The sequence below is a fragment of the Denticeps clupeoides genome, chromosome 3 (genome assembly GCF_900700375.1).
Source record: "Denticeps clupeoides chromosome 3, fDenClu1.1, whole genome shotgun sequence".
Taxonomy (NCBI): domain Eukaryota; kingdom Metazoa; phylum Chordata; class Actinopteri; order Clupeiformes; family Denticipitidae; genus Denticeps; species Denticeps clupeoides.
In genome coordinates, this window is record NC_041709.1 from 33,121,195 (window position 1) to 33,193,283 (window position 72,089).

The 72,089-nt window shown below is 44.4% G+C and overlaps 4 protein-coding genes and 1 long non-coding RNA gene across 7 annotated transcripts in view; 2 read left to right on the forward strand and 3 right to left on the reverse strand.

Annotated features, from left to right (window-relative positions):
* LOC114785722 (glucagon receptor-like) overlaps window positions 1–4,590 on the forward strand; it is a 17,084-nt gene extending 12,494 nt beyond the window's left edge. Inside the window, exons 9-14 of one of the 2 annotated variants that reach the window (XM_028972256.1) lie at window positions 1,033–1,102; window positions 1,217–1,306; window positions 1,952–2,040; window positions 3,011–3,155; window positions 3,246–3,287; window positions 3,370–4,590. In XM_028972256.1, the coding sequence (XP_028828089.1) occupies window positions 1,033–1,102; window positions 1,217–1,306; window positions 1,952–2,040; window positions 3,011–3,155; window positions 3,246–3,287; window positions 3,370–3,732 (799 nt within the window). In that variant the 3' untranslated portion in view covers window positions 3,733–4,590. The remainder of the gene's footprint in view (window positions 1–1,032; window positions 1,103–1,216; window positions 1,307–1,951; window positions 2,041–3,010; window positions 3,156–3,245; window positions 3,288–3,369) is intronic. The other variant, XM_028972257.1, reaches the window with a different exon arrangement.
* Window positions 4,591–19,601: 15,011 nt separating this feature from the next.
* Window positions 19,602–29,354, forward strand: LOC114785634 (NACHT, LRR and PYD domains-containing protein 12-like). The gene is made up of 6 exons (XM_028972071.1): window positions 19,602–20,075; window positions 21,194–22,955; window positions 23,038–23,211; window positions 27,775–27,924; window positions 28,174–28,220; window positions 28,566–29,354. Exons 1-6 carry the CDS (start codon window positions 19,784–19,786, stop codon window positions 29,081–29,083), a joined length of 2,943 nt encoding a protein of 980 aa, XP_028827904.1. The 5' UTR covers window positions 19,602–19,783; the 3' UTR covers window positions 29,084–29,354.
* LOC114785940 (uncharacterized) lies at window positions 19,825–24,343 on the reverse strand. The gene is made up of 3 exons (XR_003749142.1): window positions 24,287–24,343; window positions 23,059–23,246; window positions 19,825–19,867 (listed from the first exon to the last, which is right to left on the reverse strand). It is a non-coding gene; the product is annotated as an uncharacterized LOC114785940 (long non-coding RNA).
* Window positions 29,355–31,839: 2,485 nt separating the features above from the next.
* Window positions 31,840–32,745, reverse strand: LOC114785453 (proteinase-activated receptor 3-like). The gene has a single exon (XM_028971731.1). It carries the CDS (start codon window positions 32,743–32,745, stop codon window positions 31,840–31,842), a length of 906 nt encoding a protein of 301 aa, XP_028827564.1.
* Window positions 32,746–38,116: 5,371 nt separating this feature from the next.
* On the reverse strand, window positions 38,117–43,524 carry LOC114785821 (proteinase-activated receptor 3-like). Of its 2 annotated transcripts, none has more exons than XM_028972447.1 (2): window positions 43,418–43,524; window positions 38,117–39,072 (listed from the first exon to the last, which is right to left on the reverse strand). In XM_028972447.1, exon 2 carries the CDS (start codon window positions 39,046–39,048, stop codon window positions 38,134–38,136), a length of 915 nt encoding a protein of 304 aa, XP_028828280.1. In that variant the 5' UTR covers window positions 39,049–39,072; window positions 43,418–43,524; the 3' UTR covers window positions 38,117–38,133. The 2 variants fall into 2 exon arrangements, with proteins under 2 accessions (XP_028828280.1, XP_028828281.1); XM_028972448.1 differs by having other exon boundaries at window positions 38,117–39,075; window positions 43,418–43,519.
* Window positions 43,525–72,089: the final 28,565 nt, after the last annotated feature.

Consider the following 72,089-nt stretch of genomic DNA (forward strand, 5'->3'; position numbering starts at 1 on the left):
CACACAGTTATAAACAGCCAAGAACTGAGCAGCCAGCTCCCATATGGCTGTAAAAAAGAAATAGAAAAATAGAAATAATTGTAAGTAGTCGTGTGGTCGTGTATAAAATACTAGATTACAACCACTGAGCGGATGCTTTAGCCAAAGCGACAGTGAATGCCTGAGGACAAGCTGATGGCGAGCGGAGACATAGTGCCACTTTCCCGGAGAGCGAGAGAGAGAGAGAGAGAGAGGTCAAACGTCTGCAGGTCTTTTCTCGGATGTGTGCTTCTGGTTTTTGTAACTATGATGCAGAACTGCAGTATCTCCTCGTGACGGGTAGTCGAGATGTAATAAGATCTACAGAGAGTGGTGGAGACACACATCCAGGTAGAAAACACACATCCAGATGAAGTAAATCAGTGGCGCATGTATCTACGGACAGGACGGCTACGGACAGGAATTAATGATGATAATTCGTACGTTAAAGTTGTATTTAAAGCGTGCTAAATCATCATCATGGCTGGAAATGTTCTGCACAATGATGGGTTGTAAATCCAGATTTGGTCCCACTGGTCACCTTCAACATGGCCAGGCCCTCATGGATCTCGTTCAGTCTCTGGTGTTGAAATGATAAGAAATGAACACGGCTCAATTCAATTATTAAGGATGGTCCTCCACCCAGACCACTGGTCTTCTTCGTGAAATGTCACCTGGACCTACATGCTTCCAATCAAGGAGGCTGTTCTCCTTCATGGTTCCACGGTGCTCCATCACTCTAGATCTTCAGGGAAGTGTCTACTACAGTCTACCTCCTCTCGTTCCTTGTTGCTTTGGCTAAAAGCATCTGTTTAATGATTTATTTGTCTCATTCCAACACTTAAATGTTATTTGTAGTTATTATTAGGAAGTTTGAAATAATGTTTTCGGTCCTAAACCACCCAAAGCTTTCCGTTTTCGATCTCTCGAACCATTTTTTAATCCACGAAATAAACCGCTTTGTGTTGTAAAGGCTCGGGCTGCTGTGTAAATGTGGTGTCTGCTGTGCCTCAGGTGCTGGGAGATGAACATCAACATGGGCTACTGGTGGATCATTCGCTCCCCCATCCTCCTCGCCTACCTGGTGAGTTTCATCGCTCCTCCTCCTCCTCCTCCACCACCACTTTCGTTCTCATTCCGCCCGTTTCCTCACCTAAACCCATTACCCACGTCCCCCTGCGGCCCCGCTGTCCTGCAGCAGGTTCATCGCTTCATGTACTTCCTCCCTGCCCTCCTCTCTGCATTACTTATTATCCCTGCCGGGGAATTAATGAACCTAGAAGAAAAGGTAACTTCAAGGTGACACACACACACACACACACACACACACACACACACACACACACACATCAGTGGACTGTAGAAACGTCCTGGGACCGATTCTGGGCTTTAAATCTGACTCTGTGTGTTTTGGCAGTGAGGTCGGATGATGGAGTGGGACGGAACTCTCTCGTGTGAGTGTGTGAGTGTGTGTGTGTGTGTGTGTGTGTGTGTGTGTTTCTTTGGTCTCCTGTGTGTTTATTTCCAAATCGGGGTGTGTTGGAATGCAAACCATTTTTGTAACTACTTTATACACACACACACACACACACACAAACACTCATCTATATATTATGGGAACATTCACTAATATGTTTTCCTTAAGAGGGAGTTTTTAGTGTCAGATTAAAGATATTTTACACACACACACACACACACACACACACACAAGTTTTTAAGCGCACCGAGAACGCTGTTTAACGCGTCTCCCGTATGATATCGGAACGATGCACCAGTAGAATGTGCATGCAAACCGAGGGAGACGATTGGCCAACCAGTGAGGAGCTCAACACCATATGTAAAGACACAGTATAGATTACATTCATCAACATTTACACACATAAACAGTTGACTGTGTGTTTCTCCTTCTTAACACGCTGATCCTGCTTTCCAGATCAATTTCTACATTTTCATTCGGATCATCAAGATTCTGATGTCCAAGCTGAAAGCACATCAGATGAGATACACAGATTACAAGTTCAGGTTGGTATTTATTCTTCAAATCGCTTTATTGTTTAGTGTCCGACTCCCTCTACATCTGTGGACTGACCTGGTTGCTCTGTTTTCTTTATTAATATTTATTAACATATTTTTGATCGACCAATAATCACATTTAGCCTCATCAAAGCCCCCAAATCAGGGGCCGCACCTCCGACAGCAACTTCTCCCAGCCATCCAAGAACAGTTTGGTGAAGAACAAGGCCTTTTCCAGCATGATGGAGCCCCGTGTCATAAGACCAAAGTGATAATTGAGTTGCTTGGGAAACAAAACATTGAAATTTTGGCCTTGAAACTCCCCGGAACTTAATCCAATTGAGAACTTGTCGTCAATCCTCAAGATGCGGGTGGACAAAAAAACCCCCACAAATTCTGACAAACTTCAAGCATTGATTACGAAGTAATGGGTTGCCATCACTCAGAATTTGGCCAGAAGTTGATTGACAGCATGTCAGGGTGAATTGCAGAGGTCTTAAAAAAGAGCAAACACTGCAAACATTGACACTTTGCATAAACTTTGCATAATTGTCAATAAAAGCATTTGAAACTTATTAAAGGCTTGTAATTATACTTTACACCACAGAAACACTGAAGCAGCAAACTTTGTGAAAACCGGTATTTGTGTCATTCTCAAAACCTTTGGCCACGACTCTGCTCATTCCTACAGCTCTGCAGATCTTTTTAAATCTCTTTTAGAATGTTGTGATATTAGACTACTAACCCCTGCAGTTGCCAAGATAGTCTGAGTTTATTTAGGGCATGTCAATTCAAACCATGAGTTTTTTCTAATACCGCTAGTTAAGGTTAAAGCTAGCTAGCTGTGTTTGCACATAAAAGCCTACCTTTAGAGTTGATCATGGTTCTCCACAAGTCCCAAAGTTCTGCTTCCAGAGACTATTATGTATATATGGATGGGTGGATTTTCATAAAAAGGTAAAGTAACGTTGTCTTTCAGACTTGCCAAGTCCACTCTTACTCTCATCCCTCTGTTGGGCATCCATGCCATCCTTTTTACCTTCGTCATCGACGAGTCGGTACCCAAAGAATCCCTGCTGCGCCTCATCCGTCTTTTTTATGACCTTCTCTTCAGCTCCTTTCAGGTCAGACGTTATCAGTCCAAACAGCTAGGCTAGTGAATTTGGAACAGTGACTTTAAATAGTAACATTCTACGCCCCTCTTGTTTCTACAGGGTCTGTTGGTGGCGATTTTATACTGCTTCGTCAACAAAGAGGTCTAGCTACTGTCTGTTTTTTCTATCTGTCTGTCATGTGTTCCATCTGTTCTGTGACTTAGTTGCATAATTCTCCCACCAGGTACAGTCTGAGATGGTGAAGCGCTGGAAGCGCTGGAAACTGGGCAAGGACATCGAGGAGGAGTACCGAAACACGCACAGCCAGACCCCGCACCCAAAGGGAGCCAGCACGGCGACCTCTGCCCCTCCCAACACCCCGAACCCTCCTAAGCAGGCCAGCTCGCCCCTGGCTGTGGAAGAGGGCAGGTGTCTGGTGATTGGCTGTGTGAACAGGGGAGAGGGAGGCCAGATGGAGTGGGCGCACTGGGTCTCCGGGCCTCGGGAGGGCGCTAGTAACTGCAGCTCGCTTACAGAGGACGTCTGTTTGGAAGAAAGAATACAGTGCAGCAATGCCCCACCGGGTGCGAAAGAGAGCCACGTCTGAACAGGCGCACTGTCTCTGTTGGGGAGTGGAGGCGGAGCCTAACACACGGGTTTCGTCAATACGACAAAATGTCAGACTCTGATTGGCTGAATTCTATGGGCCTGACGACAGCGCATCTTGATAGACTTCACATCTATGTGTGCGCCTGGAACTGAGATTGTTCTTAAATGTCTGTTTTTACGCCAAGGAAGCTGAACCTTGGCTCCGGCCCATGAGGCCAAATCGCCAAAGTCATGCCTGGAAATGGAAATTTGGGGACCAGAGGCCAAACAGTGGTGACAGTGTTGTTCTACATGTGCCAGTTGAGCTGTGAATGTTTTTCAGTGCTGAAACTGTCAGGAAACCACAGACCAAGGTGCATTTTTGGCTTGACCATGGGTTTGGTCTGCATGTTGTCTCATATATCTGCATTATTTGAACCCACAAAAATCCAAAATTGTTGATAATCATATCATGTCTGATGTTGATGGCCACCATGTCTGAATCATATTTGCAGACATGTAGATTTCCCCAAATCATAGAAAAAGAGTAAAGGTGTCTTGGTGACACCGTTGAAACATGGGGTCTTGCAATTTGGAAAATGCACCTCAGGTCTGGGACGTCGGGCTGAAATCACCTGCCATTGGCTGTTGTTGTGCATGGCTGCTTTACGAAACTCATCATCTTTTTTTGAGGGTTAACAAGGTCAGCGGCGTGGTGCTGAGCTCGCACGAGGACAAGCAGTGCACCATACCAGCGGACATTTCAATTTGGAACTCCACATGCAGCATATGAATGTATTCAAGATTTGAGAAATAATGAGCATCACATATGAGCGAGGTGGTTCCAAATGTAAATACACATTTGAGCTAAAAAATCTGAGTCATCAGGAATCTGTCTAATTTATAAAAAACTATGTTTTGTGTTTTGTCTGCTAATGCTGAAGTCAACATTTTATTAATATTAAAATGAAATCCTTGTTGCTGTTCTGATCTTTTTCAACATAATGGGTGTGTGTGTTGGGAATTGGGAATCTAGTGTTCTCATGACAAAGAGCTGAAGGGGGACATCTGGCTCAATGGGATTTATTAACCAAACACAAAGGAAACGGCATGAGGAACAAACAAAAACCAACCCGCAGGACACAAGTCAAGGTGAGTCAGTAGTGCACGTTAATGTCGCATCACCCACTGGGTGTCAACCTGTTTTTAAGGTGTCCTGAGCTAGCATGCCTAATAAGCTTCGGTTGAGATTACTCAGGACTCCTTATTCAGGTGGCTGTAAGGACCCAAAGACAACTGGGCGTCACAAGTGTGACCACAGGAGACTGCTGCATCTGTAACCTACACGGTTAGTTTGTGTCTATCTGTATGTGTGCATGGATTATAGATTTAATCCCAATCCCTCTCCTTCACACCACTGATGTCCAGCATCCCAGTGAGTTACCTGGGATGCTCAAAGGATGCTGTTTCTAGTAATGAACGTGGGTGGAGTAATGCACAGGTTTATATGAGGTGTGCAGATGCAGGACGTGTGTCCCAGTGATGGACTGTCCATTAGGGATGGTCTATATTTCCTCATGTTAATGAGTGGATGATCTCTGTAACACAAACAGACCACGGGAAGATAGGAAAAGCATCTTGGATAGACGAGGGAAGGGAGGGAGTTTTCCATCTCGGCCGCAAGCTCAGTGGAAATACTCACAGTCGGTTGGAGACACTGAGCGACTTCACAGTCCCAGCTCAGTGGTGGTGTATGAGATGTTCAATCGTTCACGATGTGTTTTAAATCTGACAATGCTTCCCTGACTAGAGAGGGAAAGTCACAAATAGAACAAAAAATATAAAAAAGGGGAAGTCATGGAACGGATTTCTCTTAGATTAAACTGAAAGATGACTTCATGCTCAGGTGGTAGCAAGTGTCCAGATGTTTTTTAAGTCCCATTCCACTCCTGCTCACGAGAGAAATTCCTCAGACATGGTTGTCTGTTGGATCTATAGCTTCATGTTTCTGCTGGGTTTTCTCCAAAGCAACAAAGAAACGCTGGTGAGGAGATGTATTGCTCTCTGGATCTGGATCTTCTCCTGGTGGAACAATGAATATGTGGACGGGCACACGGCAGACCTGTCCAATGCCAGCGGTCACTAGAAGGACCTGGACCTGGTATAATAAATAAAACAACTCCAGCTGAAGGGCTCATTTAACAGCAGTAAAATGCGGTGAGTCACTATTCAATTAAAGAAACCCTCAGAGGGGAACTTAAGCTTTTAATGCAACACCATCAACTTTAAAAAATGGAAAATTATGCAACTAGGTGCGGACACCGTGCACCAAGAACAGACACAAGAGGAGGAAGAGAACATCTGAAGTCATGTTTGAAGGACTCTTTCTGATGATGGAATACACAAGTTTTGTAGGCTGATTGTGATGATTATTTGACAAATTCCTTATATATATATTTACAGCATTTATCAGTCGCCCCCACCCGCAGCAACTCACAACCAGTAGTTGCAGTGGACAGTCCCCCTGGAGACACTCAAGGTCAGAGGAGGTTAGAGTAGCCAAAAATTGTACTCAAGTATGAGTAGTGTGACTCCAAAAATAATAACACTCAAGTACAAGTAGCCATCCCCAAAAAATCTAGTGATTTTTATTCAAGTGCTTTACTCAAGTACTGAGTAACTATTTGATTGTAACTCTGCTCAGGGTTAAGTGTCTTGCTTAGGGACGCAATGGTTGTAAGTAGGGTTTGATCCTGCAACCTCGGGGTCCTCTAGTTTACAACAACACTGCTTCGAAATGTAAACTCCGTAGACAGGATTACCTGCTACATGCTTCTAGACCCCCCCCCCCAAAAAAAAAAAAAAAAAAAAAAAACGAACCTTGAGCGCTATATGAAAAATGAGCACTGCTGCATGACTCTTGCCATCATGGTTATGCATATTTGCGTATAAACATCTAGCATCTTGTTGGGTGAACGTGTTCCTCTAGTATTTACTCAGCACTGCACATGTGTGTTAACACCATTTTAATAAAGTGTTTGTTGGTTCATTTTATTGTGTGTCCATTTAGAGACACTGGTGGTAAAATGTCCAATTTTATCGAAGTGGGTGCGAAATGATGAATGGTCCTTGTCGTCCAAAATCCACAGACAGGGAGGGAGGGAAGTGGCACTTGTGTTTAATAGGCTGGGGAATAATGGAGAGACAGCAATACTTTTACTGCTTTAATTAAGGGGACCATACGCTGGGTTCATCTCCGGCGTCCCTAACGAATGAGATCATTAACCGTGTCACCATTAAGAGTCTCGTTGCGGGGACACGCTCTCCAACCTGTGTGGGTGTCCCCGCATGCCCGTGACCGAATGGCGCGTTCCAGCTTCTCCGTGTATGTCCTAATGCATTGTAGGAAAATTAAACGGCCCATCGTTAAGCTTCATTAATTAGCTGTCCTCCTCACTTCAGCATTCTCGTTAACATGCTGAGGGATTATTATTCCTGTATTAAAATGACGTTTCATTGCATCAGGTTGATGAATGAATGGTCACAGTTCTGACTTTTAACACCCTACTGACCAGTGCATGGAGCAGGGATTATCATCCATGTGGCAAGCAAGTGGAAACCATGGAAACAGAGACCATGTGCATGTAGGGCATCTGTAAGGCCGATTCATGCACCTTCCACCTCCCACTGGCCGCATGGGTCGGAACTGCACCGCATCCACTGCAACTACTGTCATTCGAATTATTATGGCAAGAATTCACTTTCCCAGGGTGTCATTGCCACAACTAGTCCACCAGGCCATGAGAGGGCGCCAGAACGACCCGGAGGGAACTGGTCAACACGCACAATAAAATGGAGATTCAAAGACCTAAAAACTGCAAACTCGTACACCACCTGCCACGAATTTATAAGCCGGCCTTTCTTGACTGACTACGCTTCAGGCTGTCTGCCTGTTCGTTTCGACCACGATTCTACCGACCCGCTTCTGCTGTCCCCGACTCTGATTCCAACGCGTCCTCTGACACCCCATCCATCCCTGAGAGAACCCAAGTCCTCAGAATCCGGCTACACGTGTCATCAAAGTCTTCCACTCCAGCCGAACTCCCTTGCTTGTGTTTCAGGGATTCGGTCTTATCTTGCTTTATATTTTCTTGTCCTTGCTTCAGGGTAAGGTCATGTGAAACGCCTGAATGCCTTTTTTTTTTAAAAAAAAGGGGGGGACTGTCCCTGTTACCACTGATTGTATGTCGGTCTGGATTAGGGCGCCTGGTAAATTCCGTGCATGTCATAATTAAATGGACGGAGAGGAATGACAGTAGTGACAGTAGTGTTGGTCCATGGCCTGTATCCTGCATCTTTCTTTGTTTGGTCCATGAAATCCTTCACAGAGCAGAGTATCCCAAAATCCATTCAGCAACAAACTGAATTGATTGCTGAATATTCAGAAAGCCCAGAGAAAACCTGACATGGTGACATCTGGGCGTTTTATTGTAATGTTCTGCGGACGTTGCCCACAGTTCCTGCTGATGCGGCTTGTACCCCGGTCCAGCGCTGCACGTTTCCACCTCAACTGTTCCGGCAGAAGTACCAAGCGTTACAGGGCTGATGCGAAGCCTGCCGGTTCTTTAGATCACTGACCTTCTGCAAAAACCAGCCATCTTGTCTCATTTGTAAAACGTGCATTTTTGTTCTAGTACAGTTCTCCATACTAAACAGTTTTGTGCCTGCTGGACATTTCATGTGTCTGCTTTCGAAGCTGGCAGCATTTTCACTCACACACAGGGGCAGTGGTGGCCTAGCGGTTAAGGAAGCAGCCCCCCGTAATCAGAAGGTTGCCGGTTCGAATCCTGAACCGCCAAAGTGCCACTGAGGTGCCACCGAGCAAAAGCACCGTGCCCACACACTGCTCCCCGGGCGCCTGTCATGGCTGCCCACTGCTCACTCAGAGTGATGGTTAAAAGCAGAGGACACGTTTCACCGTGTGCTGTGCTGCAGTGTTTTACAATGACAAACGCACATACACGCACAGAATGCTTCAGTAGGAACAGAAGAAGAGGAGCTGCTGGGCTGTAAAATGTTTACGGTTTGTTGGATTCGCTCAGCTGCCCCACAGGGACGGGTCGGGCCGGGGCGGGTCAAGAGAAATTGGATTGGGGCTGAGCCTGGAGGGGAGGATCTCACGTTTACGGCTGAATCTCGTTCCCCTGAGAGTAAATATTTCATAGCCATCTTCACGGGGAAGCCGAAGGCGGCAGATATAAGCGCCCGGGGAGGATGGTGGGGTGCCGGAGGCTGAAATGTGAAAGGTTTGGGCCGACATTCAGGTGTGTGTTCCTGCGACTCCCTCGTCACACGCCACCGGCTGGTGATTGAGCCTGTAGACGGTGGCGGGCGTCGCCCATGATGGACGGGAACTGGTTTAGGGCCCTTCAGGAGGTGGAGAGGTTTCACTCCGCAGACTTCATGGAGGGAAACACGACAGAAATGTGAATCAGCCTGGCTGGATACGCGTGTGGAGTGTGTGTGTGTGTGTGTGTGTGTGCTGTAATGTGAAAATGCTACATTACACACCCTTTTAAACAATTAACAGTGACAGAGTCAGAGAGCTGCAGATCGGCAGTTTAAACAACACCATTACCATAATGAGACCCTGAGGGAGAACACAAAAGTCATAAACACACACACACACACACACACACACACACACACACTCATTTTATCTTGATAACCATGGAGTCGGACAGAAAATGGGTTAGTGAGTAAAACTGAAGTACACACACACAAGCAAACACACTACATTAGTGTTTGGATATGAGCCATTCAGACAATGAAGACAAAAATCACACACGGAGCTGATGGCAATAAACAGGCACTTTTATCTTCTATCTGGGCTTCATCTCTGCTGGTAAGGTAGGACTGGTTTTAAATACCTTCCACCTCAGATCCTTCATCACTCCTCGCTCTGCACCCCGATCTGATCCTCCAGCACAGCTCGACTGGTGCCACCATCTCCCAAGGTTCCGGGAAAGCATTCATCTAGATTCTTCTCTGTCCTGGCTCCTAAACGGTGGAACAAACTTCCACCAGATGTCCGAATAGCTGGGCCGCTAAAGCGCTTTAAACACAAACTGAAAAACCTTCTCATTTAGAAAATATTTTGACCAAAAGAGCTCTTAAGCGCATTTTCTATTTTCGGTTGAGCATGAGGAGGCGACATTCCGTAGAAACGTTCTGGAGAAGCTGCAAACGCTGGGCTTGTCCACGGCAGATTCCGACGGCTGAATGCATTACGCGACACAGCACGGACCATATGGATCAGCGACATCTGACCAAACGTCCACATGTAAGAGTTGCGTTGAAGCTACAGTGCAGTCATACATTTTGGCATATGGACATGGGAAGATCACATGGATGCAGTTCATTGTTTTTCATTCTTCTGTCATGCCCCTTCAGCGCATGGTAATGGACACACATCCAGCATCTGTTTATTCTCCTTCACAGACTACATGGACAATTTGTGCAAGGTGGACAGTGGAAAGGAGGAGCGAACTAGGCTGGTAGTAACCTAGTGTGTGACACACTTGCCTATGAACCAAAAGATAAACCCCACTTACTACCATTTAGTCCCTGAGCAAGACACTTAACCCTGAGTGTCTCCAGGGGGGGACTGTCCCTGTCACTACTGATTGTAAGTCGCTCTGGATAAGAACGTCTGGTAAATGGCAGAAATATAAATGTACGCACACGGGCAAAACCGAAGTGCAATATATGTGTATTTAATTAAAGAAGTCTTATATACAACCAAACCAACTAGTGCTATATTCACCACCACAAAACCCTCAATACACACAAACTATATCCAACAGTGGCACAGAGACACACTAACGAAGGGAAAGCCACGCACATACAAATACACACACGGTACACATACAGTACAGGCCAAGAGTCTGGACACACCTTCTCATTCAATGTGTTTTCTTTATTTTCATGACCATTTACGTTGGTAGATTCTCACTGAAGGCATCAAAACTATGAATGAACACATGTGGAGTTATGTACTTAACAAAAAAGGTGAAATAAGTGAAAACATGTTTTATATTCTAGTTTCTTTGCTCTGATTACTGCTTTGCACACTCTTGGCATTCTCTCCATGAGCTTCAAGAGGTCGTCACCTGAAATGCTTCTCCAACAGTCTTGAAGGAGTTCCCAGAGGTGTTTAGCACTTGTTGGTCCAGCTCACCCCAAACCATCTGGATTGGGTTCAGGTCCGGTGACTGTGGTGGCCAGGTCTCCACTTTTTGTTAAATACATAACTCCACATTGAATGAGAAGGTGTGTCCAAACTTATGGCCTGTACTGTAAGGATCTGGATGCTTGTTCCCGGTGAGGTATGATTCAAAGGAAGAATTTCTATTCTATTCACTATTGACAGCCTGGATGTGGTGGATCGTCGAGTCAAAGGCAGCAGATGGATTCAGCAGAATGAGAAGCGAGGACCGAGACGGCAGATGTTCCAGTGGAGTGGCCATTTCCCTCCTAAACTACAGTTAACCAGTAAACCTCTGTTTTTATGACCATACTGCAAATATAAATCGACTCAAACGGATTTCCATGAAAAAGCCGCGTGCAGCAGATTTGTTTTGTGCATTGATGTGATGGACAGTCACACTATTTCTCGATCTGCCGGATCCTCAAGGGTTAACAGCGCTCCATTCTCTGGACGCTTATTAGATTTACTCATTTATGAAGTGGAATGAAATATAAATCTGCACGCCCACATGCGTGTGAGCATGCAGCCATTTTCTTTCCCCAACCGAACGTCAGTGACTCACTATGAATAAGAAAAGATCTTCAGATATCTTGAAGGTCTTCATTCGTTCATTCATCCATTCTTTCATGCACACTACCAGTGAAAAAAAACAGGTAGCTTTTACTGTGATGGCAGCATTTCGCACTCGTGTCTTTTCTCCACCACCTGAAGGCTTCCAAAAGTCCGGAAGGTTTATGCTGAACACGTTCATATCATTCACTCATGTTCTGATGATGACAACAGTGAACAAAGCCGCCATGAAGGTGAAAAGAGGTGATTAAAAATACTTTTTTTTTCATTACAGTCTTAGTAACCACCACAGAGTAGAATGTGGACTGGCGTGAGACTGCGTCATTTGCTGAGACACTGAGCTTGGATAAAGGTGGTGGTCCATTACAGTAATGATGTATAACTAGAGTGTACAGTGCAAATAATATTTTTTGCCTACGAATGTCGGCGTGGAGGAACGCCGGACCGGGTTCTGCAGTAAAGGAAAACCGCTGTTTGCACTAGAGCGTTATCTAATTGCAGTAGGTCTTAATTGCAGTTAATTACCGGGACGTGTTTCCAACACACACCTCTAATGGACCCAGCATGGGTCACATCAGCAGCAAGCTGTCGGCTTAACCAAATCCTGAAAAACTGATAAAGTTATATATGTAAGTATATTTAATATTAGCTACCAGTGTTGTATTTCTGTAATCTCTCTGTTCAATATACAGTGTTCATTTGGCAGATTTCATGTGTATTAAAGTAAAAAATATGATGGGTCAAAAGAAAACGAACATTTTACTGTGACCTCACACGGTCAGGGGTTTGAATCCAGGCTCTGGCTTTGCATGTGTGCATGTGCTCCCCATGTTGGTTTCTGCTGGGTTCTCTGGTTTCCTCCCACCCTCCAAATGCAACGCTTGGATATGAGTTGATGAACACACACTTAGCAGCCACGTCATATCATTCCAAATTTGGACTTTCGTTCATCCTCCCGCAATTATGTTGAGATGTTGAATAGAAATGTAAGAGTTCCCTCCACATGGGTGTGTCCTGTCAGGGCCCTCCCACAAGGCTCCAAAACTGCTGACGAGGGAAAAGGATGAGAGAGGCCGTGATGTGAGCTCAACCTCAAATGATTGTGTAATCGCCTTTTGCAAACTAAGGGGAAAAGTGACAGGCGGAAGCTGCTCGGGGCGCACAACTCAAAATGTGTGGGTGTGAGTGAGAGCGAGAGAGAGAGAGAGAGAGAGAGAGAGAGAAAGCAGCAGGATTGTCCTGCAACCTGCTCTTTATGTTCACGTGTGTTCACGTAGCGGTCCAGGTTACTCACAGAGCATCAAAACAGTGAGGCACAATTTCACATATCCACTGTTATCCATCACTTTAAAACCTAATAAGTATGCATTTAAATCTTAAACAAGTACAATTACTAATAAACGTTTAATTTACCTCAACTTAATAAATCTAAGTAGGCTAGAATTGCACAATGCAATCGTAGTAGCCTAGTGGGTAACACACTTGCCTAGGAACCAGAAGACCCGGGTTCAAACCCCACTTACTACCATTGTGTCCCTGAGCAAGACACTTAACCCTAATTTGCTCCAGGGGGGACTGTCCCTGTAACTACTGATTGTAAGTCACTCTGGATAAGGGCGTCTGATAAATGCTGTAAATGTAAATGTAAATGAAAGAACTTCAGGCAGTTCAGAACAAGTGTCCCTCTGCAGCCGTCATCATTAAAATCCTGTTGCAATTCTGCTAAATCAGCTCCAGTACTTCTTCTGAGTTTCACTCTCACACAGGAACAACATGGACCATCACTAAAAGAAGCAAACAGACCGAAAAACCCGACCAATAACAATCTTCTAAAATACAAAAATAAAGTATTTGTTTTAAATAGACTTGTGTCACCCCAGAGGATTCTGGGAAACTCAGGCACCCTCTAATTTGTTATCTTGTGTAAAACTGAAGTCCCGCCCCCCCCACTGCCACACATGACTTACTTAAACCGAGTGTTATTGTCAGGTTTCTAAAAAAAATATTTATGATTAAATAAATAATGATTTAGTAATTTTTGTAATTTTGCCGTGATTGTTGGCTCCACCACCGACAGAACTGCAGCTGACATCACACTTCCATCACATTTTTCACACGAGCTGACGGGGGAAGGAAGCGCAGAGACGGGACATTCTGCAAATAAGGATTTATTCATGAACCAAAGGAAAACGGCGCGATGGCCTAAAACAGTGAAACAAAAACGGGGAACAACATAAACTGGCCAGCAGGCGTGTGGCGGTTGCCAGAACTCAAAAGGTTGCCAAGTCGCTCTGGTAAATGCTGTAAATGTAAAATGAAATGTAAATGTAAGAAAACTCCCAGCATTGTTTGAACTGATGTCGAACACATAAAGAGTGAGTAACATTTAGTAGTTTTTTGCTACATCTTGACATGTCCTTAAAATATTGGTGCTTGCTTTCATATCTCATGCACCATAAGTAGCGCAGTGGCCCAAGCATCAAAATTAATCGCAGGTAATGAATTAGGAAGTAATGACACTTGGGGGGTCAATACGTTTCCAAATACTTCACTCGTCTCATATTAAAAACTCTTCGATTAGTATTTAGGGATTTTGCAAGGTCATCTTTTCTGATTTGTGGAGCTAAAATAATCTCTACAATTTCACTGCTCAGCAAGTACACACTCGACGAGCCATCAAAATGGGCAAAATCCTGAAGAGACACCATTTTTGGCTTGCAGATCCAACTATAGAATTCTGCAGAGCTTCTTCGGTTAAAGGCACTGGCCTATTTCCTATATCATTTTCCCCAAAGCACAGCCGTTTCAGTTCCTCATTTAATACAGCATGCATGAGGTCAGGAGGGAAACTTTTGGTCCCATCAAAACAGTCCAGTTCATTAAACTGACATTTCAAATTCAAATTTTATTCAAATTTTATTTGTCACATACATAGTCATACACGGTATGATATGCAGTGAAATGCTTTAGCGACTGCTACTGACCACAGTATTGCAAATATTGCAAGTGACAATAAACCAATATCCAAATATTGCAAACATAACCAAATATTACACTTTTATGTCTTTTAAATAAAACATAAAATATGTTTAATTTTGTTTTGACCAGATATAAAGGAACCATCTTACGGTCATTAATAGCACTTACTACATGTTAAGCATGCACATCTGTGGTTCTCAATACAAAATCCTCTCCACAAAAGTATTTTTCATTTCAGAATAGGATGCCAGATGCCATGCAAAATCCTCCTATCATGTGAGCAGGCAGGTTGTCACATGAAATTGTGGCCAGGGCAGTGTAATAAAACCGCATCCTGCTGTCAGTCCCTACAGTGTAATAGAAGGCACACAGTTTGTACTTATTCCTTCTGGCCCCCAATGGATTTACGATTTCCAACTCATCTTCATAAAAATTGTCTCGAAAATACAAGTGTTGCTTATAGTACTCGCCATCTATGTATTCTTGCAAAACCTCACCATCGTTAGCGTTTGTACCATTTGTACCATCTTCCACGAAACAGTAATGATTGGCACATAGGAAAACTGTCCCATTGTTCAAAGTGTGTAATTGACTGGTTCAATCAAACCCATTTTTGATTTGCAGTGGGGTTTTTTTATAATTTTTTTTATCATATTATTTTTATCGAATTATTAACAAGCTTTGTCAACAACAACAAAAAAAAAAAGCATGTAGAGGACATGACTTGTTTAAGTTCTTCACATTCAGACAGCTTAAACCCATTCCTTTCAAGACGATATAAAATAAATGTTTCATAGTTTTGCTTTTATAGAAGCAAAGCAAAAATTGAGCATCATCAACGATGTCTTGATGTACCGAAAGGGTACACCCATTTTTTCCCCTGCATTTCAAAATAAATCTAAATAAGTTGTCTTTTTAGGCCCTCAAACAGTTCTTCCATACTTGGTGGTCTATGTTGGACCAATTCTATAGCAGAATTGAAGGAATTATATTTTGAACAGGATGACTGACAGTCTTTCAAACCACGTGTGATGTCCAAAATGCTGCATTCGTTTTGTAAGGTTAAACGTTCTACGCAAACACTTGGCGCACTGATGTTGTGGGGTCATTTTGCTCAAACAATTGGTTAGTAATACGAGTTACAGGTGTTGACAGCTTCTCTCCATTGAACAAAATCTGAGCATTGCGCCTCTGGAAGAAAGCCATGGTATTTTTCCAGGTGGGATGGGTATTCCATGTTCAAAACAAAATGCATACAGAATGTGCCAATGAACGCCTCTTCAATCCCAATACAGGAGCACACCACAACCCCATCAACTACGATGACACGTTCAGCTTTTCTTACACTAGCAGTCTTCCAACCTTGGACCTTCACTTGGGCAGTCGGGTAGGGAGTGTTTGTCTCAGCCTAAATGACAAAATGGGAAAGAAAGAAAGAAACATGTAAGATGATCAGGAACACAAAGAAACCAAAGACCTATCTGTTGTGTCAAACAACATTTAGCTCAAGACACCTGTCCTAGAATCATCACGTTTTCAATCTTTTCCGCCAAACACACATGCAATAAATACAATTTAAACTGTTAATTTACAAGTGATCTGAAACACCAAAGTAGGATTTATATTATGTATTATTCTAAGAGAAGTGTAAAATCTCTTCAACTGTGTTATCAGTACCTGCAAGGTAGATCATTTTCAGGGGTGACTAGACCAAGGAGCTTGGGAAGCACTGCTGAGAGGTTCGCCCTGAAGCGTCGATAGGCTGCCACTGCAGCAGGATGAATGGAGTCCACCACATCATATAACTAATCTTATGCGATGACAAAAACATTATTTAAAAATCCAGAGTCAAGGGTGATAAGTACTCCACATCAGGACACTTAAACAACGACATATTCACACATCCATCAGACTTTCACATTTTTGATGGACGGGGTCATGAAGATTTCACCCTAATCTGTAATGAAATCGGTTATTTTGATTTACCCCTGAGGACAGAAATCCCTGCGTCTCCATGTGAATGTTCTGGTCATGCGGTCTTTCACGATGACCATGTCAGGCAGCATCTTTTTGTATTGCTCCTTTAATGGAAGTAGAGTCCTCCCCAACCACAGCAAGCTCCTTTGTAATACGACATACAATAAGAACCACGAAACACACAGCGGAGTCTTTTAAAGTTGTACAGGACATCAGTATTCACTGGGAAATAACCATAAAATATAAAAAGTAAAATGGCTTGCGCACTGAAAATGCTCTAGCCTGCTTGGGCTCTGCAGCTGCTGATCCATCTATGACTTCCAGGACTGTGCAAACCTCTCTTTGTGTTTTCGAACTTCTGTGTTATCAACCAACGGTGCACGCTCAGTCTTGAATTTTTGTTTAAGCGACATATGCCACGTATGCTATAGGTGGGATGCAAACAAAAGAAAACAAAAAAAATACACATTTAGAAGCTTATTTATCACAGTGAAAGATAATGGTGTTCAGGTTTAACTTACATAGCCAGTGCCATCAATGACCTTCAGAAAGGGGTATTTCAGGATCAATGCTTTGGCAACCTGAACATACTCCTGGTTACTTGGAAACCTGTGTCAGTAGTAAAATAAAATTGTAGTAAGACCAGCTATATGAAAGAATTTGTCAACACACAGATCATGTGCATTCAAGTAAAGAGTCAATTTATGTTGGTACTGAAATAATTCATGTTTTCAACCATGACAGTTCTATAACTAAAATATATTTGTCTACAGTACAGGCCAAAAGTCTGGACACACCTTCTCATTCAATGTGTTTTCTTTATTTCATAACCATTTACGTTGGTAGATTCTCACTGAAGGCATCAAAACTATGAGTGAACACACGTGGAGTTATGTACTTAACAAAAAAACAACTGAAAACATGTTTTATATTCTAGGTTCTTCAAAATAGCTGCCCTTTACACTCTTGGCATTCTCTCGATGGGGACAGTGCTTTGGAACCTCAGTGGCGTTTTGCACTCTGGCCAAAACCGAGCTCTTAAATAATAAGGAGAGTAGAAAACTAAAGGACACCAGAGAATGGGTTCCATCATTCGTAAAAATGTCTGTCATTCTTGTAGATGCTGATTTTCGATTAGACTAGGACGCCCTCTAGCGGTGGACCATAATGCACTGCGGTCCGTCCAGCACCGGAAAATAATAGAGGATTTGTGTTGAGAGAGTAAACCTGATGAAGGTCTCAGTCAGTGAAAATATTTTCCACCACAACAATAGTAAGACTACAGTGAATATTAGCATATAAAAGCAGTTACATCAGTTCCTGCATTCATACATTCAGTGCAAATAATATATTATCAGACTAGGCAATGTAAGTAACCATGTACCTCATAGTATTATTTATAACTTGTTTCACTTCATAACTCAGTATATCATACTCATCAACCATTTTTATTTGCCTGCTGATTGATATGTAGGCTTAAAATGTATCATATTTACACAAGCAAGCAATTATGATGCCGTTTTAGGGCCACTGATAAAAAATTAATTTGAGATAAAAAAAAAGTTTAATATTACAAGATTAATGTCATAGCATTAGGCCTATGAGAATAAAGTCGTAGCATTATGAGATAAAAGTTGTAGAATCTGATGGTACATCAGCACCATGTCATCATTAGTTTGAGGACGCTGAAGGGAACACAAAAATAAGACATCCTAGATCTGAATGAATTAAATAATCTTATTAAGTACTTGACAACATATACTTGACATATTCGGAGCTGACAACAAAAATTTGAATTCCATCGATAATTTACCAGCCCATGGAGGTCTGGATTTGAAGTCACACTCAAAATTAAAGTGGAAAACACACTACAAGCTCATCCAACTCTGATGTAATGTCCTTAAAACAATGAGGTGTGTGTGGCCTCCACGTGCCTGTATGACCTCCCTACAACACCTGGACATGATCCTGATGAGGTGGCGGATGGTCTTCTGATGGATCTCCTCCTAAAGCGTCTGCCAACTCCTGGACAGTCTGTGGTGCACTGTGGCGTTTACAACCCTTCAAATTAAAGGGCTGAGCACATGAATCACTATATCAGTACGTTAAACTAGTTTACATGAGGATACCGCTGGCCACACCTATGAGCCATTCAAAGAGGTTATGTCATCTCTGGAGACAATCAGGAAAATCCTTAAAGTTGTTGCTCCAGAAGTACAGGTCCAGTGCGAAACAATTTAACAATCGATCTAGGGGTCATTACCCAATTCTGACTGGTAATCCGATTTGGATGGTGGATGTGTGGGTATGCATACTACCATAGTACGGCCTAAACCTAACCCTAATCTTAAACCTAACCCTAAGTGCATGCACGGTCCAAATCGTGTATCCACACCGGGGACAGGAAACCGGCACGTCAGGAAAATGCTGATTTTCCTGTACAGAAAGATGACTTCAGCCATGGCAGTGATGGCCTAGTGGGAAAGGAAAAACGAACATGTAACAGGAAGGTTGCCGGTTCGAGTCCTGAACTGCCAAGGTGCCACTGAGCAAAGCACCGTCCCCACACACTGCTCCCCGGGCGCCTGTCATCGATGCCCACTGCTCACCAGGGGTGATGGTTAAAAGCAGAGGACACGTGTCACCATGTGCTGCTGTGTTTCACAATCACTTTCACTTTCACTTTTACGTTGTTTCGAATGGGTCATAATGTTATGACCTAATTCACATAATGCTTCAATTTTAATCTCAAAATTATAATCTCGAAATTAGTATCTTTTTTATCAGTGACCCTAAAACGCCGAAGTAAGCAATTGACTTGGTAACTCTGTTTTAGGATAAGCGTTACAGACGCGGTTGCCAGGTTTGAGTTTTCTAATCGTGACCTAACGACTAAAACTAAAACATATTATGTCCCGTAAAATGGACACGTACATAAATAAAAACACGATCATCGTTTGTATGTGTATTATCGCGAAGGCTGCTCATTGTGATCACGCATGTTGTAAATTTGGCATGGAAATGCCAACACTGGCAACACACTTCAGGCGGGAAACGGAAGCGGAGAAGGCGAACGTTCAGCGACGAGAAGAACCAAGCAGGTAGTCCAGTCGTACCATCCTGCGAGTTAAACTCGACAAAACCCAGGCACTCAAGGGGAGTGCATCACAAGGGTAAAGTAATTACTCACCTCAAACCCCATGTGAGGCGTCTGGACTTTATATTTCTGCTGCTGTTAGGCCATTAGTTACGTCTTGTAACACTGATTTCGGCCATGGCTGCAGAATCGAGCAGCCGGGAACATTCAACAGACCTGGATCGTATCTTGGAGGTCCTTGACGATCTGAATAAAAAAGATCTGAAACGATTTGCGTTATTTCTGAGTCACAGACCAGAACTTGCAATTCCCAAAGGTAACCTGGAAAGTATGGATCCATCAGATATTGCAGAACAGATTATTGAGAGATATTCTGACCAAGCACTGAAGGTCACAAAAGATATTTTGAGGAAAATGGGCCTCAATAACAAGCTACAGAAGTTGCAAAAAGAAGCTACCCCATGCAGAGGTAAGGAAACCAGTACATTTCTATTCATTCTATCATCTCTGAGTGTGACTTTGATGCTTCATCTCACCCAGATTATGGTTTTGCACTTTTTTCCGGGGTTTAGCCAGTCTGCAGCTGCTTCAGGGCGCCACCACTCCGCTGCCCACTTTAATAAATGAAATGCATAATGATTAGGGATGCACCGATACTGTTATCTTTAAAAGTCCCCAGAGCATGTTTGAGCGGTGTTTAAGGGGTTAATCACAGGCGCCGAGTGCCCTATTTCAACTATTTCAAACTGAATGAAGACGAAAAAATCTAAGGCGGACTGCAAAAAAGAACACAGGCAAATATCGAGTACATTGCATTGAGTGACCAGCCCCCCTCGGAGGTAGAAAATGTGGGATTCCTGTGTCTCCTGCATGTTCTGGAGCCCAGATATGATGTCCCAAGCCGCCGCTACATGACTGACACGGAGCTTCCTAAACTACACGACTCCTCTGCCTTTAGTTTCACCGCAGATATTCGGACTGGCAGTGTTAGCCCCGTGTCGCTAATTAGCCTAACCTCCCAGTGGATAGACGAGAGTTTCACGCAACATGCTTTTCATTTTAAATAAATGTTCTTAATTCCAAATTAAATTATACAACTATAATTTAATGTTAAATTATACAACTAAAGCTGTTACCTGTGAATTTAAATCATGTTTTTAATAAGAACTCTGTATTGCTATCGGTGAGTACTGAAATTCAAATATTCATACTCGTACTCGTTCTCCAAAAAAAGTGGTATCGGTGCATCCCTAATAATGATCATTTTGCTAGAAAACGTTTATATTAGTCCGAAAAAATGGCACTAATCCTACGGAATTGTAGTTTGCAAGGTTACTGATTCCGTTTTGGTTTGTTTTATATGTTTGAGGAGCTAGTGAGACATGCTAGTTATTTATGTATGACTAAATATATTTATTTATCGCACACTACTAGTTTTGACTGTAATAGTATTAAATAAGCTTCATTAAAAAATGTATTCTGTACTTTTGTGTAACCATCTCTCTTACATTAATTTAGTAGTCAGTATTGGAAATTATATAACTAGATGACATTTTGAAATTAATTGACGTTTTTTGTTTCAAATAGATAATTTACTACAAACTGTGATCAGTACTCACAAAGACCACATGAAAAAGAAGTTTAATGCCATATACGAAGGCAGTGGACAACGTAAAACATCACTGAGTAACATTTACACAAAACTCTACATCACAGAAGTAAGTTGTGATGCTCTGGATAGTGAGCATGAGATCGCTCAGATGGACACAGGCTCCAGAAGCCCAAAATGTGAAATGGCAGAAATTGACTGCAATGACATATTCGGTGGCAATAATATCAGAACTGTTCTGACCAGAGGAGTAGCCGGCATCGGAAAATCTGTTTCTGTGCATAAGTTCATTCATGACTGGGCAGAAGAAACAGCTAACCAGGACGTGAAGTTTGTGTTCGTTCTTCCATTGCGGGAACTTAATTCAATTTCAGACCACCTCACCCTTCACTCACTCCTCAGCGACTACTTCCCTGCGGTTCGAGAATTCAAAGATTTTTACGTCAACAACAAAACCGTCTTTATCTTCGACGGTCTGGATGAAAGCAGAATTCGTCTGGACTTCCAAAAGTGTTCAGTGTGTGATGAGAACACGGCACAACCGATTGGTGTGCTGATAACAAGTCTGATTAAAGGAGACCTTTTGCCCAATGCTCGTATCTGGATTACATCACGGCCAGCAGCCATTGGTCCGAAGCTCATGACATATATTGTCCGGGTGACTGAAATCCAAGGCTTCAATGACCAACAGAGACAAGAATTCTTCAAAATCAGCCTCGGAGATCAGAAGATGGCCGACCAAATCATCTCAAACATCAAAGGCTCAAGATTGCTCTACATCATGTGTCAGATACCGCTGTTCTGCTGGATTTTGGCCACCGTGATGAGAAAAATGCTGGATCAGGAAATCCCCAAGACACTGACTAGTATGTACTCGTATTTCCTGCTGATTCAGACAGCTATCAAGCAGCAGAAGTATGAAGAGGAGAGTGAAATGCAGACGGACGCACAGCATGATCTGATGTCCAACAGGGAATGGATTCTGAAACTGTCGAAGCTGGCTTTTGTCCATTTGGAGAAGGGCAATCTCAATTTTGACCAAAAACACCTGACAGAATGTGGAATCGATATGAAGGCCTTGCATCAGTATGGTTTGTTTACCGAGGTCATTAAGGAGAATGTAGTCTTTCTGAAGAAAGTGACATATTCTTTTGTGCACTTGAGCATTCAGGAGTTTCTTGCCGCTTTCTACGTGTTTCACTCGTATGTAAGCAAGGACCGTGCAGCACTGAGATCGATCCTTGCTGTTAAGACCAAATCTCTACCTGAACCTCCATCCCTCGATGGCCTACTGAAGGCACTGATTAACAAGGCCTTGGACAGCAAAAATGGCCACCTGGACCTCTTAGTCTGTTTCCTTCATGGCTTTTTACTGGAGTCAAATCAGAAGGTTTTGGAGGGCCTACTGCCACGCACCCAGAGTGACCCGGAGACTATGAGGAAGATTATCCGAAACCTTAAAGTGATGCAAAGGAGGAACATCTCCCCTGAGAGGTGCATTAATCTGTTTCGCTGTCTTAGTGAGATAAATGACTCGTCCGTTCACGTAGAAATCCGAGAGTTCCTTGATTCAGAGCGGAGCTCAGCCAAATACCTGTCCCTCGCACATTGTTCAGGACTGGTCTACATGCTTCAGCTGTCTGAAAATGTGCAGGAAGAGTTTGACCTGAGGAAATACAACACCTCAGACGAGGGTCGTAAGAGGCTGGTCCCAGCTGTGATGTGCTGCAGGAAGGCCATGTACGTACGTTTGTGAATATCCAGGTGTCTACCTTCTACATCTGCTTTTCACATTTATATGACTGTTGCCATGTTCTCGTAGACTTTCTGGGTGCAAACTCACCGAGGTTTCCTGTGAAGCGGTGGCCTCGGCTCTGCGATCCCCCAGCTCGCACCTGCGAGAGCTCGACCTCAGTGACAACGACATTCAAGATGCTGGAGTGGCGATAATCAGTTCTGCGCTGTGCAGTCCAAACTGTAGACTGGAGATACTGAGGTTCGCTTTGATATTCTCTTTGGGAATATTAGCTTCTGTAAAACTGTGGAGAATAGAATAAAACTCTCTCTACAGACAAAAGCACTGTATTAAAACCACTTCCACTTGATGTTACCTGGCAGAAAGAGGCATGGCAAAATAGAGGTTAAAAGGATGAACAGGTTGAATAATTTATTAACCCCAGTAGATTACTATTGCAGTTACATGTGAATATTGTATGTAAAAAAAGGTAGAAAAGATAGATAGAGAGAAAAGCCAGGAGAAAAATAGGTAAATAGAAAAAACTCAGGGTTTGATGGGAAGAGTCCCCGCAGTCCAGAGACCTCAAGAGAAATTCCTTTTATACATTTGACACCCCGGAATTTGCCACAGACCAATCAGAATTTGTTGTTTCTGTTCTGTCACGCCCTTCGGTGTCTCCCGTCTGGGGCAGACCAAGAGAGCAAATGGCTGGCTCTTTGCACCTTTTGCTCAGGGGAAGGCTGCTAAATGCTGTAATGCCATTTTGACAAAGCTATGGAGAACAAAGAGGTTATGGGCCTCTCCACAAGACAAAAGCTGCAGAAGTATGTGGTCCTGCAGATTGTCCCATCTTACACTTCTGGTCCGTTTCTGATCTTTAGGCATCCGTTTGAAACGTAATAAAGACACCCGAGGCTCTCCAGCCATTAATTTACACATTGTTTACAGACCTGTTAATTAAAACTACGAGTTCAGCAGAAAAATCCAGATATTTTACTGTTTAATTTCACATTAGTAAAATCCCTTAAAGGATCTATCAAGTCAGCAGAAAAATACTGTTATTTTGATAGAACATGCTGGGAACAGGGTTTTATTATAAAATTAACAATAAACAAATAAACAATGGCACGGTGGCCGAAAACAATTTAACTTAAGAAAAGAACTTAAACGAACCCGCAGGTGTGTGGCGATTGCCAGAACTCAAAACACAAAACACATTCACTAACGGAAGTCAAGTTCATGACCGAGTTCACCAAAATGCCGGAGATTCCGAAGGGGCGGAAAACTCCGGCTTTTATGCATTGTCAGGATTGGCCACCGGTGATGAGCCCACCTGCATTCAATCCTGACAAAGCCCCCCCTCCAAGGGCTACGTCTGCAGAGCCTCAGCAGTACCATCAGTGGAGGCAGCGGGGCCCTGCTGTATCCTCCCCTTGGAGGCCCCGGTGCCTCGGGCCCGGCGTGGTCAGGCGTGGCGACCCTGGTCCCTTGGGCTGGCTCCCCGGCGTGGTCCGGCATGGCGGCCTGGGTCCCTCGGGCTGGCTCCCCGGCATGGTCAGGCGTGGCGGCCCCGGTCTCTCGGGCTGGCTCCCGGAGCCTCCGGTGACTGTTCCAGGCATCCCAGGCTGATACCTTCTCGGCACGTGCAGCCCTTCTCACTGCACGCCCCTGGTGCCAATGGGGGAGCATTGCCAGACCATATGGCTAGCCCCTTCTGCGTCCGTTGGGACAAGCATACCCTCTAAGTCCAGCACCCCCCCGACTGGACTTAGGGGTACCTTGGGGCTCGTCCACCTCGTCTTGGACCAGTGCAGTCAGGTAAGGGGTTGGCTCCGCGGCTGGTTCGCCATCTGGTGGACAAAAAGAGGGGAAGTGGGGGCGACATACAGACACAAATGCCACGCACACACACACAGACAGAGACAGACTGAAGAGAGGGTCGTCTGGCTCCCTCTCTGGGCACTCCAGAACCTCCTCAGGGGGCACAGCCAGGATCTCGGGAGGCGCGACCTTCTCGTTGCCCGCCACTGCTGGGTCTTCTTGCCCTGGATCCTGACTGGTGCTGGATGTGGTGGAGGGGCAGAGTTCAATCCCTGGCTCAGGCTCTGGCCGATCAAACTCCACCCTCAGTCTCTGCAGGAAGTCCCGAAAACTCCTGTCAGTCTCTCCTTGCTGCCAGAGGGCTGCACTCCAGCCCCATGCTGACCCAGGCAGACACGCGAGGATGGTGGTGATCTCAACTGTGTCTGCTGCCCCACTGAAGGGTCCCAGGACCATTGGGCTGTCCCGCACAGGGCTGGACACGTCGATGGAGATGGTGGTGGGTGTGTGGCGTGGAGGGGGGTGAACGTCTTCTCCAGCAGGCGTGGGTCATTCCGCTGGGGAACCTCTGGGCAGAGGGAAGGCGGGTCGGCCGCCCAAAGAAAATCCACGTCATCGCCGCTTTCGTCATCCCTGTCCTCCCACCGGTGACTCCGAGGGTCGTCCACCCTGTGGACATCCTGGACCCATGGCGCGATCAGCTCCCATGGGCAGTACTCTGGTCATTCGGGCTGGAGCTTGCCCATCTCCTCGCTGGAGGAACGCTGCTGTGGTCGTCTCTCACACCCCTGGAAGTGACGTGGGTCCCCACGGACCTTGCGACAATTCGGGACGGGCATGATGGGCGGAGCCCAACTCGCGTCTCCTGTGCTCTCGTCGTCATCGTTCGTGTTGTCCCAGTCCACAGGGAACCTTGCCAGCAGAGCGCGGAGTTCCTGGCTCGACATGGCGAAGATCGTGGGGGTTGCATCCTCTGCGCTCGCTGCCCACGTCACTTCCTCGCTGCTGTCGATGCCATTGTCTTCGCTCCGCCCCCTCACCCGCCGACGTTGTCGCTTCCGGGTTACGCGGATTCTCCCCGGGGTGAGCCATATCTCATCAGGGAGAAACAACTCCACTAGAATGGCCGGCGTGTCTCTCGCCCGGCGCCCACGCTAGTTGTGTCCTTCGCGGTGTTTCTTCTCTGCTTCTTACTTTCAGACCTCTGCATGCTGGGAACCCGTTCCCAGCATGCCACACCTCTGCGCTTCCCCTCCCTCGTCAGTCCGTAGTCGTGACAGAATGCCGGAGATCTACCCAAAAGAGGCGCTTTTGGGTAGATCTCCGGCATTCTGTCACGACTACGGACTGACGAGGGAGGGGAAGCGCAGAGGTGTGGCATGCTGGGAACGGGTTTTTTTATTATAAAACAAACAATAAACAAATAAACAGTGGCGCGGTGGCCGAAAACAATTTAACTTAAGAAAAGAACATAAACAAACCCGCAGGCGTGTGACGATCGGCAGAACTCAAAACATAAACACATTCACTAACGGAAGTCAAGTTCATAACCAAGTTCACAATGCCGGAGATTCCGAAGGGGCGGAAATCTCCGGCTTTTATGCATTGTTAGGATTGGCCACCGGTAATGAGCCCAGCTGCAGTCAATCCTGAGAAACAGCCTATTAAGTATTAATGAAAAATGCCTTAATAAATGTTTTTTTTAAATATGTAAATGGAAATGATCACATTCGTTATTCTTTAATGTGAAATCTACAATATGGCTACAATATGGTTAATTTATGACTGAAAGTGCACTTGTTTAGTGTCTCAGTTTTTTTTTAATTCAGTTTATATAAAAATGAACTTTGTTAACATAGTCTGACTATGTCCATAGTCTTCATGGCTAGAAAGAAGTGTTTGTCCAACATATAATAGGGTGGTAGTAGCCTATTTGGTGACACACTCGCCTATGAACCAGAAGACCCAGGTTCAAACCCCACTTACTACCATTGTGTCCCTGAGCAAGACACTTAACCCTGAGTGTCTCCAGGGGGGCCTGTCCCTGTAACTACTGATTGTAAGTCGCTCTGGATAAGGGCATCTGACAAATGCTGTAAATGTATACATTATCACTATGAATAACGAAAGTGTATCAGTGCCATTTTCATTTTTGCATGCAAAAAGGAAAAGACACCGTACACACCATATCAGTCATATTGCTCCTTTCCTCTCTAAATGTAGGGTAGGCTCCAATAGTGGTGAATAGAGACCAGATAGAGACCAGGGCGCAACAAACAGGAGAGACATGATTGGAGTCCGACAGATGTTATGACAAGGAGTAACTTCAAGTAACAGGATGAATACCACACTGCTCCTCCTGAGGCAGTGGTGGCCTAGTAGTTAAGGAAGCGGCCCATAATCAGAAGGTTGCCTGTTCGCATCCTGATCCGCCGAGGTGCCACTGAGCAAAGCACCGTCCCCACACACTGCTCCCCTGTAATGGCTGCCCACTGCTAACCAAGGGTGATGGTTAAAAGCAGAGGACACATTTCACTGTGTGCACCGTGTGCTGTGCTGCAGTGTTTCACAATGACAATCACTTCACTTTCACTGAATCCAAGATTAGACTATGCAACGGATCCTCTTCTCCAGGACCCCCGAGTAGACAACAACAACATTTATTTCTTATATATCCCATAATCACATACAGTATGTCTCAATGGGATTTGACAGGCCCTACAGTTGACACCCCCGACACTTGACCCTTGACCCTGCGCACAATGAAAAACTCTAGAAGAGAGAAAAAAAAGGAGTGATACACAGAGGGACGCCCTTCCAGGGTAGAGGGTAGAGATGTCCACGTGATGTTGCAGAGACGTTTCAGCAGAGAGACCCACACAGAAACCCAGGGCGGAAAAAAAATTCTAGAAATAGAAAATTGGTGGTGTTATTTATGATCATTCCTATTCGGAATTTGAATAAACAGCAGATTTCCATTTTTGTGCTCCCTGTGTGCAGGCTTGCATTCTGCGGCATCACCGAGGAAGGCTGTCGCCATTTGTCCCGTGAACCGAAAGTCCTCCAAAAACTGAAGGAGCTGGATCTGAGTAAAAACTTCCTCCAAGAGACTGGAGTTCAGCTGCTCAGAGGTGCCCGGTGCAGACTCATGTGGGTAGTTCATTTTATGGACTGACGATTGATTTGTTTGAATTGATGCTTCTTTCCATATTTAAGCTCATGTTTCATAATTAATGTCATTAGTAACCATACCAAAGAAATGTGGAAATTAATGTTAAATTTTTTAAGTTGTAATTTTTTTTTCTCTAACCGAAGATTTCTGCCAACAATAAAGGTAAACATTTACCTAAAAAATCTACTGTAAGATCACTTAAAATCGAATTCATGTCTTCAATTTAGTGTGGACGATGATGCAGAATGCTGGATGAAGTCTGGATTGCGGAAATGTAAGTCCTGTAATCTTTATATGCTGGCCAAAATACTGGCAGTGTTAACCACACTTAACCACAGTAAAATTTCAGTAACATTTTCTTTTTGGTCGTCTGTTTTTTTTATTTTATATATATATATATATATATGTGTGTGTGTGTGTGTGTGTGTGTGCGCTTTTTTTCTCTCATGAAGTTAAGTTCCATGCAGTTTAAAAAGTAAAACCGCAGCTTCTGACATGGATAAAGGGACGAAAGCTATATCTGAATTAGCCCAGATTTTTTGTGAATGCTGATTTGCAGTGTAAATGGAAGTGATTTCAGCGTTTTCCTTTCACTTTTATCCCCTCCTCTGCACCGCAGATGCATGCACTCTGACGTTGAACCAATGCACTGCACATCCAAAGCTCTCCTGCTCCGAAAGGAAAGTGACGTGGAGCAGTGCGGAGCAGAGCTACCCACACCACCCGAAGCGCTTCCGCCATTGTGTGCAGGTGCTTTGCAAGGAGAGACTGACTAGTCGCCACTACTGGGAAGTGGACTGGACGGGAAGTGCCACGATCGGCGTGGCGTATGAGGCAATCTGCGGGGAAGACTGCAAGCTTGGATCTAACACCGCGTCCTGGAGCCTCGACTGCTTTACCAAGAGTTACGCTGCCAACCACGACAGCAAAAGCACAATAGTGAGCGCCAGCGTGCGGTCCAAGTCTGGCAAAGTTGGAGTGTTTCTGAGCCATGGGGAAGGCACGCTGACGTTCTACAGCGTTTCCTCCGGCACACTGACCCACCTGCACACTTTCCGCACGCGCTTTACTCAGCCTCTTTATGCAGGGTTTGGGGTCTCAACGTCGGTGACCATTTCCCAGATAAAGAGAAGATAAAGGAAGATTACGTTGGGCTCATTATCAGGGCTGTTCAAACTTTCATTTTTTCATCAAGGGCTACATATAGAAAAATAAATGAATGGCTGAGCCACCCATTATAGGCGACAGACATTTGCTCACATGCTAGGTCTTAATTACGAGGGGTAAATGACACTTGCAACAATCAGATCCAACCAGTATAATTCATTTATTAACTTGCATTATTCACTTGTTGGTTTTCTTTCGAATTACCAAACCCTTTTTGTTGAGGGACATCTATCTGTTTTTTTTTTTTAGAGTTGTCTGTTTTTCTCAAGGTGATGAAACATTGGTCACGTCATTGGCTTCCTACATGCCTGATTGCACTTGTGGATCTTTCTGGCATTTATAAAAAAAAATAAGTCATATTTTACACCACAATTTTAGAAACTCGTTTCGTCAGTGGTGAACTGTTTCGTAGATTCAACCCATCGTGTCGCCCCCCAACTCTGCCTGTTCGCGCACACTGAGGTTATTTTATTATCGTCTTTCTTTTCTTTTGCTTGTTTTGTGCTGATGTTGCCTTGATCAGGGCAATAGCACCACAATATGGTTGAGAACAATCTGTATGTGTCTGTCTGTGGTTTTTGGATGCTTCTTTTACTTTATAAGGTGGAAAGTTTTCTCATTTGGTCACTGCATGCACAAGGTGATAGTAGCCATGGAGGTAACACACTCGCCTGTGAACCAGAAGACCCAGGTTCAATTCCCACTTACTGCCATTGTGCCCCTGAGCTAGACACTTAACCATAAATTGCTCTGGGGGGGGGACTGTCCCTGTAACTACTGATTGTAAGTCGCTTTGGATAAGGGCGTCTGATAAATGTTGTAAATGTAAATGCATGTGCTACATCACCTCAATATAGGATGTCTGTTTTGGGTTATGAGTATTTTTATGAAACTTTAACTTTGTGTAATTTTCCCTAGGTGTTGGTGTCTTTTCTTTGGCTATTGTAACTTTAACTATAATTTGGGCCTGTCAGTTTGGCAGAGGCCTCGCCGAGACTTACGATCCAACATATCTGACCTGACTTGTCAATGCAGTTAAGGGGGGGTTGTAAAAACCCAGAAAACCTGGAAAAAAAAACGAAACAAAAAAACATGTCTTGTCTTCAAGGCCGCCACACTAAGACCTGAAACAAAGGAGACATCTCTGCAAAATATGACATATTGGTTGCTTCGTGCAGATGTTGCCTTGATAAGGGCAATAGCACCACCATGAGTGGAATCTAAGAGGTACAATATGGTTGAGAACAACCTGTATGTGTGTGTTGAATATATATTTCAATTAACGTGAATAACAATGAGATGTGTGTTGGCACAATGACACAAATTCAGTGATCGTTTTATGAGACGTGTTTGGTTTTAAAACCAATGTAAAGATTTCTAATGGATTTTGATAATGCATCAATATTCTGAAATTGTTTTTCATCCAGGTTTTTTTTTTCAGGTCTATAATACTGAATGGATGTCTGTGGTTTTTGAATGCTTTTTTTTTACAAGGTGAAAAGTTTCCTCATTTGGTCACTGCATGTGCTACATCGCCTCAATATAGGATGTCTGTTTTGGGTTATGAGTATTTTTATGAAACTTTAACTTTGTGTAATGTTCCCTAGGTGTTGGTGTCATTTCTTTGGCTATAATTTGGGCCTGTCAGTATGACAGACCATTTATTCTTGTCTTTCGACATGCTTTTGGCTCCTTGCAGGTAACCGTTGAACCTAGCAACCCGGAGGCCATAGGCCTCGCCGAGACCTATGATCCAACACACTGGACTTGTCGGTGATGTCAACGGGTTGGAAAAACACGGAAAACCAGGATAAATCAAATAAAAAACATGTCTTGTCTTCAAGCCTGCCACACTAAGACCTTGAAATGCATGAGAAGAGAAATCTATACAAAATAATTACAATTTGGTGTGAGCATTCTTTGCCTTGAAAACATCTATTGCTCTATGCACAGTACCACAGATATTCTGAGCCTGTAGGCTGTCTCAGAAGCTCCTGTCTCTTCATATAATCCCACACAGAGTCATATCATCACTTTCAAACATCCTTGTTCTTCTTTACAATCTATGTTTAGACTAGTTGTCCTGCTACAGAATACATTTGGGACCAGTTATGGGCCTTCCTGGTGGTGTACATGATGGAAAAACTATCTACCTGTATTTCTCAACATTGTTTGTTCCCTTAGTGTGAAGTTTCCAATAAAATATTTGGTTTACACTTTGTGTAAAGTGTCCATTTATTTTTTGGCATGGAAGTAGGCCACCGTAACAGTGAAAAAGTGACCCTCATGGGACAAGAAGAAGATTAGTGAAATAAAAATGAAAATATAAAATAAAAAAAATCAGTTTTAATACAGGCTTTTATAATAATAGGCTTTTGTGTTTTATTTGTGTTTCATTTGTTTATTGCATATATAAAAATATATAAACTCGATCTATGTTTTATTTGGTAAGATAAGGTAATTTCCTATTTTAAACTATTATGAGATTATTAATTTCTACACACATTAATATGAAGTTAAACACAAGAGTCAAACATGTAGTTTTAAAAGGGTTAACTGTCGTGTTTAATTTGATCAAGCTTGTTTTACAGCTGAGTAAATGAAAATGTTCATTTTAAATATACAAAAATAAATTCAAAGTTAAGGTTATGGCCTAAGTGTATATTATTATAATTGTATATTATTATATATACACTAGTATATTCAGTTTCCAGTGAATATATTTCCTACCTCCCACAGCAGTTGGACTTTGTGGAGGACATGAAGGGCAGCTTTCTGGCATGGTAGAGGAAGAAGAGGGGTTGAAGGGCACTTCTGAGGACGAATATGGCAGTGCATGCAGGGAACACACAGGGGTAAATATTAATATTGTCAGAATTAATCATAACCATGTTAAAAACATATAAGATTACATCAGGGAGGAAGCTGACAGTGATGATCATGAAGATGATAAGCACAGTGATGAAGGCTCTCTTCTTCACAGGGTGCATGCTGTCGCGGGCCACGGGGCCAGAGTCCATCAGGGCTTTGAGCAGCGACAGGTTGCAGAAGATGATGAGGAGGAAGCAACCAATGAAAACTGTGAATGAGATGTAATACTTCACATTTTCACTGTCATCTATTACTACAAATAAAGAGTAGGACAGAGCACAGGACCATATCACCACGGTGGTGAGGATCCTTAGCTTGTTGTCACGGAGACGCATGAAGGTGGTCGGGTGCAGGACCGCTACGTAACGGTCCAAACAGATACAGGCCAGGAGAGGCGGCACGCCCAACTCATTCAGGTAGTAAACAAAATCTAAGATGGAAGTTGAGTCACTGACAGTCTCAGTATCATACATTATTGCATCAATTGGGAGACACAAGCAGTTCATTGCATCCATGAAGGCTAGGCTGCCAGTATAGAGGTCAGAGGTCGACCACTCCACCCGGGCCCACAGCAGGATCCACAACACCCTCAGGTTGGCTGGGAATCCCAGAAGACAAGATAATATTTCTATGGACTGCATGGAGTAGCGCTTATCATTAGAATAATCGCAGCCGTCTAATGAGGAGTTATCAGCACCGGGAAGGGCTGGGATAGAGTTGCCATCGATGATGGAGACGTTTTTTGGGGGGAAATCAGCCATCGTGGTGCAGAGAAAATGTAGATCCTGCTGGGATAAAAAATACGGGTCAAATAGGCAAACTGACACTGAGCAGTCTACTAGGCAATATTATTCTCCCTAAAATGGCTTTTAGGTAAGCGATGCAAGTCTGTAGTTGCTTATCCTTTAGGCAGGTGTGAGAAATTTATGGGGCTTATAGGGAACAACAGACTACACACGCTGGTGGAATGGTAGTTGTTGCTGGAGATTTCAATCAAAATGCACTGGATCTTATTCACTCAAATAATTCTTGCCCCGCCCAGTACATGCTGGGACAATCGGACCACGTGGCTGTCATGTTATTCCAGCATACAGACCAATCGTCAGAGGCGCAAAATTGGTTCTGAAGCAGGTGAGAACCTGGCCAGCAGGAGCCATCTCTGCTCCTTTTGAGTGCACTGACAGCCCTATGTTCAGGGAGGCTGCAACCAACGGTGACAACACCATCAACCTCAGAGGAGCAAAGCGTGAAGCGAAAATCCACAGTCACTTCCAGGACAGCGGAGACACAGGGTGCATGTGGCAGGGCCTGCAGGCCGTCTACAAACTACAGGACTAAAACCTCTGTCCCATCCCTACCGGATGGCAACTTCCCATTAATCAGGTGCTGGGTCGAACCGTGGCGGAAAACTCTTCGCAGTGTTAACTCATGAGAGGCTGCTGGACCAGACATCGTCCCCGGAAGATGCCCAGAGGATGTGCAAACCAGCTGGCAGATGTTCTCATCAATATCTTCAACATCTCATTGAGCACCGCCGTCGTTCCAACGTGTCTCAAGGCCACCACCATCGTGTCCGTGCCAAAAAAAGGCTTCGGTGTCGTCCTGTTTCACTCACACCCATCATGATGTAGTGCTTCGAGAGGCTGGACCCTCCACCCTGGACCCGCTGCAATCGTCTGAACCGCTCCACTGACCTGCATCTGACCTTCACTCAGCTGGACAATAAGGACACATACGCACAAATGCTGTTCTTAGACTTTAGTTCATCATTCAACACCATTTAACCTCAGCACCTGGTCGAGAAGCTGAGCCTCCCTCTGCAACTGGATCTTGGACTTCCTGACTGAGAGACCTGGATGGATTATGCTCATGGATTAGTTTGGATTGACGACAAACTGGGTCTGAACCATCACGTTGCTGCGATCTCCAGATCCTGCAGGTTCACTCTCTACAACATTGGCAAGATTCGGCCTTTTCTCTCGCAACAGGCAGCCCGCCTCATCTTAAATAAGCCGAAACACACACACGTCTCTTCTCACCTCTCTCCACTGGCTCCCAGTAGCTGCTCGCATTGAGTTTAAATCCTTGATGCTCCTCTACAGGGCTATAAATGGAAGTGCACCCTCCTATACAAACACACTACTAGCCACCTGCACGCCCTCTCAGATCTGCAAACGAAACGAGACTGAATATTCCCTCTTCACGGGGTCTCCAATCCCAATCGACTCTGTTCTCCTTCGTTGTCCCTGGCTGGTGGAACAACTTGCCCTCCTCCACTCGACTAGCTGATACTCAACATCTATAGAAATCGAATGAGAATTGCTGGTATCTTCCTCTTGTAAGTCACTTTGGATAAAGTAAAGTAAAGTAAAGACCCCAGTCTGTCCGGATCGGGAACAGCATCTGCAGCACCTCCACACTGAGCACTGGAGCTCCGCAGGGCTGTTTTCTCAGTCCAGTGCTGTTCACCCTGCTGACCCACGCTCCTTGGTCTTGGCCATGGTGCAGAGTTTGAAATCTGGATAAATTGACTGCATCTGGGTAAATTGACAATTTTTTTTATACAGGTGACAAGTGTCAGCTCTTTACCTGTTAAAATGCAACTGGGAGCCAGAAAGCTTGCTGATTGATATGGGATTGAATACTTATTTTATTCATGAAAATGCAAATTAATTCATAATTTAAAAAAAGTGCTTTATTGCTTTATTGTTATAGGGAATCGGCAGGGTTCAAATTCATTTTCTTGCTTGCCTATACAAAACCCATCATTCATGTTTTTAGACAATGTTCTGTTCCCGTCCCTGTTCCTCATTCCTGGGCTTTGCTTCTGGGCACATGCCAAACACTTTCATCCAAATTTCCCAACACCATGTGACTGGTCCTGGTTTTCAGGTCCTGGTTTTCAGCTCGTTCTGGTATATCGTTGCTGTTAATGAATGTTCTGAAACTCCCTGGACTTCCTTTTCCTTTCCTTGTCAGAGGCTACTCAGTGTTTCTGTCGGCAGCAGCAAGTGTTCTGACTGAATCTGACTCTGTACAGGTGCATCACAAGGACAAACAGTCTCAAGAATAAACACTTACACATGCACTGACTTCACAGTCCTAAGCCCAAACTCCCGGACTTCCTTCCTTCGGTTCTCCAGCCGTGCAAAATTAAGAATAATATTTATTTTGCCTTGAAATTCTGGGCAATATCTGTATACTGTACAATACCATTATTCATACTGTCCAACATCGTTGTACTGTCCTACTCTGAAAACAATGTGCAATGTGCATCCCACACACATACCCACACATAAACCCTTCTCAGGTATTTATTCTTCCCACATGTATATTGTGCTGTCACTTGTCACTTTGACACCTTATTGTATTTTTCTTGTTCTATTTCAATGTGTCTGCAGTAAAGGAGCTGCTGTTTTAAATCATTGTACATGCGTATAGTGACAATAAAAAACAATTATTTTCTGCTCTATAGTTGAATCTCTTTACAAAAATGTTGTGCGTTGCTCACCTGTGTGCTGGACTTGAGGGTCCTTCTCTAGTCGTCCTGTTAGAAAAGTGCATCTGATCCAAACTCAGAGAGACTTATATACCGACACCACACGCACACCACATACCGTCCATCATTTTATTAAAAACGAGTCTCAGTTCACCTCAGGACAGGTGTGTGTGAGACAGGTTTGCGTGAGTTCCACATTCTCTCTTACACACATGCAAAACAGAACATCCATGAATTTGTAACTGTCACGTCCCCATCTAGGGTAGAGAGGTGACTGACACTCAGCAACAATGATGATATACAGAAGCAGGACAAGCTGAAGGACATGAAAGAAAGGACCAGTCACTCTTGTCTGTAAAATTAGGTTAAAGGTTCCTTAATGTTTGTTGCTTTTTTTGTACATTTACATTTACAGCATTTATCAGACGCCCTTATCCAGAGCGCCTTACAATCAGTAGTTAGAGGGACAGTCCCCCTGGAGACACCTGTAGCCCTGGAGGTGGTAGTAGCCTAGTGGGTAACACTAGGACCCAGGTTCAAATCCCGCTTACTACCATCATGTCCCTGAGCAAGACACTTAACCCTAAGCTGCTCCAGGGGGGGACTGTCCCTGTAACTACTGATTGTACGTTGCTCTGGATAAGGGCGTCTGATAAATGCCATAAATGTAAATGCAAATGTAGTCCCCACACACTCAGGGTTAAGTGTCTTGTTCAAGAGACACAATGGTATTAAGTGGGATTTGAACCTGGGTCTTCTGGTCCATAGGCAAGCGTGTTACCCACTAGGACACTAACACCCCATTTTGTAGAATTCTTGAGTGCATTTGACCTTTTAACATCAGTTCATGGATGATCCGTTTGACCCATATACATTTCATGTCTATTAACAGCAGTAACAGCAGGAAATACGCAGTGATGATTTGACTTGTGTTGATGTGCAGTTGTTCTTGGAAAAGGAAAAAACTCATTTTCAAAAATAATCGGTGTTAGAGTTCAAAAACAAAGCAATTAACAATTAAAATGTAACTTTAACTTAGCCTCATTCCACTCCTCATTGCATGAAAATGAAAATGTGAAGGTAAGAAAGACGTTTTCCACCGATGCACAATTTTGCCATTCGTCATCTAGGATTTAAATATGGAAAACCAGTGTTTTGTCTGCACGGGCTGCTTTATGTGCTACAGACTCTTCAACATGCAAAGTGACGACAGACAGGGCAACATGGTGGCCTAGTGGGTAAGGAAGCGGGCTCGTAACCACAGGTTTGAGGGCTCAAATCCCAAACTGACAAGGTTCCACTGAGGTCCTCTTGAGCAAAGCACCGTCCCCACACACTGCTCCCCAGGTGCCTGTCATGGATGCCCACTGCTCACTTAGGGTGATGGGTTAAACGCAGAGGACAAATTTCACTGTGTGCACCGTGTGCTGTGTATCACATGTGACAATCACTTCACTTTAACTGACTAGGTTCCACTGAGGTCCTCTTGATCAAAGTACCGTCCCCACACACTACTCAGCCTTGCATGGCTGCACCAAGGGTGATGGTTAAATGTGGAGTATACATTTTGTTGTGTAACCATGTGCTGTGCTGGACAGTTTCACACTGACAATAACCGATCACCTTCACGGTATGCGTATCTTGCCAAGTCTTAGATGCTAAGGCACTTTCGCATTTTAATCACTGGTCATGCGACTGCCTGGCAACATTTCCTCTTCTACAAACACTGTGCAAACTCACTGTACTGCCATTTCATCATTACTTTATCATGTTACTACTACGCGGTGAGTAAAGCAGCACTGGATCCAGCACAAAATATACTCTGTTGTGTTGTGATTGGGTGGCACAGGACGGTAAATCTTGGGTAGATGTTAAAACAGACATTTACTTAAGACATGCAACACGGTACAGGAAGCGAAGGATCTGCAACTCACTTTATGTACTTCCTTGCAGGTTGGGATGCAGGTGTACTCTCTACTGGGTTATTGTCCACGGCCAGTTCGGAGTACTGTCTGCAAAGGCAGTGAGGTGAGTAGCATTCCAGGTCTTCCCATCACTCAGGATTTTTGTTCCATCACGTAGCGTTTTGTGAGCGTGCAAAGGATCTGAGGATCACCTGTGACCTTTGGGAACATGCAGTGGACCCCACAAGTATGTGTGCCATTTCTCGATTGCCCACGCTCACAAGCAAGGGCTTCCATCTCAATTATAGCATATTTTCATTTTGCCACAATCCGTTCCACACCATCCAAGTCCATTTGAGACAATACAGCATGGCTGTAGTCTGAACCAAACATAGAAACAATAGTATGCAGGGTGGAGTCAAAGACAGACAGGCCAGGGCTGACTGATATCATGTCCTTTACCTGGTCAAATCTATCCTATTCTGCAGCAGTCCATTGCAATTTGTGTCCAAACTGACGTAAGCAAGCAATCTCAAACCACAGTGACGTAATTAGGACGGCAGGAAAGAGCGCAAGGTAGAAACATCATGTATATATGGTCCTTGTCAGGCAGAAGACCCTCAGCTGAAACCACGTGACCCAAGAAAGGCAGACTGGACTAGCAAGTGACAACAGAGAGGGCAACATGTTGGCCTAGTGGGTATTACAATGACAATGACTTCACAATCAAAGCTTGTGATTTTTTTTTAACTTCCAGAGCAACAGACAATGTTGGAGTTGGTGGAGGACATGAAGGGCAGCTTTCTGGCACGGTAGAGGAAGAAGAGGGGTTGAAGGGCACTTCTGAGGACAAATAAGGCCATGCATGCAGGTAACACACAGGGGTCAATAATAAAATTGTCAAAATAAATAGTAAACATGTTAAAAATATATAAGATTACATCAGGGAGGAAGCTGACAGTGATGATCATGAAGATGATGAGCACAGTGATGAAGGCTCTCTTCTTCACAGGGTGCATGCTGTCGCGGGCCACGGGGCCAGAGTCCATCAGGGCTTTGAGCAGCGACAGGTTGCAGAAGATGATGAGGAGGAAGCAAACAATGAAAACCGTGAAAGTGATGTAATAATTCACATTTACACTGTCATCTGTTAAGTTAAATATAGCGTAGGACAGAGCACAGGACCATATCACCACGGTGGTGAGGATCCTTAGCTTGTTGTCACGGAGACGCAAAAAGGTGGTCGGGTGCAGGACCGCTACGTAACGGTCCAAACAGATACAGGCAAGGAGAGGTGGCACGCCCAACTCATTCAGGTAGTAAACAAAATAAAAAAAATAAAAATAAAAAATGCCAGTCTCAGAATCATATATTGTTATGGTAATTGTGAGACACAAGCAGTTCATTGCATCCATGAAGGCTAGGCTGACAGTATAGAGGTCAGAGGTCAATCGCTCCACCCGGGCCCACAGAAGGATCCACAACACCCTCAGGTTGGCTGGGAATCCCAGAAAACCAGATAATATTTCTATGGAGATCTTGAAGTATTCCATATCATTACTAAAAGCACAGCTGTCTAATGAGGAGTTATCAGCACCGGGAAGGGCTGGGATAGAGTTGGCATCGATGATGGAGACGGTTTTTGGGGAAAAATCAGCCATCGTGGTGCAGAGAAAATGTAGATCCTGCTGGGATAAAAAATACAGATTAAGCCCGTAGTTAATTATCATTAAGGCATGTGTGACAAATTAAACCTAATTAACCTAAATATGCTTTCAAAATTAAGTGTTAATGTTTTTTTTATGTACAGTAAAGATACAGAAGACAAATGTAAATTTAAGCTAAATTTAATAATTAAAATTTGCCTTGAAAACATCAATTGTTCTATCTTCACATAGTTTTTGAAGGAACAAAAATGTTCCAATCATTTTGGAGGATTGACCACAGGTTTCCTCAGAATCTTCTGTCTCTTCATATAATCCCAGACAGACTATATGATGTTGAGATCAGCGTCGTATCATCACTTTCAAACATCCTTGTTCTTCTATACAATGTATGTTTAGACTAGTTGTCCTGCTACATTTAGGACCAGTTACATGTCTTTCTGATGGTGTTGCATCATTATGATGTTGGTGTCTTAACCAAATCACACGAGAGACAGACGAACAGTCATAACCACGTTCTTGGTCTTTATTCTGTTCTTCTCTTCTTTCTCTTCAAATTCCCTTTTCTTTTCCCTTCCTCATACACCCCCTACAGGCTGGGAAGTTCTCAGTTTCAATGTCTGCAAACACAACAATGAAAAACTATCTACCCGAATTTCTCAACATTGAGGATGCCATTAATCTTGACCTAATCTCCAGCTTAATTTGCTGAAATGTAGCCCCAAACTCTTAAAGGAATCTCCAGCATGCGACACCGTTTCATGATACATTCATTGTTGTTCCACAATCCAGGCCTTTCATGAACAAACTCCTTTTCTTCTATATCCTGATATTTTAAATTTTCACTCATCAGTCCTGGGTACCTGCTGCCATTTCCCTGCACCGATATTCCTTTGTTTTCATAGTTCACACAGACACACACCTGCTACCTGCCAGTGGATCACCAGCTTCCTGACAGACAGGAAGCAGCAAGTGAGGCTGGGGGAGATCACTTCTGGAACACGATCCCTCAGTACTGGTGCCCCTCAAGGATGTGTCCTCTCCCCACTGCTCTTCTCCCTGTACACCAACGACTGCACCTCCATGAAATTCAACTGTAAAACTCCTGAAGTTTGCAGACGACACCACAGTCATTGGGATCATTCAGGATGGTGATGAGTCTGCATACTGACAGGAAGTTGAGCGGCTGGTACTCTGGTGCAGTCAACACAACCTGGAGCTGAACACGCTTAAGACTGTAGAGATGCTCCCCCTCACCATATCAGACAGCCCGGTGTCTATTGTGGAGACCTTCAAGTTCCTGGGCACCACCATTTCCCAGGACCTGAAGTGGGAGACCAACATCTCCTCAATCCTCAAAAAGACCCAGCAGAGGATGTACTTCCTGAGGCAACTGGAGAAGTACAGTCTTCCACAGGAGCTGCTGATCCAGTTCTACACTGCAGTCATTGAGTCTGTCCTGTGATCCTCCATCACCACCTGGTATGGAGCAGCCACTAAACAGGACAGGATCAGACTGCAGAGGACTGTACAGTCAGCAGAAAGGATCACCTGTGCCCCTCTGCCCTCCATCCAGGACCTGTACCTCTCCAGATCCAGGACAAGGGCAGGGAAAATCATCTCAGACCCCTCACACCCTGGTCACAGGCTCTTTGACCTGCTGCCCTTTGGCAGACGTTATAGAAGCCTGCAGACCTTGTAGAAGCCTTGTACTTGAGAGACACCATCTACCGGCATCAAATTCCTTGTATGTGCTTGCACTTACTTGGCCAATAAACATGATTCTGATTCTGACACTTGGCCTTGTTTCCATGTTGGAGTCTGAAACTCCTCCATGAAGACCACTTTAGGCCAGACAAGTAGAAGGGTCTACCTTCTACTTGATGGCACTGCTGGATATGGCACTGCTGGATATATACAGATTTTCAAAGGTAAATGGACTTATATCTTGTTGCTGTGTTCAGTCTGGTTATGATATATGACTTGTGATATATAACAGTCTTCCACAGCCTCACCTTGGTTACAGAATTTGGCTTTTACCCACTGGTGGTGTTGAAATATCAGCTATATATCAGCAAATCCAGATATATCAGCAAATCCATTGATGGAATTATAGTCTTCAAGTCCTCACCACAAGATCCACCCAGAAGCTGTGGATGACTGCAGAGGTGCGTTAACTGCTCAAAGAACAGCAAGAGCCAAACTGTCTTAAGACCTTAGAGGAGCAAAGTCAGCACATGGAAAGAAAATCCGTAGCCACCTCCAGGACAGTTCGGCTGGTTGAAGATGAGGGGGGCTGCCACATTTTGGACCATCTGGAGTGGTTTTATGGTGACTGCAGAGGCTCCAGCCAGAGTTACAATAGTGGAATCTAGAGATGACCATTATACGTAGCCTGTTGAGAAAAGGCCGATCTTGCGACTGTTGTAGACCCAGGTTCAAATCCCAGCAATGTGATGGTTCAAACTCAGTTTGTCGTCAATCCAACCTCCAAGGCTTTTTGCAGACACTGTGGGTGTTAACACTACCGAGCCAATTTGAATTGAGAGGTTTTGCTGAGGGGAGTTGTTGCCCGGGAATATCAGAATCTCAGTTTTGGAAAGGTTCAGAGACAGGCCAAGATTTTGTCGCAATAGTGAAATCTTCTGGTGGGAAAGACAAATAGAGCTGGGGGTCATCAGCTTAAGAATTGATAAGAAAAGCCATGTGATTGGATGATGTGACCAAGTGAGTGAGTGTATATTGAGAATAGAAGGGGGCCAACGACAGAGCCTTGTTGAACCCCTATGGTTACCCTAGAGAGGACAGATGTCTCACCTCCCCATGATATCTTGAAAGACATTGTGGACATTGTGACAAAAAGAAATTTAATGAATAGTAACAAAAGAAACGGCACAAGGTCAAAAACAAGGGAGAACAAAAACAATCCTTAAGGAGTCTATCTGAGATGACATGGACTGACATAAACACAATGGTAAGTGCTTGTGTCCACATTAATGTGGCAGCAATATCTTAGTTTTGCTTCTTGAGTTTTAAGAGTCCATTAAGCCTATTTGGTGTCAGCTGGTATGGATCAGGACTCCATAATCAGGTGTTTGTGCACCTGCTGTGACGGCCACAGGGCGTTACCCTACCATTGAAATAGACTTATATTTTCTTTGTTATGGGGAAAACTTACAAAATCAGCAGGGTTTGATTTTTTTTCTAGACTAAACACTGTTTTTTTTTTTTCACTGGTCAAAAATATTCAAATTGGCAATTCATTTGACAATTGGCAATGCAATATTCAAACAGAGCATGCAATTGTCAATTCAATATTCAATCTGAGCATTTAATTTGATTTTACATTTTGCAATTGGCAATTCAATGTGCAAAGTGCTGATGCAATCCTTTTTTACTTAATTTTTTATAATTAGAAATAGGATAACAAACCACAAATTGTTTTGCAAACTGACAGAGCACTCATCAAGGCGGGTCTTCACTAACAACCTCACTTTTGCTTCATTAATCAGGGTCTCACTAGAATACATTCAACCGAGTTAAACCGAGTGATTTGTTTGTGTAGAGATATATTTTTGCTTAAAATATTCTATACCAATTACTCTCTGGAGGCTTTTTTCATGCTTTTGTTTAAATTTCCCACCACCACGAGACTGATCCTGGTTTTCAGGTCCTTCAGTTTGTTCTGCTTCTATATATCATTGGAGTTGTTGAATATCAGCCAGCTGTCCTGAGTTCAGTTCTGGAACTCCCCGTTTTCCCTGGTCCTTACCCCTCCTGTCACAGGCTTACCCCTCCATGTTTCTGTCGGCAGCAGCAGGTTTTCTGACTGAATCTGACTCTGTACAGGTGCATCACAGCAAGGACAAACCGACTCAAGAACAGCTTTTTTCCCAAAAGCCATAATTACTCATACATGCACTGACTACACAGTCTTAAGGTCGAACCCCTGAACTTCCTTTTACCCTCCAGCCACGCAATATAACTATTCATATTTATTTAGAAATGAAAAACAGTGCAATATCTTTATACAATATCATTATTCTCACTGTCCTACATCCACTACTAACTACACGTTCATTGTAACTGTGAAAACAATGTGCATTAATCTAATGTGCCATAATGTGCAGCCCACACAGATACTCTTCTCAGGTATTTATTCTGCCCATATGTATATTGTGCTGTCGCTTGTCACTTTGACACATTATTGTATTTTGTGTTTTTGTACAACCATATTTTCTACATACATGTCTGTTCTGAAGGAGTAGCTTTTAAACTCATTGTACATGCGTATAGTGACAATAAAAGACAATTATTTTCTGCTCTATAGTTGAATCTCTTTACAAAAATGTTGTGCGTTTCTCACCTGTGTGCTGGACTAGAGGGTCCTTCTCTAATCGTCCTGTTAGAATCATCTGATCCACACTCAGTGAGGCTTATATACCGACACCACACGCACACCACATACTGTCCATCATTTTATTAAAAACGAGTCTCAGCTCACCTCAGGACAGGTGTGTGTGAGGCAGGTTTGCGTGAGTTCCACATTCACTCTTACACACATGCAAAACAGAACATCCATGAATTTGTAACTGTCACGTCCCCATCTAGGGTTGAGAGGTGACTGACACTCAGCAACAATGATGATATACAGAAGCAGGACAAGCTGAAGGACATTAAAACCAGGACCAGTCACTCTTGTCTGTGAAATCAGGTTAAAAGTTTCTTAATGTTTGTTACTTTTTTTTGTACATTTACAGCATTTACAGCCCTTATCCAGAGCGCCTTACAATCAGTAGTTAGAGGGACAGTCCCCCTGGAGACACCTGTTGCCCTGGAGGTGGTAGTAGCCTAGTGGGTAACACACTCGCCTATGAACCAGTGGTATTAAGCAATGACACAATGGTATTAAGTGGGATTTGAACCTGGGTCTTCTGGTCCATAGGCAAGCGTGTTACCCACTAGGATACTAACACCCCTTTTTGTAGGATTCTTGAGTGCATTTGACCTTTTAACATCAGTTCATGGATGATCCGTTTGACCCATATACATTTCATGTCTATTAACAGCAGTAACAGCAGGAAATACGCAGTGATGATTTGACTTGTGTTGATGTGCAGTTGTTCTTGGAAAAGGAAAAGTGTTAGAGTTCCACAAAACAAAGCAATTAACAATTAAAATGTAACTTTAACTTAGCCACATTCCACTCCTCATTGCATGAAAATGAAAATGTGAAGGTAAGAAAGACGTTTTCCACCGATGCACAATTTTGCCATTCGTCATCTAGGATTTAAATATGGAAAACCAGTGTTTTGTCTGCACGGGCTGCTTTATGTGCTACAGACTCTTCAACATGCAAAGTGACGACAGACAGGGCAACATGGTGGCCTAGTGGGTAAGGAAGCGGGCTCGTAACCACAGGTTTGAGGGCTCAAATCCCAAACTGACAAGGTTCCACTGAGGTCCTCTTGAGCAAAGCACCGTCCCCACACACTGCTCCCCAGGCAGAGGGGTTAAACGCAGAGGACAAATTTCACTGTGTGCACCGGGTGCTGTGCTGCTGTGTATCACATGTGACAATCACTTCACTTTAACTAACAAGGTTCCACTGAGGTCCTCTTCATCAAAGTATCGTCCCCACACACTACTCAGCCTTTCAGACGTCTACTAAAGACATGCAACTCGGTACAGGAAGCGAAGGATCTGCAGCTTGCATCATGTACTTCTGGTAAAGGATAATATACACTGAACACAACATTTTCCTTATTTGTTGAAAAGGAAAGCGATCTTGTACAGCACTCGTAAATATTAACAACAATCCTCATATTTACATAAATGAGCAACATCTGTGTCAGTAGCTGAGATGTGTGCAGGTTATGCCTCACTTGGTCCCATAGTCCTTCAGCCAGGTCGGCTGGCGTATTACCCTTGCAGGTTGGGATGCAGGTGTACTCTCTACTGGGTTATTGTCCACGGCCAGTTCAGAGTACTGTCTGCAAAGGCAGTGAGGTGAGTAGCATTCCAGGTCTTCCCATCACTCAGGATTTTTGTTCCATCACGTAGCGTTTTGTGAGCGTGCAAAGGATCTGAGGATCACCTGTGACCTTTGGGAACATGCAGTGGACCCCACAAGTATGTGTGCCATTTCTCGATTGCCCACGCTCACAAGCAAGGGCTTCCTTCTCAATTATAGCATATTTTCGTTTTGCCACAATCCGTTCCACACCATCCAAGTCCATTTGAGACAATACAGCACGGCTGTAGTCTGAACCAAACATAGAAACAATAGTATGCAGGGTGGAGTCAAAGACAGACAGGCCAGGGCTAACTGATATCATGTCCTTTACCTGGTCAAATCTATCCTATTCTGCAGCAGTCCATTGCAATTTGTGTCCAAACTGACGTAAGCAAGCAATCTCAAACACAGTGGCGTAATTAGGACGGCAGGAAAGAGTGGCACCTTGGTGGATTGGGATTCGAGCCGGGAACCTTCTGATTATGGGGCCGCTTCCTCAACCACTAGGCCTCCACTGCCCAGCCAATAGGGAACACAGCAAAAGCAAAAGAGTCCATTGTGACTCAGGGACCTGGTAGAAAGCGCTGGTCAGGTCAATGGTAGAGAACAGAGGAGCCTTTGAATGCAGACAGCAATTCATCCATGTGAGGCAATAAAAAACAATCCACAACAACTGCTTTGTTTGTCTCCTGCAGATCGACACAATCAAATGCAGACCTCCTCTGCAAGGAGCTCTGAAAGGAGCTCTGTTGGGGCTTTGCGTTTTGACCACTTTGACTGCTTTTGACCGCTTTAGACCGCTTTAGACCGCTTTGTTGTTAGCCTGTTGGCTTCATGTGCCCTTTTTGTTAACTTTTGTGCATGCTTGAGTTGTCCCGGGTGGACCATCCCTTCCTTTATGTTGTACTGATGTTGGTTAGATGTGCTGAGTCTGCTGTTTTATTGTACCTGGTAGCTCCCTGTTAATAAAAGCACTGTTTGTATGCTTTGTGTGGTTGTGTGTGTAACAGTGGACGTCCTCCTCTCCAAACCCTTATCATGTTTCTTAGACCCCTAGCTCAGGTTAGGAAGTGACAGGAGGAGAGAGAGAGAGAGAGTTGAGTTGTTGAGTTGGAGTTGATGGTGCTTGTTTTTGTCCCTAGTGTTGGCTCTCCCTTCTATGTGTACCCTCCTCTACCCGTGTGTGTGTATTTGTATGTGTGTGGATCCCCTTCTGTTTGTGTGTATATAGTTGTATGTGTTTGGTTGAGGGGTTTATGGTGGTGAACATACTTGTATATACCATGGGCCACACTGTAAATAAACACACTTTTGTGCACTTTGGTTTGGCCCGTGTCTTCCTTGTTGTCCCTGTAAGATGGGACATTGCGAAGCCATGTGCTTTTGTTGTGCTTTTGTTGTGCATGGAGATTCAACACCTTCGGATTTGCATGTCTTTGTCGAACGGCATTGCAACATTTGGCGGCCCTCCCCCGAGCCAAACGTGTGAGGTGCCAGCCATCGGGACCGCCTACTCTCTTTGTCTTCCCCAGACGGGAGGCACCGGGGGCGTGACGTCAGAAACAACAGGTTCTGATTGGTCTGTGACAGCTTCCTGTGGGCCAGGGTTATAAAGGATTGTTCACGTGTGGGGGAGTGGACTTTCTTTCCCAGCTGCCTTTCCATCGAAACCGGATTTTCCGGTTTTCGAGTCTTCTCTCTCGTCTAATTTTTCTCCTGGATCAGGTGATGTCTCTGAAGCTTGGTTCAAGCTGCACAATTGGACATTCCCAAGCAGAGGCATCAATGCGTTCGATTATACCAGCGGACTCTACATGTTGCAGTTCCCCAAAATGGACAGTAATAATCTGCGCATAAGTCTGAACAGTCTGGTCAAGTTTTTAACACAGCCAAAATCAGGGGGCGATTCAGCACATTCCAGCACATTCCAGTACTGGAGCAGAAGAGTGGAAGGCTGTGAGCACATTGATTATCTTTTCTAGACACATTCTCTTTCAGGAACAGTCCTCTGTGGGACATTTCCTCTGTGAACTTCAAGCAGCTGGATTTCACGCACTTCCTGAGCAGAGCGACACACTTTGGCCGAGTGACCCACCTTTTTGCATAGCCTGCACGCTGCTGTTGCAGCGGACCAAGCCGCAGCATTTGCCAAATGTCTTTCCGAGCCACAGCGAAAGCAACATTTCTTTAACCAGAATGGGCTGAAGCATCTCTTCTGTGCCGTGGTTTCGCGCTGGGTTGGTGCCTGTTGGCAGCAGCATACACATGTTGCACAGCCTGTACTAGAGTCCATGTAGGGCTGCAACTACTGATTATTTTAATCAATTAATTTGTCAATTGTTTTTTTTTTTAATTAATTGGACAATTGGATAATTTTTTTTTAAAAAGAGCATTAATTTCCAACCCTTTATTCAAAACCAGAACTAAAATCTTTAGAAAGAGCACAAACATGTTGCTCCTTGAGGTGTTATAATATTAATAATAATAATAGTAATAATAATATTAATAATAAAATATAAATGGACTAACACAAAAAACACATGTGTGCTTTACATCTGCCAAATGTATAGACATTTTTTTTTTTTATAATAAAGTGCCACCTGAGCTGCCAGAACAATAAATAAAGCAATAAAAAAATGACAATACAAATCAGAAAATTTAACACGATTTGTTTGAATATCAGAACTTCTTCTCTACACTACACTGACACACACACACACACACACACACACACACACTCACTTCCTTTGAGGCATGTTTCTTTGAGGCTGTGTTGTCTCCTGCAGAAAACAGCCGCTCAGATGGTGTTGATGTGGCAGGGACGCAGCGGTAAGAAGCTAAACGATTAGTCACTGTGAAACACTGCATCACAGCACACGGCGACACAACAAAAGGTGTCCTCTGCTTTTAACCATCGCCCTTGGTGAGCAGTGGGCAGGGTCGTCATTCGAACCGGCAACCTTCTTATTACGGGTCTGCTTCCTTACCCGCTGGGCCACCGTTGCCCCACTTGGCTAGCCTGGCATATCTTCCACCACAGTAATGGATATTTTTTCCTTGGCAAGGCTCTTTTCTCCAAGGTATGTGAGGACTTTTATTTCCACACTTGGCTGTGGACATCAGTGAGGGTGATCGTTTTTTCAAGAATGTCTCAGCGTTAACTGGACCGTAAACATGCAAAAAAAAATAATTTGGCGACAGCTGTGAAATACGAACTACAGGCACGTCGCCTCGCCTCACTCGTCCTCTCCAGCTCGCCGTACCGTTGTCACGTGGGCTGACGAGCTCGCTGTTTTGTCGTGGGAGGAGAAATGACCACGTGTGATGCCTGATCAGAGCAGGCACAGACTACTGCTTGCTGCTTGATTCCACTGAGCAGGACACTTAACCCTGAGTGTCTCCAGGGGGACTGTCCCTGTAACTACTGATTGTAAGTCGCTCTGGATAAGGGCGTCTGGTAAATGCGGTAAATGTAAATGAAAATGCTGTAAATGGTCCCGCTTGGGCTTTACTGTATCTCACTACGTTCGGTTTGTCAACCTGCTCCGTAATCCCCGCCTGACAACTTGTGGGACTAAATTCTTCACCTTATCTAATCTTATCTTAAATTTTGAAGCAGAGTTGAAGACTCATTAATAAAGTTTACACATAACAAATGAAGGAAAACTCAAGAGACCTACAAGTAGATTTCAACAGGGTTATCACTGTGGTGGTTTTGTTTAAGCTTATTTTAGAGCTGACAGAATTAAAATGTTAATCACTGCAATATTTATTTTAAATATAAAAGACAACTACATGAGCATAACATTGAGGCCTGAACCACAACATTTAAAATTAAGATTTAATCATAATTAACTAATTCCAAAGCAACTTCCAGAGCAACAGACAATGTTGGAGTTGGTAGAGGACATGAAGGGCAGTTTTCTGGCACGGTAGAGGAAGAAGAGGGATTGAAGGGCACTTCTGAGGACGTGCAAGACAATGCATGCAGGAAACACACAGGCGTAAATAGTCATATTGTCAAAATGAATCATAAACATGATCAAAATATATACGATTACAGCAGGGAGGGAGGCAACAGTGATGATTATGAAGATGATAAGCACAGTAATGAAGGCTTTCTTCTTCACAGGGTGCATGCTGTCACGGGCCACGGGGCCAGAGTCCATCAGGGCTTTGAGCAGAGACAGGTTGCAGAAGATGATGAGGAGGAAGCAAACAATGAAAACCGTGAAAGAGGTGTAATTCTTCACATTTACACTTTGACCTAGGGAGAAAAACAGAGAGAAGGACAGAGCACAGGACCATATCACCACGGTGGTGAGGATCCTTAGTTTGTTGTCACGGAGACGCATGAAGGTGGTCGGGTGCAGGACCGCTACGTAACGGTCCAAACAGATACAGGCAAGGAGAGGCGGCACGCCCAACTCATTCAGGTAGTAAAAAAAATCTAAAAAAATTAAAGCTGAGTAACTGACAGCCGCAGAATCATATATTATTACATAAATTGGTAGAATTAAGCAGTTCATTGCATCCATGAAGGCTAGGCTGCCAGTATAGAGTTCAGAGGTCAACCGCTCCACCCGGGCCCATAGAAGGATCCACAACACCCTCAGGTTAGCTGGGAATCCCAGAAGACCAGATAATATTTCCATGGACTGCTTGAAGTAGTTGATATCATTACTAAAAGCACATCCGTCTACTGAGGAGTTATCTGCACCGGGAAGGGCTGGGATTGTCACGTCTACGGACTTACGGGGGAAGGAAGCGCAGAGGTCTGACATGCTGGGAACGGGGTTTTATTAACAATAAACAAAGAAATACAAATAAAGACTGGCGCGGTGGCCGAAAACGAATTTAACTTAAATAAAGAACATAAACTAACCCGTAGGCGTGTGGCGATTGCCAGAACTCAAAACACATGAAAACAAAACTAGGTCAAGTTCGTGCAGCGAGTTCACGAAAATGGCAGCGACCCCGAACGGGCGGAAACTTCCGGCATTTATGGGGCGTCAGGATTGGGTTCCGGTGTGGAGCCCAGCTGCAGGCAATCCTGACAGAGCCCCCCCTCCAAGGGCTACGTCCTCGGAGCCCCAACAGTACCATCAGTGGAGGCGGCGGGGCGGACGGCGGCAACCACAGGGCTCCTGCCCTGCTGTATCCTCCCCTTGGAGGACCCGGTCCCTCGGGCTGGCTCCCCGGCGTGGTCAGGCGTGGCGGCCCCGGTCCCTCGGGCTGGCTCCCCGGCGTGGTCAGGCGTGGCGGCCCCGGTCCCTCGGGCTGGCTCCCCGGCGTGGTCAGGCGTGGCGGCCCCGGTCCCTCGGGCTGGCTCCCCGGCGTGGTCAGGCGTGGCGGCCCCGGTCCCTCGGGCTGGCTCCCCGGCGTGGTCAGGCGTGGCGGCCCCGGTCCCTCGGGCTGGCTCCCCGGCGTGGTCAGGCGTGGCAGCCCCGGTGCCTCGGGCTGGCTCCCCGGCGTGGTCAGGCGTGGCGGCCCCGGTGCCTCGGGCTGGCTCCCCGGCGTGGTCCCGCTTGGCGGCCCCGGACCCTCGGCCTGGCTCTCCGGCGTGGTCCCGCTTGGCGGCCCCGGACCCTCGGCCTGGCTCCCCGGCGTGGTCCCGCTTGGCGGCCCCGGACCCTCGGCCTGGCTCCCCGGCGTGGTCCCGCTTGGCGGCCCCGGACCCTCGGCCTGGCTCCCCGGCGTGGTCCCGCATGGCGGCCCCGGACCCTCGGCCTGGCTCCCCGGCGTGGTCCCGCATGGCGGCCCCGGACTCCCGTACCTGCACACAATAATCAGGGCCGATCCATCTGGGTACGTGTGGGCCCTGTCTCCACATGTCCCCTCTGACACGTCTTGTGTCACCCCCTGCACCGCGCAGGGAGATTGTCCCAGAGCCTCCGGCGACTGTTCCAGGCACCCCAGGCTGGTGCCTTCTGGGACTATGCAGCCCCTCTCGCTGCACGGCCCTGGTGCCAAGGGGGGGGCATTGCCAGACCATCCGGCTAGCCCCTTCTGCGTCCGTTGGGACAAGCAGGCCCTCTTCCTGTCTGTCCCAGCTGGGTCCTCATGCCTACCCGGGGGCTCTATGGCGCTCCACCCCTCTGGAGGCAGACGCAGGCCCATGCCTGGCCCGCCCTCCTCACTGGCTACCGGAGGACCCAGCTCCATCGCTTCCCCACCTCCCCTCCCCTCAGGAGGAGTCCCCAACCCGAACTGCACCCCCCCAAAAAATTCTTTGGGGGAGCACCCCCCCCGGCTGGACTTAGGGGTACCTTGGGGCTCGTCCACCTCGCCTTGGACCGGTGCAGTCAGGTTGGGAACTCCCTCCCTGGGGTTCGGCTCTGCTGCTGGGTCACCATCTGGTGGACACAAAGAGGGGAAGTGGGGGCGACATACGGACACATATGCTACACAGACACACACAGACAGAGACAGACAGAAGAGAGGGTCGTCTAGTTCCCTCTCTGAGCACTCCGGGACCTCCTCAGGGGGCACAGCCAGGATCTCGGGAGGCGCGACCTTCTCGTCGCCCGCCAGTGCTTGGTCTTCTTGCCCCGGATCCTGACTGGCGCTGGATGTGGTGGAGGGGCAGAGTTCGATCCCTGGCTCAGGCTCTGGCCGATCAAACTCCGCCCTCAGTCTCTGCTGGAAGTCCCGAAAACTGCTGTCTGTCTCTCCCTGCTGCCAGAGGGCTGCGCTCCAGCCCCATGCTGACCCAAGCAGACACGATAGGATGGTGGTGGTCTTATCAGTGTCTGCTGCCCCACTGAAGGGTCCCGGGACAATTGGGCTGTCCCACACGGGGCTGGGCACGTCGCTGGAGATGGTGGTAGGTGTGTGGTGTGGAGGGGGGTGGACGTCTTCTCCAGCAGGTGTGGGCGCTGGTGCTGCGCTGCCATTTCGCTGGGGAACGTCCGGGCAGAGGGAAGGCGGGTCGGCGACTGGAGCAGGAATGGAGGATTCCCTGCGAGGCAGTCCCGGCAGCGCAGTTGCTGGCTGGCGACCTCCCGTCGCCCTCTTCCACCAGCTTTCCTCACACTGCTGGGAGGGACGTGGGTTTCCACGGACCTCGTGACGATCCTGGATGGGCGCGATGGGCGGAGCCATCCCGGCACCGACTGCCCAAACGGCGTCATCCTGGTCGTCGTCCGTGTCCACCTCGTACCCCCGGAAGTCACATGGGTCATCACGGACGCCGCGATGATCTCGGACGCGCACGCTGGGCGGAGCCATCCCGGCAACGACCGCCCACCGAAAATCCACATCATCATCGCTTTCGTCATCCGTGTCCTCCCACCGGTGACTCCGAGGGTCGTCCACCCTGCGGACATCCTGGACCCATGGCGCGATAAGCTCCCATGGGCAGTACTCTGGCCATTCGGGCTGGAGGCTGCCCACCTCCTCGCTGGAGGAACGCCGCTGTTGTTGTTGCCGCTTCTCACCCCCCTGGAAGTGACGTGGGTCCCCACGGACCTTGCGACGATCGCAGACTGGCGCGATGGGCGGAGCCCAACTCTCGTCTCCCGTGCTCTCGTCGTCGTCCGTGTCGTCCCAGTCCACAGGGAGCCTTGCCAGCAGAGCGCAGAGTTCTTGGCTCGACATGCCGAAGATCGTGGGGGTCGCATCTACTGCGCTCGCTGCCCACGTCACTTCCTCGCTGCTGCCGACGCCAACGTCCTCGCTCCGCCCACTCACCCGCCGACGTTGTCGCTTCCGGGTTTCGCGGAGTTTCCCGGGGGTGACGTCATCACGCGGCGCCGCGTACCACGGCTTCTCGGGGAGAAAACGCTCCACCAGAACGGGCGGCGCGTCTCTCCCCTGGCGTCCGCGTTCGCCGCGCCGGTTCTTCTCCTCTGCTTTTTACCTCTGCGCTTTTGGGGGGGTCGCTGGCATTCTGTCACGTCTACGGACTTACGGGGGAAGGAAGCGCAGAGGTCTGACATGCTGGGAACGGGGTTTTATTAATACAAACAATAAAGAAATACAAATAAACAGCGGCGCGGTGGCCGAAAACGATTTAACTTAAATAACGAACTGAAACTAACCCGTAGGCGTGTGGCGATTGCCAGAACTCAAAACGCATGAAACAAAACTAGGTCAAGTTCGTGCAGCGAGTTCACGAAAATGCCAGCGACCCCGAACGGGCGGAAACTTCCGGCATTTATGGGGCGTCAGGATTGGGTTCCGGTGTGGAGCCCAGCTGCAGGCAATCCTGACAGGGATAGAGTTGGCATCGATGATGGAGACGTTTTTTTGGGGAAAATCATCCATCGTGGTGCAGAGAAAATGTAGATCCTGCTGGGAAAAAAATACATATTAAGCCCGTTGTTAATTATCATTTAGGCATGAGTGAGAAATGCTATAACCTAATTATGCTTTCAAAACTAAGTGTTCATGTTTATTAAGTGTTCAAAATACAGTGAATAAACAGAAGACAAATCTAAATTTAATCTAAATGTAATAATTAAAATTTGCCTTCACAATCATCAAACATCAATTGTTCTATCTTCACATAGTTTTTGAAGGAACTCTAATAAATTGTTCCAATCATTTTGGAGGATTGACCACAGGTTTCCTCAGAACCTTCTGTCTCTTCATATAATCCCAGACTATATGATGTTGAGATCAGCGTCGTATCATCACTTTCAAGCTTCCTTGTTCTTCTATACAATGTATGTTTAGACTAGTTGTCCTGCTCTATTTAGGACAAGTTACATGTCTTTCTGATGGTGTTGCATCATTATGATGTTGGTGTCTCAACCAAATCACACGAGAGACAGACGAACAGTCATAACCACGTTCTTGGTCTTTATTCTATTCCTCTATTCTTTCACTTCAAATTCCCTTTTCCCTTCCTCATACACCCCCTACAAGCTGGGAAGTTCTCAGATTCAATGTGTGCAAACACAACAATGAAAAACTACAGTGGAGGAAATAATTATTTGAACCCTCGCTGATTTTTTACGTTTTACCAATGACGAAGAAATGAAAAGTCTCAGAACAGTATCATTTTAATGGTAGGTTTATTTTAACAGTGACAGATAGCATATCAAAAGGAAAATTTTAAAAATAACTTTAAATAAAAGATAGAAACTGATTTGCATTTCATTGAGTGAAATAAGTATTTGAACCCCTACCAACCATTAAGAGTTCTGGCTCCCACAGAGTGGTTAGACCAAAGAGCTGTCCAAGGATGTCAGAGACAAAATTGTAGACCTGCACAAGGCTGGTATGGGATACAAAACCATTAGCAAAACCATCAACCTCGGTTTGGGGCTCCACGCAAGATCTCACCTTGTGGGGTCTCAATGATTCTGAGAATGGTGAGAAATCATCCTAGAACTACACGGGAGGAGTTAGTTAATGATCTCAAAGTAGCTGGGACCACAGTCACCAAGAAAACCATTGGAAACACATTACACCGCAATGGATTAAAATCCTGCAGTGCTCGCAAGGTCCCCCTGCTCAAGAAGGCACATGTGCAGGCACGTCTGAAGTTTGCCAACGAACACCTGAATGATTCAGAGAGTGACTGGGAGAAGGTGCTGTGGTCAGATGAGACCAACATTGAGCTCTTTGGCATTAACTCAACTCGCCGTGTTTGGAGGAAGAAAAATGCTGCCTATGACCCCCAAAACACCGTCCCCACTGTCAAGCATGGAGGTGGAAACATTTTGCTTTGGGGGTGTTTTTCTGCTAAGGGCACAGGACAACTTCACCGCATCAACGGGAAAATGGACGGAGCCATGTATCGTAAAATCCTGAGCGATGACATACAAAAAACATACAGCAAAGGCAACAAAGGAGTGGCTCAAAAAGAAGCACATTAAGGTCATGGAGTGGCCTAGTCAATCTCCTGACCTTAATCCAATAGAAAACCTATGGAGGGAGCTGAAGCTCAAAGTTGCACAGAGACAGCCTTGAAACCTTAGTGATTTAGAGATGATCTGTAAAGAGGAGTGGACCAAAATATAACAGTCTCCACAACCTCACCTTGGTTACAGAATTTTTTCACCCACTGGTGGAGTCGACAGATATATCAGCAAATCCACAGATGGAATTACAGACTTTAAGTCCTCACCACAAGATCCGCCCAGAATTTGTGGATGACTCAAAGCCCGAGACTACACGTTCAGGAAGGGGGACAAGTGTGCCCTAAGAACAGCAAGGAGGAGCAAAGTCTGCAGACGGAAAGAAAATCCACAGCCACTTCCAGGACAGTGGAGACACACAGCGCATGTGGCAGGGCATCCAGGCCGTCACAAACTACAGGACTTTTTGACAGGGCCCTCACTGCCTGAACGTGCAACAGATTCATCCCACAGGCAATTAGACACCTGAACACCCAAGTGTCCCTGCTGTCCAGCTGTATCTGGACCTGGCGGTGGCTCCAGCTCCTGCATCCCTCCCTTCCACCCCCAGAGAGGTGTACCCGGAGGGCCCAAAGCACATGCAGGCCCTCATCTGCTTCTGGCATCGTGCAGGGAGGCGGTCCCAGACTGCCTAGGGACCGTTAACATACCTGCAGGGCTGTGCCATCAGGCGACTTGCAGCCCCTACTGTTGATGTGAGGACTATGCTGGACCCCTCTCATCTCAGCTTCTCTTTCGTAAGTGTGGCCTTCTTCCTGTCCATCCTGGCTGGAACCTATTACCTACCTGGGGATTATTCGGAGCTGAGCCCCCTTGGAGACAGTCCCAGGCCCGCGCCTGGCCGGCCCTTCTTTCTGGCTACCTGAGGTGCCAGCCCAGTCGCTTCCATGCCTCCAAAACAAACAAAACTGCCACACCCTGGACTGATGGCTGCGGGTCAGGAAGGTCCTCCATGAGTTTCTGATTTACATTTAAGGCATTTGGCTGACGCCCTTATCCCGAGCGACTTACAACGTGCTTTCAAGTTATGAAACGTGCTTCTGATTGGCCACACCACCAGGGGGACAAAAGAGGGTAGACAGGGGCGACATATAGACCACACACACATGCACACAAGAACAGCGGGTCTTCTGTCACTCCCTCAGGTCTCTCTATGACCTCCTCCGGAGGCGATATCTGGAGTGCTCGAGTGAGTGCGGTAGTGGGCACAGGAGGCTGCTGATGGTGTGTCATGACTGCAGTGGCTGGATTGACAGGGTGACTTTGCAGCAGGTCCTCGTCCAACATCGCGAACACGGTGGAACGCCCACATCAATTCCTCGCTCCTGTCGTTGGCCTCCTCATCACTCTGCCCACTCACCTGCAGATTGTACCACTTCCAGGTGTCAAAGATCTCATCTGGAGCTCTTGGATTGTCCACCAATAATAAATAGTATAACAAACCACTGAATTGCAAATTGTTTTGCAAACTGTCAGAGCACTCGTCATGGCGGGTCTTCACTAACAACCTCACTTTTGCTTCATTAATCAGGGTCTCACTAGAATACATTCAACCGAGTTAAACCGAGTGATTTGTTTGTGTAGAGATATATTTGTGCTTAAAATCTTCCATTCTCAGGTATTTATTCTTCCCATATGCATATTGTGATGTCACTTGTCACTTTGACACATTATTGTATTTTGTGTTTTTTTATGTTTTGTATTTTTTCATGTTCTATTTTATACATACATGTCTGCTCTGAAGGAGTATCTTTTAATCTGATTGTAATATTTCTGTTCTATAGTTGAATCTTTTCACAAAAAGAAAGAATAAGGTGTTGTGAGTTGCTCACCTGTGTGCTGGACTAGAGGGTCCTTCTCTAATTGTCCTGTTAGAAAAGTGCATCTGGTCCAAACTCAGAGAGACTTATATACCAACACCACATGCACATACCACATACCGTCCATCATTTTATTAAAAACGAGTCTCAGCTCACCTCAGGACAGGTGTGTGTGAGACAGGTTTGCGTGAGTTCCACATTCACTTTTACACACATGCAAAACAGAACATCCATGAATTTGTAACTGTCACGTCCCCATCTAGGGTAGAGAGGTGACTGACACTCAGCAACAACGATGACATATAGAAGCAGGACAAGCTGACGGACATGAAAACCAGGACCACTCACTCTTGGTGGTCAAATGTAAATTTATTTTTTCATTTTTGTCACAACCGCGAGCTGACGGGGGAGAGAAGCGCAGAGGCGGGACATTCGGGAAACAGGATATTATTACTTTATTACACAAAATAAATGCGGCTCTGGATTTGGCCGAAAACAGTTGACCCTGACAGAACACAAAAACACAAACGAGCCCGCAGGCATGTGGCGATTGCCAGAACTCGAAACATAAACACATTCACCAACGGAAGTCAAGTTCATGACCGAGTCCACGAAAATGTCAGAGCTCCAGAAGGGGCGGAGTTCCAGTCTTTTATCAGGTGTCCGGATTGGGCACAGGCGATGAGTCCTGGTGCAGTCAACCCTGACAATTTTGTTGTGAGCGGGCAGTCTTAATGCTTGTTGCCTTTCTTATAGGATTCTTATGTGCATTTGACCTTTTGACCTACCAAACTTTTGCTATTTGCTATTTGCTGAAAATTCGACAACTACTCTAAATCAATTTTCTAAGCTCACATTTGATGAAATCATTCAGATTATATCCACAGGCAACCCAACCACCTGTCCACTAGATCCAATACCTTCTGCAATGTTTCAAAGTATCTCCCCTGACCTCATCCCTTTCATTTCTTATATCATAAACAGCTCAATCTCATCTGGCCACGTACCATTCGCCTTTAAAACAGCCAGGGTTCTTTCAATCCTAAAGAAACCCACTGCTGATCCTACAGACATTAACAATTACAGACCAGTTTCCCTCCTCTCATTTCTATCCAAAATCCTTGAGCGCTGTGTCTACAACCAGCTATCACTCCATTTATCACAGAACAACCTCCTGGATCCTAACCAGTCTGGCTTCAGAACAGCTCATTCCACCGAGACTGCTCTTTTGGCGGTTACCGAGCAGCTACATGCAGCCAGATTGGCAAAACTGTCATCAGTTCTTATTCTCCTCGACCTATCTGCTGCATTTGACACCGTTAACCACAAGACTCTCTTGTCAATCCTGAAGAGGCTTGGAATTCGGGGCTCAGCATGGCAGTGGTTTGCTTCCTACCTTGATGAGCGATCTTACCAAGTGACTTAGAAAGGATCCACCTCTACCTCACGTAGACTCTCCACTGGTGTCCCTCAAGGCTCGGTGCTAGGTCCTCTCCTTTTTTTCTTCCTCTACACGAGATCACTTGGTGAGGTCATTTCCTCACATGGATTATCCTACCACTGCTATGCTGACGACACACAACTCCTCTTCTCCTTTCCTCCCTCTGATCTACATACTGCTTCCAAAATCTCTGCATGTCTAACCGACATCTCGTCTTGGATGGCAGCCCATCACCTTCAACTCAATCCCACCAAAACTGAACTAATATTCATTCCAGCAGATTCTTCATCACATCAGGATCTTGCTATTTACCTAGACAACTCGCAGCTCTCTCCTTCTGCAACAGCCCGCAACCTTGCCGTAACAATAGACAACCAACTTTTCTTCTCGACTCACATCAGCAATCTTTCCCGCTCATGTAGATTCCTTCTCTACAATATCAGACGAATCCGCCCTTATCTGTCAATCCAGGCCGCCCAACTACTGGTTCAGTCCTTAGTAATCTCACGACTGGACTACTGCAACTCCCTTCTAGCTGGTCTACCACTATGTACCATCCGACCTCTACAACTCATACAAAATGCAGCAGCACGACTGATCTTCAACCTTCCCAAATTCTCCCATACCACCCCTCTGCTACGTTCCCTCCACTGGCTCCCAGTAGCTGCACGCATCAGGTTCAAAATACTGATGCTGGCCTACAAAGCCAAACATGGACCAGCACCGTCCTACCTCACAACCCTTATTACACCTCGCACTGCACCTCGTTTACTCCGAGCCTCCAGTACTGCTCGCCTGGTCCCTCCATCTCTGAAGGTAAAAGGAAAACATTCATCTAGACTCTTCTCCGTCTTGGCCCCTCGGTGGTGGAATGAACTTCCCCTCGAGGTCAGAACAGCTCAATCACTGAGCACCTTCAAACGACAGCTCAAGACCTTCCTCTTTAGAGAATATTTAGATTAAATTGTAATTTTCTTGTTGTCGAACTTTGTGTACAGAATCTACAACAGAGTGAATAAAAGATTGTATTCATAGTTGGGGTCCTAGTAAACCGGAATTGATCTCTTCATCGATGGTAACTTGAAAGCACGTTGTAAGTCGCTCTGGATAAGGGCTACTTGACGCAAAAACTAGACATAAACTGATAAAAGAAAGGTTCTGTGACGTTGATGGGCGCCACTGTCCAAAGTGGTGCGAGCTTGCTTTTCGACCTTGTACACCCCAGATGTATAAATGCTTGTGAACTGTAATCAAGCGGGGGGGAGTTCTCTTGTGGGTCACCCTGTGCGCGGTAAAATAAACTTGGATAATCAATTCAGTTGAATTCCTTTATTGCAGCTCCCCAGACGGCAGAATTTCCACCACAATGGTTAAAAAATAAAGCGAGAGAGCGAATGTAAGGAGATCCATTAAAGCTGAAGAAGCCCCACTGGAGTTAACGCCCACGTGAGCCGGTGGGAAATGATCAAGGGAGAGGAGAGGAGGTGGAGGGAGAAAACAGATCAGTTTTTTTGGGAGGTCAAGGACAAAGCTTGTAGCATACACAAAGAATGACTTAGCAGCAAGTTTAATATAAAATAAACTTGTCTTATTTTATGTGATTTTATCTTAAACTATTAAACATAGATTGCATTATTATAAAAATGTACCATGCAATAAACAAGTGAAATACTGTAGCACAGCACATGGTGACACAACAAAATGTGTCCTCTGTATTTAACCATCACTTGGTGAGCAGTGGGCAGTAATGACAGGCGCGCAGGGAGCAGTGTGTGGGGACAATGTTCTGCTCGGTGGCACCTCACTGGTAACTTGACGAATCAGGATTTGAACCAGGAACCTTTTGATTATAGGGGTGCATCTTAAACCACTAGGCCACCACTGCCCCATAATGATGAATAATAAAATATTGTGTGCTGGTGGAAAACATGTTTCATCATCAATTTCACGCAATGAGGAGTGGAATAAGACTTTATTTATAATTAGTTAAATTTTAAACAGACAGGACAGCAGGTAGAAGAAGGCAGGAGAGCGGATCGGGCTTACTTGGATTAGGTGACTTAAAGATGAGCCGAGTTGATGTCAGGGTGACGAACAATAACTGAGCACCGGACAGCTCTGAGAATATAGGAAAGCATCACCCCAGTCCCCCCATAATTAGTGTAGTGTAGTGTGTCTTATTCTATACTTGTCTAATTTTGTGGTGAGCGGCATCTTTTTGTACAACTGACTTTAAATGGCTTTAATAGGACAGGGATGGTTTTCTTAGACTGTCTCAGAATTCAATACAGTATTGCAGGGTTTCCCAACCGTGGTCCAGGAGGAGCGTCTGCCAAAGAGTCTTCACTCCAGCCCAATGCTTAATTGGGCTCAGGCCTAATAACGAGTGGGGCAGATTATGAAGATATGTGGGTTGGAATAAAAACGTCCTGGCAGATGTTCCACCAGGACCGGGGTTGAAAAACACTGAAGTATATTGTTATGCAGAAACCTCAATATTTCTAATTAAAGTATATATTAAATATTGTTATATATTATTAAGAAGTCCTATTTGTTCATGTAAGTAAGCAATTTTTTAAAACCTTTGTCTGACTGATTTGTATTATCAGTCCTGATATCACGTTCTTCAGCATCTGAGCCATTCAACTACTGTTAAAGTTTTTTTTTTTTTTTTTTCGAACCTTGACAAATGTTCAGTTTGCAATGGTGCTTTGCATGGCTCATATGGACTGGACTGATATGTAAATGTAAGTTACGCCGTGTACTTTTCTGCAATTACCTGTACATATACACCCCATTCGAGTTCTCATAAAACATCTCCCTTCATTTTATTTTTCTTTGGTAGCATTGACAGCCGATAGGGCTGGGTTCATTTGCATTTGCCTGCCTCCAAGGCATTCAGGGAGAGGTTGGCTCACTGTCTGGGTGAATGCTAGTGCATGTTCATGTTCTGGGTCAGGTTGGAGTTTAAATCAGGGGTGTAATGCTATCTTACTTGAGTGCTTTCGTTGTGTTAAAAAAACAAGTATGACTGCTGAACACTCTGACTCTCTTTACTCCCCATCCACACCCCTCGATAAAATACGTATATAACAAAGCTTGTCAGGCTTAGAGCACTTCAGATGCATAGGTATATTTTTAAGCAAACATGTTCAGAAAATAAAGATTCATTAAAATGTCGGTGTGCGACACCGTCAAACTGGGGACACCGGAGGTGCAAGAATAACATTTAACTAAAACATGTAGACAACAAGGAGACAGACAACGCTAAACTAGTGAAGTCACACACACCACAGCACAGCATCAAACAGTCAGGCACACGCATGAGAAACTGAACTAACACATCTTCATTGATGCATTGGATTCCACTGCCACCTTGAAATCCCTAAAATTGCAATTATCTGTGCTGGTGTAACCCAGGTAGAAATTTTTTGTACATAATTCTGTATTTTGCTCCATGCTGAGGGAGGAAGCCTGCATGTCTGTTCGCCGTGAGGTGCAGCCAGATCATTTATGTTTCTTTGATTCGTGCAGAAATAAATCCTGTTCAAAGACATATTGGTAGATGCCGCATGACGAGCTGCATCGTACGTCAACGTCGCCGCCATATTGCGATAGGCTCTGCTGTGGAGTGAAGCATATGCATGTCTATGGAGAGAAGTGCATAAAAATGCCTCACTCTTGTGCTGCTTGGGGCTGTACAAACTGATGTACGCTCCAAACCAGATCCCGGGGGATTACATTTCATAGGTAAGGCAGGACAATTGTTTTGAATATATTTGGCCATTATAAAATCCCATTTTATAAGTCTTAACCTTAGCTAAGCTAAGCTAAGCTAGCGAAGCTATGCATTCCTGTGTTCAAGTCAGCCTCCAAACAACGTTTTGGCTAAACGTAGGCATTAACTATTTAGACTGTTCTTTGCTGTTTAGTTAACTTTTCTCAAAATTTGAAGGTTTCCTAAAGAAATTCACCTCTGTTTACAAATCTTAACCTTAGCTAAGCTAGCAAAGCTATGCATCCCTGTGTTCAAGTCAGCCTCCAAACAACGTTTTGGTTAAACGTAAGAACTATAATACAGGATTTTATAATGGCCAAATATAATCAAAACAGTTGTTTAGCCTTACCAGGGTTTGTCGTTCGACAGTAATGTAAAGAGTTTTTTGTGATTATTTAAATTTGTAGAATATTGTATTTTGAAAGCACTGGGTTTTTCAGGTTGTTATAAGTAGTTTGTATGTTTCACTTTGAAATTAAACATTTGACTATTAGTAATTTGTATGCAACTTTTCATTGATATACAAGCAAGTGCCCATTATCATATCGCAATTGCATATCACAATATTGATCGCAATAATGTCTTTTTTCCCTAAATCATATTTATTTAATCATAATAAGATAAATATTGCTATTGATATCTATTACTCTGTTCTTTGTGTTAGACCATTTTTTTTAGAGGACGTACCCACCAAATAAGAAATGCTTTGTTTTACATGTGTGAAAATATCAATGTGGTCAGAAACTCACACACGCCTGTCCTGAGGTGAGCTGTGGTTTGTTTTTAAGGAATGATGGACGGTATGTGGTATGTGCGTGTGGTGTCGGTATAAAAGCCTCACTGAGTTTGGATCAAATGCACTTTTCTAACAGGACGACTAGAGAAGGACCCTCTAGTCCAGCACACAGGTGAGCAATGGACAACACCTTATTCTTTCTTTTTGTAAAGAGATTCAACTACAGAATAGAAATGAATAGCCTTTTATTGTCACTATGTGCATGTACAATGAGATTTAAAAACCTGTGCAATTTTCATGCTGTCTAATCCCGCACCTTCATATGCTACACCTGTGAGGTGGGATGGATTACTCACTTACACAGATTTAGACAGATTTGTGAACAATATTTGAGAATAATGGCTCCTTTGTGTATGTAAAAAAAAATACTTCAGTTTATCCCATAAAAAATGGGACCATTATTCTTGAAAAAAATATTTTAAATAAAAAAAGTTAACACTTTATGTACGTTTCATAGTTAAGATATGGGAACAGAGTTGAACACAAATTAACACAATTTACACACAAGACACGAAGGAAAACACAAGAGTCTTACATCTTTTAACAAAGTTTACAAAGCTTAACAAACATACATTTGTTTAGGCTCATTTTAGAGGATGAATTGGCTTTAACGTTTTTTATCTGAATATTATCAGACCGTTTCATGACACAGCACAGCAGTGTTACAACATTCCAGAGGGGGATGTCATTGCAGATTTCATCCCCCCAGCCTCGCACAACTTTCTGACAGGCAGCTGTACCCACAACTCATTCACCACACATGCAGCTCCAGTTCTCACACCTCAAGTGAGTGTTGCGTTTATTTTTTTGTCCAGTGTATATAGAGGACTGTGCAGAAGTTCTAGGCAGGTGTGAAAACGAATTATGATTTAAAATCTTAACAATAGTTGTTTATTTATACAAAATACAAAGTGAGCAAACAAACAAAAACTAAATAAAATAAACAAACAAATAAATAAAATCACACAAACTGTGCAATAATTTTAATGTTCAATAACATTTAACCCACACACACTATATATAACACACACATATATAACATTTTCCCCCATATGTACATAGCGCAGTCACTTTACCTTGTAATTCCGGGCACATATTATATTGTATTGTAATTTTTGTATATTCATATTTTCTGTGCTATTTTCTCTAGTCATGTCTACACTGAAGAAGCTGCTTTTAATCTCATTGTACATGTGTACAGTGACAATAATAAGCATTCTATTCTAATCTAAAATCAACAACAACAACATTTATTTCTTATATAGCCCAAAATCACATAAAGTATGTCTCAATGGGCTTTGACAGGTCCTACAGTTGACACCCCCCACACTTGACCCTTCTGCACACAAAAAAAAAACTCTAGGAGAGAGAAAAAAAGAAAGGAAGAAACCTTGGGAAGGAGTGATACAGAGAGGGACCCCCTTCCAGGGTAGAGTGAGCCTGCAAATGGTGTCAGTGCAGGGTTGGGGATGATATAATAATAATTCCTACAGTTGTAGGGTTGGAGAAGTCCAGGATGTAGTCAGTGTCATGGTCTACATTACATGTCCATAATGATGTTACTGGTCCATTTGAAGATCCCTATAGCTGTAGTTGTAACGGTGGTGGTGGCTGTGGTGACCCTCTGGTTTGTTTCATGGTATGTCCTTGTTTAGCAGTTGTCAGGAACCAGGATTTATTTGCTGGTCTCTTCACTGGGGTCTGCCAGTAGTCTGGGCGCTTGATTCCGTGTCTCGGAGAAAAACAAACAGAAGCAGCGGCAGACGGTTGCACTGTACGACCGATACTGAAGTATGTGGTTATATTGGTGCTACAGTGGCCCGGTACCCTAACTAGGACAGCCTAACTAGGGTGAATTTAACTTTGTCTGTGTCTAACAGGGGGACTCTGTGATAAACTGGACTTTATAATTGACACTGCATCAAAATCAAGTGAAATGAGGGTCTAGGACTTTAGCAAAAAGCCAGAGAAAACAGATAGGTTTTAAACACTGAGACTCTATTGGAGAAGGATCTGCTCCCAGCTGTGACCTTCTGCACTTTTGGTACCAGTAGTGACCCCGCACTCATTGATCGAAGGGGTTGTGGCGGTTCGTAAAGAACCAAAAATTCACTCAGGTACTGTGGGGCGAGACCATTTAGAGCTTTATTGGTTAAAAGTAGGATTTTGTAGTCAATCCTAAATTTGATGGGTAACCAGTGCAGTGATTGTAAGACTGGGGTGATGTGGTCAAATTTCCTGGTTCTAGTTAGAACTCTGGCTGCAGCATTCTGTAAGAGCTGGAGTTTACTCATGCACCTACTAGAGCATCCAGACAATAATGCATTGCAGTAATCTAACCTTGATGTAATAAATGCATCCAACTTTTCTGCATCATGCATTGAAATGATATTTCTTATTTTTGCAATATTTCTAAGGTGAAAGAATGCTATCCTAGTGACATTATCTATGTGCGAATTGAATGAGAGACGTGCATCAATGATGACACCTAGATCCTTCACTTCAATACTCGGTGAGATAGAAAGGCTATCCAGGGTTATTGTGTAGTCAGCCAGTTTATGCCTGGCTGCTTGAGGCCCGATTACAAGCGCTTCTGTCTTGTCAGGGTTTAACAGGAGAAAGTTGGTGACATCCACTGTCTAATGTCCTTCAGACAATTCTCTATATTGTTCAGCTGCTGCCTCTGATCTGGCATTGCTGACAGATACAGCTGTGTGTCGTCAGCGTAGCAATGAAAGCTAATACCGTGTTTGCGGATGGCGTCGCCTAAAGGTAACATGTATAGAGAAAAAAGTAACGGGCCTAGGACAGAACCTTGTGGAACACCAAACTCTACTTTACTATGTGAAGACGAAACACCATTGATGTCCACAAACTGATATCGGTTGGTCAAATATGATCTGAACCATTCAAGGGCTGTTCCCTTAATCCCAATGACATTCTCTAACCTGGCAAGGAGAATAGCGTGATCAATAGTGTCAAACGCTGCACTCAGATCAAGCAGGACAAGCAGCGAGATGCGTCCCATCATGATTGCTTGTAGGTAATCTTGCACAAAGGCTGGTATTTTGTAGGATTATTTTCAGGTGTTTGATCAATCAACTATACCAAATTATACACTGGTCATATACTGAAACGAACACATCTGAAAAGGAGGCTTAAAACATAGGGATAGATGGCAGCAGGTTCTCACGACTCAAATTTGAAATATTTGTCTGTAGCAGAAGGCAGTTTAATCACCAAAGACCAAGTGGGTGTCTTCTATAGTTGTTTCTGCGTCAAGCTATCTACCCAATCATAATAGTACAAGTACCTGGTAGAACAGACAAAATGACACTTTCTTATAGTTAAACCCATTTCATAATTAAAACAATCTTATCTTATTATTACAAAAAAAGAAAAATCATTTTCTCCCAGCCATTTGCTCACCCATCAGAAATATCTTGAATTCTAATCAATGCCACTATTACATATTTTGGCACAACCAGATGAGATATAACAGTATTTAATAATGTGATTAAATAAGAGAAAATAACATCTCATCTTCTTTTATCCCATTAATGACAAACATTAAAATTTTCACTTTTGGAAGCATTCTTAACTTATATCATTTTTCACACCTTCCTAAAAGATAATTAACTACAGACTTGCAGCTCTTGTCTGGGAGTATTTGGAGCCAGTTCAAGAATAATAATAATGCCTAGTGGCTTATTATAAAGGGACATGGTAATGCTGGATTCCTAACTGTCAGTTTACCTATTTGACCTGTACTGTTTTACAGCAGGATCTTCTTTCTGCACCACGATGGCTGTTGTTTTCCAAAAGAACTTCTCCGTCATTGACGCCAACTCTAGCCCAGACCTCAGTGCTAATGAATTGAACTCTTCATTAATCTGTGCTCTTAGTGATCAGGTCTACTTCATGCAGTCTGTGGAAATCCTAACTGCTCTTCTAGGATTCCCAGCCAACCTGAGGTTGTTGTGGATCCTGCTGTGGGCCCGGGTGGAGCGGTCGACCTCTGACCTCTATACTGGCAGCCTAGCCGTCATGGATGCAATGTACTGTGTGTGTCTCCCAATTGACGTAATATTGTATTATTTTCCTACTAGTAGCATTGACCCAATACTCATCTCAGCAGGATTTTTTCTTTACCTGAATGAGTTGGGCGTGCCGCCTCTCCTGGCCTGTATCTGTTTGGACCGTTACATAGCGGTCCTGCACCCGACTACCTTCATGCGTCTCCGTGACAACAAGCTAAGAATTCTCAACACTTTGGTCATTTGGTCCTGTGCTCTGTCCTACTCTTTGTTTGTCTGCCTAGATCAATTTCAAAATGTGAGCAATTACATAATTTTCACAGTTTTCATTTTTTGCTTCCTCCTCATCATCTTCTGCAACCTGTCGCTGCTCAAAGCCCTGATGGACTCTGGCCCCGTGGCCCGCGACAGCATGCACCCTGTGAAGAACAGAGCCTTCATCACTGTGCTTATCATCTTCATAATCATCACTGTTGCCTCCCTCCCTGCTGTAATCTTATATATTTTGATCATGTTTATGATTAATTTTGACAATATGACTATTTACGCCTGTGTGTTTCCTGCATGCATTGTCTTGCACGTCCTCAGAAGTGCCCTTCAACCCCTCTTCTTCCTCTACCGTGCCAGAAAGCTGCCCTTCATGTCCTCCACAAACCCCAACTCAGTCTCTTGCTGAAAAAAGCTGAGGAAAATATAGCTGTCAATAAAAAAAAAAACCTATATTGCAGTTCATTAATCTTAATAAAAAATTTAACTGAGACAAATGTGGAAAAAAGGCACAGGCCATTATGTAATGCTCATGCAGTTATCTTATATATTTAAAATGAATTGCAGTGATTAACATTTATTTCTGTCAGCTCTAAAATAAGCCTATAAATCTATACACCAAAGTGGTAATTCTGTTAAAATCTAAATGTAAGATGATTGTGTTGTTCTTCTATATCTTATGTGTAAACTTTATTATGAGTACTCAATATTATTTAAGAGAAGATAAAACTGTATTAAATCCTCAAGTACAAAATTAGCTTATATTCTCCTATAAAACATACTTTTCGAATAGAACAGTATGGTTTATGTACCATGCAATAAAAAAAAACTATTGAAACACAAATAAAGTCTGTTTGTGTGTTATTACTGAAAAATCAAATGGCTTCAATAAAAGTTAATATAGACACTGGTGTCGATATCACAGTGATGTCCAAGAACACTTACTGCAGCTTGCCAAAGTGAAGTGATTGTCACTGTGATACACAGCACAGCACACAGTGACACAACAAAATGTGTCCTCTGCTTTTAACCATCCCCCTTGGTGAGCAGTGGGCAGCCATGACAGGCGCCCGGGGAGCAGTGTGTGGGGACGGCGCTTTACTCAGTGGCACCTTGGCAGATCTGGATTCGAACCGGCAACCTTCTAATTATGGGGCCACTTCCTTAACCGCTAGGCCACCACTGCTCATTTCTAGCCACATGCGAGCAGAACAGAACAGAGCAGAACAGGTGCATGCCAAATGGGTTGTGGTACGGAGAGTGGACGATATCAGCACCCACATCTGATATGGGGTGATATGGGGCTACTGAATAGTGAGCCGGATGAAAAACCTTAAGGCACAGCTGATCCACACAGAATGGTCTTCCCCATGTTACCAAAGGAAATAATGGAAATGTTGGAATATTTGTGGATTTAAAGAGACTCAATGAAGCAGTGAAGCATGAGAGGTTACTCCTACCGACCCCTGGAGAACATTGTAAAGGTATTTTTAACTTTAGATGCTTCCAGTGGATTTTGGCAGATTCCTCTGGATGTCAGCAGTAGTAAACAGGCCACGTTCATCAAGGCATATGTGTCAAGGTATATGTGAAGGCTGTGATGACGAGCAGGCCAATGTCAGCTCAGAGACTGGATGAAGACATCAGGGAGGCCACACGCAAAGATGTAGATCTCCAGAAGTGTCATTCATTTCATCCGGACAGGCTGGCCTAGGAGAATAGCAGAATCACAATCCCTGTGAGGATTCTACTCCTCTGTCTGAGTCCAGTGGCCTTATATTGTACCAAGACAGAATCGGTATTCCAGTCACACAAGGAGCTTCAATATTACAACGAATACACGAGGGTCACTAAGGGCCATTTGCGTAAAGTCGCCACCCAGCGTGTACAGTAGTGTCTTCAGCTCGCTCTATTAAAACAAGAGATCCTAAAAGAAACATTAAGATTAATAACAAAACTGATAATATGCTGACCCTGTGTCTGTTCCCCGAGCTGGGCGGAGTTCAAATCCCGATCTGCCAAGGTGCCACTGAGGTGACACTGAGTAAAGCACCATCCCCACACACTGCTCCCTGGGAGCCTGTCATGGCTGCCCACTGCTCACCAAGGGTGATGGTTAAAAGCAGAGGACAAATTTCACTGTGTGCACCGCGTGCTGTTGTGTATCACAAGTGACTATCACTTCACTTTATCTTAAGGTTTCACTGAGGTGCCTTCATTTTCTTTTTCACAGGTCACATTTTGTGTGCTGTGCTGCAGTGTCTCACAATGACAATCAGAAAATATAATAAGACAAAATATAATAAGACTTACTAATAAAGGTGGTCACATCGATCTTGTACATTTAGTTTAAATATAGAAGATATAGTCACTCTTCAGCAGTCTGAAATAATCTCAGTTAATTTCCTTATTGCTTTTAAAATATGTATTATTATTAACACAATTAACTCCCCTCGTTATAGAGACAAACAGTCATTTACATCATATACAGCGCAGAGGTTTATTAATACCCGATTTATCACTGATGATCAACTCGCCATCGACCAATCGACCAAACATCTAGAATTAACAATGTGTAGTACGTTAGATAATGTTGCTCCCCTCAAACGCAAGATAGTCAGAGATAAACATTTAATATCTTGATATAATGATCACACACGCTCGCTTAAGAAGACCATCCAGAAATTAGAACATAAATGCCGTTGAAGTAGATTGAACGTATTTCAAATAGCATGGAAGGAGAGCCTCCATAACTATAGGAATGGCTCGTGGCTCGATCGATATATCTCTCCTCATTAATAGACAAGAACAAAAATGATCCCAGATTCCAGTTTAATACTGTGATCTTAATCAAAGTCAGCTTTTGAAATATAAACGAAAGGTTGGATATCGGTCTATATCAAACATTTTCGAAAAATTCCTAGACAGTAACAACATTCATAAAGTATATCAATCTGGATTTAGACCTCGTGTAGTTCAGATCATATCTGACTGATCAGTATCAGTTTGTGGACATCAATGGTGATTTGTCTTCACATAGTAAAATAGACTTTGGTGTTCCACAAGGTTCCGTCCTAGGTCGGACACCTAACACAGTTTCAGTCATAGACTACATATTTTTGTAATTAACAAGCCTACAAATGTGTATCTCCATTTACCATATGTGTCATGCCTAAAGGGTGAAGAATGCACAGCAGTCGAACATTCTTCAAGGAAACAATTCTATTTAATAACAGCAAAAAATAGTCTCGAGGGACAAGGAGAGAACAAAATCAAGCCCTAAGGTGTATGTCTGAGCCACAGGAACTAACACTTCCCAAACTCCAGGTAAGAGCCAGTGTCCACTTCAATGTGGCAGCAAAGTGTGTGTGGTTTTAGTGACATATTTGTGCAACTGTGGCCCGGTACCCTAACTAGGACAGCCTAACTAAGGTTAATTTAACACTGTCTATGTTTGACTAGGTGATTATAATTAAGTGGGCTTAGTGGCTGACACTGGGGCAGTGGTGGCGTAGCGGTTAAGGAAGTGGTTAATCAGAAGGTTGCCGGTTTGAATCCTGATCCGCCAAAAGTGCCACTGAGGTGCCACTGAGCAAAGCACCGTCCCCACACACTGCTCCCCGGGCGCCTGTCATGGCTGCCTACTGCTGCAGTGTATCAGTGACAATCACCTTCAGTTCACTTTATAATCAGGTGTATGTGCACCTGCTGTCACGTCACAGTATTTCTATTTTTTTTTTACATATGGCTTGATTTTCACGTTTTACGTATGGTTTGTTGTGTAAACCACAGTCAGTTATGCATGTGTTCGAGGCGGAGTTCATTGTGCGGAGCGTTTGTTCTGTGAGGTTTTCGTTAAGCGGGGTACCAATGGTCAGGATTTTTTTTTCTGGCACGCGGTTGGTCACAACAAAAAGAAAAAAAAAAAGATTTACACGCCATTTGACCACCAAGAGTGACTGGTCCTGGCTTTCATGTCCTTCAGCTTGTCCTGCTTCTCTATATCATTGTTGTTGCTGTGTGTCAGTCACCTCTCTACCCTAGATGGGGACGTGACAGTTGCAAATGCATGGATGTTCTGTTTTGCATGTGTGTAAGAGTGTGTAACTCTGTTTAACTCGGTTGAATGTATTCTAGTGAGACCCTGATTAATGAAGCAAAAGTAAGGTTGTTAGTGAGGACCTACCTTGATGAGTGCTCTGACAAATGCATGGATGTTCTGTTTTGCATGTGTGTAAGAGTGAATGTGGAACTCACGCAAACCTGTCTCACACACACGTGTCCTGAGGTGAGCTGAGACTCGTTTTTAATAAAATGATGGACGGTATGTGGTATGTGCGTGTCGTGTCGGTATATAAGTCTCTCTGAGTTTGGATCAGATGCACTTTTCTAACAGGACGACTAGAGAAGTCCAGCACACAGGTGAGTAACGCACAGCACCTTATACGCATGTACAATGAGATTAAAAGCTACTCCTTCAGAACAGACATGTATGTAGAAAATATGGTTGTACAAAAACACAAAATACAATAATGTGTCAAAGTGACAAGCAACAGCACAATATACATATGGACAGAATAAATACCTGAGAAGAGTATCTGTGTGGGCTGCACATTATGGCACATTAGATTAATGCACATTGTTTTCAAAGTATTCACAGTTACAATGAACGTGTAGTGAGTAGTGGACATTGTACAGTGAGAATAATGATATTGTACAGTATAAAGATATTGCACAGTTTTTCATTTCTAAATAAATATGAATAGTTATATTGCGTGGCTGGAGAGTGAAAGGATGTTCAGGGGTTTGGGCTTAAGACTGTGTAGTCAGTGCATGTATGAGTAATTAAGGCTTTTGGGAAAAAAGCTGTTCTTGAGTCAGTTTGTCCTTGCACCTTGTGATGCACCTGTACAGAGTCAGATTCAGTCAGAAAACCTGCTGCTGCTGACAGAAACATGGAGGTGTAAGCCTATGACAGGAGGGGTAAGGACCAGGAAAAACAGGGAGTTCCAGA

Bases quoted from the DNA above. Each gene is read 5' to 3' on its own strand.
- LOC114785821 (XM_028972447.1), bottom strand. From the start codon at position 39,048: ATGGCTGATTTTTCCCCAAAAACCGTCTCCATCATCGATGCCAACTCT.
- LOC114785453 (XM_028971731.1), bottom strand. From the start codon at position 32,745: ATGGCTGATTTCCCCCCAAAAAACGTCTCCATCATCGATGGCAACTCT.
- LOC114785634 (XM_028972071.1), top strand. From the start codon at position 19,784: ATGGCTGCAGAATCGAGCAGCCGGGAACATTCAACAGACCTGGATCGT. The intron at 22,956-23,037 runs GTACGTACGTTT...ATGTTCTCGTAG, and splicing joins ATGTGCTGCAGGAAGGCCAT to ACTTTCTGGGTGCAAACTCA. The intron at 27,925-28,173 runs GTGGGTAGTTCA...TCTTCAATTTAG, and splicing joins GGTGCCCGGTGCAGACTCAT to TGTGGACGATGATGCAGAAT.